The sequence below is a fragment of the Penaeus japonicus genome, unplaced genomic scaffold (assembly GCF_977035675.1).
Source record: "Penaeus japonicus unplaced genomic scaffold, GWHDUDI00000001_assembly GWHDUDI00000036, whole genome shotgun sequence".
NCBI classification, from domain to species: domain Eukaryota; kingdom Metazoa; phylum Arthropoda; class Malacostraca; order Decapoda; family Penaeidae; genus Penaeus; species Penaeus japonicus.
In genome coordinates this window covers 16,711,150-16,775,915 of record NW_028234438.1, presented here as the reverse complement: position 1 = coordinate 16,775,915, position 64,766 = coordinate 16,711,150, and the positions used below count along the sequence as shown (strand labels likewise).

At 38.1% G+C, this 64,766-nt stretch overlaps 3 protein-coding genes across 14 annotated transcripts; 2 read left to right on the top strand and 1 right to left on the bottom strand.

The window, feature by feature from the left end:
• The first annotated feature begins 6,367 nt into the window (after positions 1-6,367).
• On the top strand, positions 6,368-10,327 carry LOC122243315 (uncharacterized). Of its 2 annotated transcripts, none has more exons than XM_043000830.2 (2): positions 6,368-6,527; positions 7,659-10,327. In XM_043000830.2, exon 2 carries the CDS (start codon positions 7,672-7,674, stop codon positions 9,031-9,033), a length of 1,362 nt encoding a protein of 453 aa, XP_042856764.2. In that variant the 5' UTR covers positions 6,368-6,527; positions 7,659-7,671; the 3' UTR covers positions 9,034-10,327. The 2 variants fall into 2 exon arrangements, with proteins under 2 accessions (XP_042856764.2, XP_042856765.2); XM_043000831.2 differs by having other exon boundaries at positions 6,375-6,554.
• On the bottom strand, positions 9,238-20,821 carry NO66 (Bifunctional lysine-specific demethylase and histidyl-hydroxylase NO66). Of its 6 annotated transcripts, XM_043000825.2 has the most exons (14): positions 20,707-20,821; positions 19,505-19,585; positions 18,544-19,120; positions 18,205-18,310; positions 15,795-15,891; positions 15,138-15,358; positions 13,994-14,101; positions 13,462-13,675; positions 12,663-12,800; positions 12,273-12,381; positions 11,682-11,805; positions 11,198-11,384; positions 10,242-10,325; positions 9,238-10,207 (listed from the first exon to the last, which is right to left on the bottom strand). In XM_043000825.2, exons 2-13 carry the CDS (start codon positions 19,556-19,558, stop codon positions 10,248-10,250), a joined length of 2,013 nt encoding a protein of 670 aa, XP_042856759.2. In that variant the 5' UTR covers positions 19,559-19,585; positions 20,707-20,821; the 3' UTR covers positions 9,238-10,207; positions 10,242-10,247. The 6 variants fall into 6 exon arrangements, with proteins under 6 accessions (XP_042856759.2, XP_042856758.2, XP_042856760.2 ...); XM_043000824.2 differs by having other exon boundaries at positions 9,238-10,325; XM_043000826.2 differs by having other exon boundaries at positions 9,238-10,325; positions 20,646-20,770.
• Positions 20,822-23,076: 2,255 nt separating this feature from the next.
• On the top strand, positions 23,077-43,531 carry mus101 (mutagen-sensitive 101). 6 transcript variants are annotated; one of them, XM_043000833.2, is made up of 20 exons: positions 23,077-23,139; positions 25,518-25,643; positions 26,939-27,084; positions 27,672-27,912; positions 28,041-28,251; positions 28,651-28,875; positions 29,835-29,873; positions 31,745-31,876; positions 32,340-32,534; positions 32,862-33,230; positions 33,633-33,841; positions 34,188-34,333; positions 34,494-34,747; positions 35,455-35,628; positions 36,572-37,558; positions 38,702-38,832; positions 40,741-41,079; positions 41,316-41,560; positions 41,885-42,091; positions 42,875-43,531. In XM_043000833.2, the coding sequence occupies exons 2-20, from the start codon at positions 25,536-25,538 to the stop codon at positions 42,915-42,917; spliced, it is 4,401 nt and encodes a 1,466-aa protein (XP_042856767.2). In that variant the 5' UTR covers positions 23,077-23,139; positions 25,518-25,535; the 3' UTR covers positions 42,918-43,531. The 6 variants fall into 6 exon arrangements, with proteins under 6 accessions (XP_042856767.2, XP_042856769.2, XP_042856766.2 ...); XM_043000835.2 differs by having other exon boundaries at positions 27,669-27,912; positions 42,878-43,531; XM_043000832.2 differs by having other exon boundaries at positions 27,669-27,912.
• The last annotated feature ends 21,235 nt before the right edge of the window (positions 43,532-64,766 follow it).

The window sequence follows — 64,766 nt, the reverse complement described above, 5'->3', positions numbered from 1 at the left end:
CTTAAGATATGATTGATCATATTTTGTAAATTACTAAGAGAATATATACATTAAAAAAAAACAGATCTTATATGTACATTTTATTGCAATGCATGTCTATAGTTTTACACAGTGTACAGAAATAAGGATTTTACACACAAATAATTCGCATGTGGCTGTGTGCATATATATACTTTAGAGAGAGAGAGAGAGAGAGAGAGAGAGAGAGAGAGAGAGAGAGAGAGAGAGAGAGAGAGAGAGAGAGAGAGAGAGAGAGAGAGAGAGAGAGAGAGAGAGACTGAAAGTGAGTGAGTGAGTGAGAGGGAGAAAGAAAGAGAGAGAGAGAGAGAGAGAGAGAGAGAGAGAGAGAGAGAGAGAGAGAGAGAGAGACTGAGACTGAAGGTGAGAGAGAGAGAGAGAGAGAGAGAGAGAGAGAGAGAGACAGAGACAGAGACAGAGACAGAGACAGAGACAGAGACAGTGAGAGTGAGAGACAAAGTGAAAGCGAGAGTGAGAGTAAGAGACAGAAAGAGTGAGTGTGCGTGTGTGCTTGTGCGCATGCACGTGTACGTCCGTGTCCCCCTGTGTGTATGCGTGTACGTGAGTGCATGTGTACATAACCAAAGTGCGTGTTTTGCGTGCGCACATGTGCATATTCACGCCTTTAGAAAGTGAGGTTCACACGTGTTGTTACTACACAAATAAACACACTATGTTACAGAAGACCACATTACACAAATACAGTTTCATAAATCAACACAATTAGTAAGGTAGACAAAAGTATATCAATACATTCTCATTATCAACTAATACAAGAACGCCGGTGTGTATTCATTCAGTATCGTAAATACAACAAACACAACTAAAAAAAAGGTAAACAAAAGGATAATACATTATCATTATTAACCAATATGCTGTACGTATTTAATCATCTTCGTTAATATAGAAGCATAACAACATCGGTATGTAATTAATTAGTATCATGAATACGACACGTGATTAACAAGGTAAAATAAATAGGATTATCAATATATTCTCATTATTAAGCAGTATAACAGCTCATTTATACTTACACTTCAATATCCGACATTGGTGAATCCTTAGCCATGATCTGTTAATTGAGCAGTTAAAATAGCTCTTGTTAACTTGGCCTTTCAAGTTAACACAGCCCTGCTTGTTCCTGGGTCGTAGATGTTGTTGTTAATTTGATAAGCACTCAAATTAACATAACAACGGCCGTATTATACCATGAGGGCGGGGTTGCTGAAGTTACATTGTAAATAACGTAACTGGATTTGTGGGCTATATTTTATTGAAGCATTGTTTAGTATATATATATTTTTTTTATCTTTATTTGTATTATTTTTTTCAGACACAAGAACACTCGACGAATTGACACTTTCGAATATATATTTATAATGTTATCTAACACTTTCCACTTTCCGAGCAAGGCTGGTTTCACGGAGACATCTTGCTAAAGAATTGGATATATATATATTTTACACTTGAACTATGCACGCACACACCCACACTACACGCGAATCAATATGTTGCATGGTATTCCTGCACATGTGTTGCACTGACCGCGCTAAACTGAACAGGTTTGAGACGCTAACCCTGAGGTACTCCTGGTCAGCAAGATATCATGTGCCGAAATTTTCTCTTTTATCTGCCTTCCATCATTTGTTGTATATTTTTCGCAAACTTTGGGGCGACTTTTTATATTAACACATTAAGGATATATGCTGATATAGCGTCTTTTAGACATTCATATAAGTTCGCCTATTAAAATATAAGTAGTAAATGACTCTGAGCATAATCACGCGTTGGTAATGAGAGTTCCTCTAAGTTTCGCGTCGGGAGAAGAAAACCCGGTTGAAAACAAATGATTCTCAGCAACAAGGAACGAAGCATTTTGACACGACACGATGCTCTGGGGCGAGACATGACGTCATTCTCCAGGAATCTCCAGAGTAAAGTCGCCTCACCTGTGCGGCCAATGGACAAGCTATGTTGCCTTAGAAAAAAAAAACATTTTCCTCCGCAACAAACGCGCGTAAATGAGGGGAAATAAACAAAGGCAGAAGTATTTGTATTAAAAGTACCTATTTCCCTTTTACATCAAATCAAATTAATTACCGTAGAAACGTATTAGTAGAGATACGAGGCAGTGACATGTAATCATCTCTATTTTACGAATTTATCACCGAATATCACCTGTTCTCGTGACAGAAGCGAGAGCCGTGAACTAAGCGGGGCAGGTGAGTCGCGTTTCCGACGTCCTGATTGGCTGATGTTGCACGATCATGTGACGTCACAGATGTCGAGCACCGACCCGATGACTCAGATCATGACGTCACATAAAACTGATTCTACTATTGGTTGCTACACTCCCAGGTCATTACGTTGCGTGACGTCATTAAAACCAAGCCACGCCATTGGCTAAAAATCGTGGATTGAAGTATCAACCATATAAAACCAATAGCGGGAAATCCAGGAAAATTTTGCAACGTGGACGCAATGCAATGTCTACGAACTTCATACAACAATAAAATACACATAGAATTACCCAATGCCTCACGCTAGGCGGAACCAGAAGAGAATAGTGGCCTTTCTCTCTCTCCATGTAGACCACAAGAGGAAAACAGAAACTAGTCTGGTTTCCGGCGCAGATGCCAAACTATCAGGCATTTCCTGAGTTCATTTTGTTACGAGGATTTGCCTGAGGGAGAGTAGAGCGACGAACCTGTTTTCACATACGTTTCGACCATCCCCGAGAGGATGTGAACGAACCCAAACACCTATTTGCTGTGTTGTTAGGGAGATGCGACAAATAAAGGAAAATGGATGATATTAATGGTTTGTGCGTTTTTTTATTTCTCTTTCTTTCTCTTTCTCAGTATCTCTCTCTTTCTTTCTCTCTCTTTCTTTCTCTCACTTGCTCTCTCTCTCTCTCTCGAATTTCTCTTTCTCTCTCTCTCTCGAATTTCTCTCTCTCTCTCGAATTTCTCTCTCTCTCCTCTCTCTCTCTCTCACTCTCACTCTCTTTGTCTCTCTCTCACTCACTCTCTCTCTCTCTCGGATTTCTTTTTTTCTCTCTCTCTCTCGAATTTCTCTCTCTCTCTCTCTCGAATTTCTCTCTCTCTCCTCTCTCTCTCTTTCTCTCTCTCTCTCTCTCTCTCTCTCTCTCTCTCTCTCTCTCTCTCTCGAATTTCTCTCTCTCTCCTCTCTCTCTCTCTCTCTCTCTCTCTCTCTCTCTCTCTCTCTCTCTCTCTCTCTCTCTCTCTCTCTCTCTCTCTCTCTCTCTCTCTCTCGAATATCAATGCCTGTTATTTTGCATAAATTTACGTTTCTTTTTACTTTAATTAGAAGAAGCTTTCCTTTCAACGGACGATCAAAACTGCCAATTATGTGATGTTGCCAAAATTATCATGCACCGAGTTCAAGGTCTCGCCCAGGAGCTAATATTGAAGACGTTTTGCTCTGCTCTCGTCGTTTTACTTCGCCTCGACCCTTCTTTTTTCTTTGATTCTCTCTCTGTCTTTCTCTTTCTCTCTCGTGCGCTCGCTCTTGTTCTCTCTCGTTCTCGATCTCGCTCTGTCTCTCTCGCTCTCCCTCTGTCTCTCTCTCTCTCTCGGTCTGCCTGTCTGTCTCTCTTTCTCTCTCTCTCTCTCTCTCTCTCTCTCTCTCTCTCTCTCTCTCTCTCTCTCTCTCTCTCTCTCTCTCTCTCTCTCTTCTCTAGATATGACCCTCTATTTCCTTCTAATTTTCTATATCTTTTTCTCTCTTTTCCTCTCTGATCTACTTATTTCCCCTGTCTCTCTCTGTCTCTCTTTCTCTCTTTCTCTCTCTCTCTTCTCTTCTCTTCTCTAGATATGACCCTCTATTTCCTTCTAATTTTCTATATCTTTTTCTCTCTTTTCCTCTCTGCTCTACTTATTTCCCCAAATCCCTTTCTTCCTTCCTCCCTCACACACTCATTCGTACTCCCTCCCTTTTCGTCGCACTCTCTCCTTCCTTCACTCTCGCTCTCTATGTCAGTCGTCTATCTAATACGTGTATTAATATTCAGTATTACACTCTAAGGACGTATATCTCGAGATTAGGCGATCAGGTGTTTTGATTTAGAAATGTTCATCACACTTTTTATCGTATATTCTGTGCATGTATGTGTGTGTGTGTGTGTATATATATGCATATATATATATGTATATATGTATACATATGTATATATATATATATATATATATATATATATATATATATATATATATATATGTATGTATGTATGTATATGTATACTTATACATATGTTTGTATATTATATATATATATATATATATATATATATATATATATATATATATATATATATATATATGTATAATATATATATATATATATGTATATATATATATATATATATATATATATATATATTATATATATATATATATACGTATATGTATAATATATATATGTGTATATACATATATATATATATATATATATATATATATATATCTATATATATATATATATATATATATGTGTGTGGTGTGTGTGTGTGTGTGTGTGTATAACATATATATATATATATATATATATATATTATATATATATATATATATATATATATTATATATATATATGTGTGTGTGTGTGTGTGTGTGTGTGTGTGTATATGTATAATATATATATATGTGTATATGTATAATATATATATGTATATACATACATATATATATATATATATATATATATATATATATATATATATATATATATATATATATGTGTGTGTGTGTGGGTGTGTGTGTGTGTGTGTGTGTGTATGTGTGTGTGTGTGTGTGTACGTATATCATCATATATATACGTTTTAGAGGCCCATATATAATATGCATGAACGCGTGTGTATATTTGTGCAACTGATCATTTTTTTACGTCTCAATCTTCCTCAACAGACCAAAAGTTGATGTCCACATCTTCAAGAACTTACACCCACTCTTGCGTCACCCTAGATCAGCATACTTAAAGACAACCATAATTTCCTTCGCTTTTTGGTGATAGTTGAAAATGCGCATCACGACCATTGAATTTGCATACGCGTTTTGCAATGTAAATAAGATTGGTGGTAATGATAGCAACTATGGTGAAAATAAGGGTGATAATAATTGTGTTTTGATAATATTACTGATAATACTAGTCAACGTAATAATAATGATGTCGGTAATTATTATGATAGCAGCAATAATGATAAGGATAATAATAATGATAATGATTATAACAAATTAATGATATTGATAATGATAACAATAACAATGATGGTATTGATAATGAAAATAATAGGGATGATGATGATAATAATGGTGGTGATGATGACAATTTAGATAATAATAGATTATTACAATGGCAATAAAAACTATTATTATCATTACTTTTTTTGGTATTAGTGATGTCATTACTATTGATATAGTAATACAAGGGAAACTAATACTCATACCATCAATGATAGTGATAAAAATAGTAATCATTAAAAATATGATATGCCTTGACAATACATATAATTAAAAACTAACAAAGAGACAACAGTATGTATTAAGGAAAAAAATATTCCGCAAGAAAATGAACAAAATAAATGTATACATCATATCATAAGATACAGCACAGCAAACTATAACAAACAAACACACTCTATTCTAAAAGACCTCTCAGACAAATAAACAAACAAAAATGGCACACCGGCATTAGGAAATCCGGAAAATATACGATTTCTATTTCTTTTCTTTTTTGTGTGTGGAAGGCATCATCTCCCAAGATTTGTCTAATTACGCTATTTTGATTCTTTATGATCTAGAGTGAGTCTTTTAGTGTGGTGATTTACTGCGAGGAAATCTTTGGTGTGTGTGTGTGTGAGAGAGAGAGAGAGAGAGAGAGAGAGAGAGAGAGAGAGAGAGAGAGAGAGAGAGAGAGAGAGAGAGAGAGAGAGAGAGAGAGAGAGAGAGAGAGACTGTGTGTGCTCGTGTGTATGTTTGAGAGATAGAAAGAGAGAGAAAGTGACGCGTGTGTGTGTGTGTGTGTGTGCGTGCGCGCGCGCGTGCGTACAATGTACGTGCGAGTTCATAAAAGTGTGTGCGTGTACATGGGCGTAGCCAGGATTTGAAAAAAAGGAGGAAGGGGTCCTTACGATCCGCATGACTGAGTTGTTAACTTTTGTGTTTTACCAATATATCCCATTGGTGAACTGCTTCAATAATAAATATGAAGTTAACAATTTACAAATCTTAAAATAAGCCACGCGACCCCTGCATCCGTCTAACTATGGCACTTCGTGTGAATTTTATCCGTGTTCAGTTGTTTCGAAACCTCTCTCAATTCAGTGGTTCATATCATCGACGCATCGAAACAGTTTTCAGCTTCAATCTCGTGAACAACCATACCTTTCTGCAACTGGCTTCGTTTAGCCTTTTTCTTTTTAATTCCAAAGAAGTTTACACTCCATTTTCTCAAATACTGCATCGCCAACTGGGATTCGTACATAAAACTGTGTATGTATTATTACGTGAAGAATAGAAGTGAGTTCATGTAATGGACATTGTGGAATATTTCCATTGCATTACCGATTGATTTTTTTATTTATTATTATTAATATACATATATATAATTATGTGAAATGATATATAGCTGATAAACATATTATGCAGCTCTGAGATTCCAATAGCTTTCTATTATTCTGTTCTTAGAGCCTAGAAGAGTATGTTATGTCACGTATTTTGATATTCAAGCTAATGAATAATTTAATTAATAAATGAAGTTGAATGAACGGGTAGCAAAATAGAGGAAATCTCTTGACATATAATAAAATATAAATCAATTATGTATGTATATAGTGAAAATATTTATTTTCTTGAAACAGTTGTCAATGTGGTTATATTTATGGTCTACTTTTGATTACCTTAAATCAATATCAATTAAGTTAAAGGAAGCAAAAGGTAATTAATTCATACACATATTTCTCTCTTGTATAGCATGAAAGACCCAATACTGAGTTTTTTTAGGCATTTTATCAATTATAAACATCTTTTGTTTGTTTTGTCTGTTGGTATTTTTTTTAGAATGTTTAGACGGGACTATTTTGTTACTGCAAATGACTGTGGATTTATTTACAAAAAAAAGAAAAGAAAAGAAAGAAAGAAAAAAAAAAACTTATGCTATTCTAGACTAGAGGATGACAAACTCTTTGGCATTTATTCATATTTTCAACATAGGTTTCCATAGATATATAGACACAATTGAAAAAAATAACTTGATAGCATAAGAAAATATGAGGAAGACAACAATAATTCTTGACTTGTCATAAATGAAAAATATATTGTAATAAGGGGAGAAAATCTTATGCTTATAGTTAATTGTAGTATTTTGATTGATGTGTACTATGATAAATAGCATGAGCTGTACTATCATTGTGTATTCGCAGAATTAATATTATGTCACTGATAAACCTTAATTCTTAATTAAATTTAATAGGTATTAAGTATTTCTTTCACATGAAAGGAGATATGTAATATAATAATTGTTATTATCTTTACTGTTATTGTGCATTCTATTGATAGTATGTAAATGTCAAATCAATATGATTTCATTCAGTAATTCCAACAAATGTTCCTTTCCATTTTCAGATTTCAACCCAGAATGATTACCTTTGCCACAGTGTCTGTCGTCAGCTCCCTTCTGTTGTGGACAGTCTATCACAATTTCATGATAGATTTCAACAGTCAGCAAATGCCCCAACATTCCCCAGACTGGGACGACATCTCACCTTCGGCCAGAAGCTCCAAATTGAGGGACATCTCGGAAAAAGGGGAAATGTCTCGCGGAAGCCCGAAGTCAGCCGAGGCCAAATCCAATCTAAATGCTCTGAAGAAAGATTATCAGGGAGAACCTGTCACTGACTCATCGTCATCCAAAGGTGTATCCGAGGTTCAGAAGGCTTCCGGGGGAAGATATGAAACATTGTCCTATCCATCTGAAAATAAGGTTTCATTAGAAAGTGATAAAGATAGCAATGATGACGTGAATGACCTACCTGAAAGTTCTGTGGAATCGAGTGGTTTTGCTCAGAAAGATAATGCTGATGACATTTATGAAAGTGAAGATAGTAATGTACATGATATTACCATTTCTGATAATGATGAGATTGATAGATATGATAATGCTGGTAATGATGAAATTCAAGATAATATTCAGATTACTGATGATGAAGATAAGACTGAAAAAGAAGACACTAATGGAATCCAAGACATGACAGAGAAGAGCATCACACAAGACCTAGATGAAGAAGTGGACCGTTTCTCCATTCAAGATAGTACAGAAAAAACAAATGCCACAATCCTGGACGAAATCCACAAATTTACAGACGACCTCCTCAACATAAGTGACAATGTGTTCAAACTCATAGTGGAGAGTGGTTCTCAAGAGATCACAACAGGTCACAAAAACTCAAACAAAAACAAACAAAGATACAATCTGCAAAGACGGTCGACATACGGAAATTCTGCTGGCATTCTGTACTCTCTCGCCAGCTACATTTTCCACATGAAAGATGACAAACCGCTGGAGATTTCAGCAGAGCAACGGATAAATACTGAAAATCTTGACATCTTGGAACCTAGTGTAGATAAAATCAAAGATCCTGCGAATACTCCTCCACACCTAACAGTCCCAGCCGAACCTCAAGAAGAAAAGCAAAAGATAAACCCAAAGATGAACCCAAACGAAGTACAGTTTCCGAGCTCGACGCCAAAGCCGAAAGTCTTCAAGGAAATCATCAAAGTTGGCAATATCAGAAGAGTGAAGACTGAAGGACAAGATGATTTCCTGATATATTTCAGAGGTCTGACTTGGGAAGTGTTTGTAACTCTTGCAGCCGTCGTGGTGGGGTTGCTGCTTCTGTTAATGGTCACAGTTGTGTGGGTGACACAGCACCTTCGCAAGAGAGAGACTCGCAAAAGGCTCTTAAGGATCCAATCAGGGGCGAATCAACAAGCGATATAGTTAATAAAGTGAATAAAATCATTAAAACGGATTAGATTGATCTTGTGCACTGATGCTCAAAATGCTTTATTTTTTTTTTACTATATTCTCTTGTATTTATCTCTAAGATGTGGATATCTAATGTGTGGCAAAAAATTGTTTTTATTGTGTGAGTGCTTGTGGATTTTAATTTTGAAAATGGATTTTAAGGATATTTAGAAACAATTCACAAGTCTGATTTTTATTCAGTTTTTGAAATCCAAGTAAATAAAATGGATAAGAAAAATACAAATTTCAATGCTGTTATCCTTGATATTTAAAACAGTCAATAGATAAAGCAGATCCGGTTCAACTGACTGCATCTGCATTGCTACTATATTCATTACATAGAGTAAAATTTCCCTAAATGTTATATTAAACAAATGCTTCTTGTCTCACCGACATATCACAGTACTTTATTTATCTTCTGCCTTGTCTACAACTCCAAATGAAAATTCCAGAGCAACAATACTGTTACCTTTCATCTCGGTTACAACTTTCCTTGAAAAGAAAATTATTCATAATGATCATGCAATTTTCTGCATATCTAGAAAAGAATACGTTCTTCTGTTGGTTATAGCAGTACTAAAAAAACATACTTTTTTTCTCTAATGGACATATCATAAAAGTCATAACACAAAGATTTGGATATACAAAATGGTTTGTAAATCATAACAAAAAACAAGCTTTTACAATAGACTGTAGAACCAGGCAGATTTTTTAAATTCTGTATTTTGCCTGTATTTGATGTGCACAATAGTCTTTTTTCACAAATTCATATTACCAGAATCTTTCTTGAAATACATGTACCAACATTGTCCTACTTTTCCATTTAAACAATATAAAATGTGCTAATTCTTTAAAGGAAATTGTTATTGTCTTAAATTCACTGTAAAAATAGATTATAAATATTTCAACTTGAAACATAACAAAGAGAAATCAACAAAAGTAAAGATTCACTTTTAACTCATTTAGTCTCAGAAAAGCATATTGGGAAAGTAGTCTCAAACAAAAGGCAAGACATTTCATAAGTAGTCTCATCAAAACAAAGGGCAGGAAAATAAAAATAAAAAGATTCTTCAGTTCCAATAATTCATTATCATCCTCAAGTTTCACATACAGCATTCTAATCCAGTCCAGAATAAATCTATCTACGTATAGATTAGTCGTCGTAACAAAATCTATCTACGCGTAGATTAGTCGTCGTAACAGGCATCTAGCGGCTGTGCTGTTACAAGAAGGCCTCTCTCCCATAATCCACTCACGACAGCCATCTGAACAGGGAGGAAAACCAATGTGAGATTATTTTCAGGCCAACTTGGTTGATTAAAATAGTAAAGTAAACAAAGCGGAGAATTTTCGTACCTACTTGGGTGATGGGGTGGGGGGTGGGGGGAAAAGTAAGTAAAAAGTAATATAATTATCTGGTAAACTTTGTTGATGACCTTTAAAATGTGTGCTGTGGTGATGTTGCAAAAGCAAATCAACCAATATTATATTTTTCAACAAGAGCATTACTTGGGTACTTGTGACCTCCATCATAAGTTCTAAATCCATACAAGGTTCAATGTATACTGGGCTGCAATACTCCCTTTTGTTATAAATATATTAGTACTCTGTATGCATAGGGGTCAATCATTTTATGGGTCTATGTGTGTATATGAAAAAAAAAATAGTGCTTGATGCTCACAGAACCACAAGGAATTGTGTATTTTTTTCCATTTTTTGCATTAAATATGAACATAAAAAAATATACTACATATCAAAAGCTATAACTGAACTATATTGCTAAAACTCTTAACAGATTCATTTACAAAACAGGGTGTGTGATTTTTAAATTGTAAACATTTTTGCCTTTTATTTCTGTTTCTTCTCTTCACAAAGTGTACTCTTAAACCTTTGAACTGACCTCACCTTCAGCATTATATGGGAAATAAATACAATAATTAAAAAGAAAAAAAGTTGAAGAAAATGAAGCCAAGCATCTTTAAACCTGCTCTTGCTTTGCTCTGCACGTAAAAATATTACTAAACCTCATTTTCTGCTCCTTCAACACAACCAAAATGAAATATTAATAAAACAATCGATCAATCATAGATAAATATTTGGTATTGTCACTCCCAAATACAAGGAAAACTCCACTCACCTTTTCACTCTCTTCCTCAAGAGGTAAGTTTTCGATGGTAATATACTTAGGGTAGGCATGAAGCAGTGCCTCCACTACCGGCGCACTCTCTGGCACAAGCTCGAGGTACTGTGGGTCTTCCGCATGGTATTCTCGGCTATTTTCCAGTGTGTGGTATAAGCGCACGTTGTCTGCTTCGACAACAACACTGTGGGTAAAGTGGGTGTGGTTGTGAGCACATCATTCTTTCAATATGTAACAATAATGTCTAAAAATGAACCATGTACAAATTGGATATTGCATTGGAATTTCATTCAATAATTTTTTTTTTTTTTACAGAAAACAAGAAATGTCATACATGTCAACCTAAAATGCCTGAATTCATTATATATATATTATAAAAAAAAATATTCACCTCAAAAATGGAAGTCAAAATAAATAAAACCAGAAATAGACACAACTAAAAAACAAATAAATAAATAAATAAAAACAGGCGATACTTTACCGTAGACAATTTCCCCGAATCAGTCTCACTGGAGTGTCCGGGCCCAGTTCCACACGATTCACAACCCTCCTCTTTGTCTTGCACCACTTCTCCCCACCTCCATATACACTGCAAGACTTGTCAACTGTTGGTTTGGGAATGGAGAGAGTTAGTTTTGCTGTGGGTCTTCTAGGAAATTTGTCCATCATTATTATTGATGATGATGATGATGATGATGATGATGATGATGATGATGATGGTGATGATGGTGGTGATGATGATGATGATGATGATGATGATGATGATGATGATGATGATGGTGGTGATGGTGGTGGTGATGGTGGTGATGATGAACCTTGGTGAATACTCAAACATAAATTTTCACACTTGATCTGAATTATCCACCATCAACCATAACAAATATAACACTATCTGAACAAACCCATTATCAGGTCTTCCAAAATAAATAAATCAAGAAACTCAACAATTCAAATAATAATAATGACAATAATCAATATCATCATCATCACAATATACACTTTTTGAAACATACATTTCTTTCACAAATCTAGACTGAACACCTAAACTGGAAAAACGAAACCACAAACTCACCAGCCTTGAGGAAAGGAGGTAAACAATCGTGCATAAACCCAGCTCCCATCTGGTCGACGGCAGCGTCTATGGGTGCCGTTTCTAACATCCTTCCCACCATCTCACCGACCTGTGGATTATTATTATTTTATTTTTTTCAATTATGTGAGGAAGAATGTAAACGAGAATGATGAGGTATTTTTCTGAAGTATATCTGTTTTGTGGGAGGAGGAGGGAGGAGGAGAGAGGAGGAAAGTTAGAGGGAGGGGGCAAGGGGGAGGAAGAAGGGGGAGTAAGGAGTGAGGAGTGAGGGAGGAAGAAGAAGGAGGAGGAGGAGGAAGAGGAAGAGGAGGAGGTTACTTGTAATAGTAACAAAATATAAAAAAAAAAGTTACAGGCACTTTAACAAACCTTTTTAATAAATGCTTCACGACCTGCAATGTTGTGGTCCATGTTGGCAATTCCCATGCAGTCGAGATAATTTCGAGGCAAACCCTTACGGAACTCTACGTCTTCTGCCATTGCTGCGCTCACTGCTTGTGGGAGCATCTGCAATGTTACAAATGTCATTAAAAATACTGGGTGAATTAAATCTTAAAAGTACTCTTGTTACTTGAGAATTTGGGATTTAAATAGACTGTGTGGACTTGAAATACTTTTAACCCATTCACGCCGGGGCTGTTCCGGCTCTGAATTCCCAGGCGCACTAGCCGTGAGCCTGGGCTGTCCGCTCACTCACCCCAAGCGCCGGCCTTGACCAAATATCTTGTCACTAGCGTCTGACCCAAAAACCACGAAATGTGTCAGCACGTCATCCGGCGCGAATGGGTTAAAAAGCAGTTTCAAAGACATATACACATATACATCCTCCATTTTCTCTTTTCCGCCCTCCTAATGGCTGCACCTGCAAGCCATAGTTCAATGTTCTTTTTATATGAGATGTCCTTATAGTACTCATATGCACTGCACACATACACATATGCCTGTGTCCCACACCATCTACACACACATTCTCCTCCCTTCTCTTCCTCATCCAAATATCCTTACTTTCTGCAGGAAAAGGCCCCAAACTTTCTTCCCTGATATGAGATGACCATACTGTGCACAGGCACACAAAAATATAAAAATACTGACTCATTCACTCAGGCACTCACACTCACTTAATCACTATGTTCCTTTCTCCCTTCTCAACCCAACCCAACACCCTAACCTTCTGCAGGAAATGGCCCCACGTGTTCTTCTGATATGTGGAAACCGTGATATGCAAGGAGTGGTGTCCCTCGACTGTGTGTCCCTGGTGGATGAAGCCTCGGGGGAAATACAGAAGGTCGCCCTCTTCTAGGGTTACATCTAGGATGGGTTCGCCAACCTCATTCGCATCCAAGTTGCCACTGGAGTCTACTGGGAGCACCTCGTCTTCAGTTCTGGAAAGAGGGAGTCAGGTGTTCTTTAATGGAATCTGGGAACTCTTCTATGGTCTCTTAATAATCCCCTGCTTCTCCCTCTCCTTTTTTTATCTATTTTGTTTTTGAAAATTCAAAATCTCCATTAGCAATTCCTTAACTCTTTTTCCACTTCATAATAATGTTGGAAATCCCTATCATATCCCATCAAAACCAATGCTTTTAGCAAGTAATTAGTATCAAGTAGTCACAGAAGTAGAACTTTATACCACAGCTTTACCTTCACATAACCACCCATAAATCTGAGATAAAATTATAAAAACAATCTTCTTAAATCACCTAGGACTGTAAACACGCCATCTCTTCTTTCCTTCCAGTTGCAATATAAAGGCTTCAATATCATCCCAGTGAGGTGCAAAGCCTTGGGTATCAGGTGGAGTTAAATATCTGCAAAAAGAAGAGGTATAAACAAAAAAAAATTGATAAAAAAATAGGGTCTCTCTACTGTAGAAAATGAACTACATAAAGCAAAAGATATTGTTTTCACAACAATTATTTTCAGTCTTTCTTTGTAAATAGTTTTTTTTATTCTCTCTACAAAGGACACCTTTGTTAATTCAATGCATTGAAATTTTAGTTGTACTCACACACACACACTCACACATCCACATGTGCATAGACACAGAGACACATAAAGACACAAAGACACACAGAGACAGACAGACACACAAAGAAAAGGAAAAAGAAAAAGAAAAAGAAAAAAAGAAAAAAAGAAAAGAAATGAAATGAAAGGAAAAGGAAAAGGAAAAGGAAGGAAGGAAGGGAAGGGAAGGAGGGAAAAGGAAGGAAGGAAAGGAAGGGAAAGGAAGAGAAGAGAACGGAAGGGAAAGGAAGGGAAGGAAGGAAAGGAAAGGAAAGGAAAGGAAAGGAAAGGAAAGGAAAGGAAAGGAAAGGAAAGGAAAGGAAAGGAAAGGAAAAGAAAAAGAAAAAGAAAGGAAACAAAAACAAAAACAAAAAGAAAAAAAAAGGAAAGGAAAGGAAAGGAAAGGAAAGGAAAGGAAACAAAAAGAAAAAGAAAAAGAAAAAGAAAAGAAAGAAAGAAAAGAAAGAAACGAAAAGAAAAAAGAAAGAAAAGAAAAGAAAAGAAAAAAAGAAAAGAAAGAAAAGAGAAGAGAAGAGAAGAGAAGAGAAGAGAAGAGAAGAGAAGAGAAGAGAAGAGAAGAGAAGAGAAGAGAAGAGAAGAGAAAAGAAAAGAAAAGAAAAGAAAAGAAAAGAAAAGAAAAGAAAAGAAAAGAAAAGAAAAGAAAAGAAAAAGAAAAGAAAAGAAAAGAAAAGAAAAGAAAAGAAAAGAAAAGAAAAGAGAAAAGAAAAGAAAAGAAAAGAATCCATTTATTCTAAACACTCACCTCACACAATTTATCATCAAACTCAGCACCCTACAACCACCAAGGCTCCTAAACACAAGACATACCCCTCAACTTACACATTGGCACCGCAGAATGAATTGAAGTACTCCTGGAGGGTCGCAAGCAGCTTCCAAACCCGAGCGTGGAAGGTCTGTGGGTTGAGCATACGTACACTGCACCCGTTGTTGTAGTAGTCCCAGACCACGGGTGCGTGAGCTTGGCCTATGGGGTTGTGCGTCTCCCGCTTGCCATTGCTGTATGAGGTGATGTCAAGGTTCTTGGAGTACTGCACGACGTTCTGTTTATACGGTATGAAGGAATTGAAAAATTACCAAAATATGATAAAAAGCTCAATATAGAAAAAAAGTGATTTCAATTACTTTTAATACATTCTTTACACAGTTTGGTGGGACAGACTTCTAACATTTTCTATTACAATAGCAATATATGGAAGAAAGACAAAATCTCCACGTTATAAGGTATGGAGGAGCTTAATCTATCTATCTATCTATTGACTAATATTTATCTATGTCTATCTTCTTCATAAACTATAGGTTTGTCAAATGAAAGCAAATAACCATAATAATCCTACAATTAAAAGCTTACAGACTCATCAATCAATATAATAAATTGCTCAAAAGAGAGTTTAAACAACTGGCCAAACCATAAAAAATGTAAAATCTACATTTGAAAAAAAAACAATAAATAGAATAAGTAATATTATTCCAACTTACATTATGGAGGATCTTATCCAAATCTGCCGTAGTAAAGAGACTCTCATAGTACCCGCTCTCCCGTTTGATGTGCAAGGGTCCCTGCTCCCAATACTTGCTGTAAGGGAAAAATCACAAAATCGGATTACTATACTGAAAATCATGCAATATATAAGGTGTACAATACTCTAATTCATACTTTGTGATAACTACAATGACAATATAATAATTTCAACTGTTAATGCAACTGTCTAATGATAACCCCTTCGACACGATGACGCGTATACTGCGTCATCGCAGCGCTCGCGTCAAATCCGAGGACGCGCATACTGCGTCATGGCTCAGTTCTGGTGGAATTGCGTTTTCTTTCTTCCGGATACTGTACGAGATCTTTCAGAATAGAGGTCGGATATGATACGATATATTACTTGACTTTTATTATTAATGATTTATTACATAAGAGTGGGATTTGCTTATACCAGGGGAGGCATTGATGGGCCCTGCTAGCAATCATTTTATTATTTATTTATGGAACATTATGTAAAAATATAAAACATATTATGATTAGTTTACCATACTATTTCAATCGTTTTCTTTGGTTATCTGAGTGAGGCCTCCCACCAAGGTCACTCTTTCCATCTTCCTCCCAACCCATGTAAATAACTTGTCACATGCATATGGGGGAAGAGGTTAACTATGCATATTTTGATATATAACACATGATGATTATGTTGAGGTTTTGGCTATAAACTTATAGAGGTTTTGGCTTAAAACTTGTCATATTCAGTAGCGACGTTTAAAATTTGGCGCGCGCCGGCAGCTCGGATACGGCGCGAGGAGCGTTTTCTACTGCCCGGAGTGAAGGGGTTAAGAAGAACAAGAACAACAATAACAATAATAAAATGAACAAGAACAAGAAGAAGAAAAACAAGAAGAAATTCTGGTGCCTCTAATTTTGAAGGTTTCAATCCAATGATAAAAATAACAATGACAGATGTGAAACCTGAAAATTAAACAACTGCATTTACCAAAGGCGACTCCAAAATTATGAGACATGTTTGAAAGCAAGGTGGTGTTTCTCTTTTGTGGTTACAAGTCTTCTATGAGATGCTACCATATTCTAATCTCTAAAATTGTATTTCTAAAAAGATTTATAAAGAAAAAATAATAATTAACATTTCATTGCTATACCTTGAATATATTACTGTTAATAATGTACAGACCCATTGCTAGCATCATCAATATTGACAAAAAATAAAAAGGAAAAGAAATATCATTAACCCATTGCGGACGGGTGTCATGACATACATGACACAGGAGCTTTGGCCTGACGACAGGCATCATGATGTTCTTGATTTGAATACGCTTGGCTAAAAAGACGACGGAAATGTTTTCACGCAGAAACTCGGAATTATCGTCTGACTAGAAAAACGACAATTCGCTCAAAAATTGACAATTTTTCAGAAAACTGACAGAAAAGTGCTAGTGTGACAGGCTCTATCAGTGCTGCATTGAACTAAAATTGTAGTATATGATCCATATCGGCTCATTATTTTCTTTATACTCAGTGTGATAGAAGTATTGCAGTCTTATAGGAGGGCAAAAAGCAACTTCATTTTTTCGTATTCTTGTGCTGTCATGAACATATACAAAACATATAACCACCTACAATGAAGATAACATGAAGAGGTAGGGAAGAGGAATGAAACCTGTGCTTGTGACTGTGAGTGCCACAGTGATAGGCCTCCATATTGGTACAGGAGTACATTTTAGACACTGGGTATGGATTGAGTCACCTTCCTCTCCTCATTCTACCTGCACAACCTTCATCGGAGGTAGAGACCATGAATGGGTGCCATTCAAGGCTTTCTCTCCTGCTGGTGCTAGGAAAATATGGTGCCATCTAGGTTTTTGACGTTAAGTTAGTTTAATTTTAATATTACAGTAATTACAGTAATTATGACAGCAGTTGCCATCATCACTTACTCCTTTTTCATAGCACAATCAAATAGCACAGTGATCCAAAATCCTGTACATCATGACGCCCGTCATCAGGCCAAAGCTCTTACATCATGTATGTCATGACACCCATCCGCAATGGGTTAATATCACAATTAATATAAAAATTCCACACCATCACCCTGGACATCTTTACTTTTACAAAAACACAATTTGATAAAATAACATATGTACCAAAAAAACATATTACAAAAAAAAGCAAGACATAGCAATTATAATCAAAATATATTGCAGTTAAAAAATACCACAATTCATTAATATGAAAATGAACAAGCTTATATCTTATTCTATAAAAGCAGCATCAATATTAAAACTACAGACTATGATAAAGAATCAATAAACAAAGAAACAAATTAGAGAAAAACACTAATACAAAAAAAGGGGAAATTTTTTAAAAATAATTTCATCTTACCTAAAGAAATCTTTCTCGCTGTAAGGATGAATTATCCAATGGAAGGATTCCCTTCCCTCCTCTCGGCTGTCCTCTGTGTTCTTGGCTCCGATGTCCTCTCCCGACACTGGGGAAAAACGTCATTATTGTAAGATAGTCTTTTTTTAATGTCTAAATAATCATATGAACATCTTACCAAAACAGAGTTACACTTTTTCATAATTTATCAAAACACACACACATCAAAAAAGTTATTCAAAAAATAATTAAAACTCATTACTTCCACTCATTCATTGAATAATAGTAAAGAGAGTGGAAGAAAACAAGGTCCAGGTCCCACCCAAACAAATATAAACTTACATGCTTCAACCTCCATTTCATTCTCATCATCTGCCTCTGGTAACAGCTCTTCCATGACTATTGCTCCATTAAGGCTCCCATTCTGCTGCGCAACTTCTACTTCCTTCTTCTTCTTCTTCTTCTTTCCCTCAACGTTCTTCCCTTTGTTCTCTTTCTTTGTGTTATTCTCCTTCTTGCCATTGACGCTGTTCTTACCCGTCTTCTCAGGGCTTGTTTTGTTCTTCTTCTTGGTCACCTTCTTGCCGTTAGTCACGGTCGTCTCTTCCTGCTTCGCGGCTTTCTCCTTCGCTTTCTCTTCGAGAGCCTGCTGTTCTTGAGCCTTCTTGAGCAACTTTGCCTTTTGGTTTTCTCTGCCGTAAGACACCTTCTTCGACAACATATCGGCTTCCCTGTACAGCATCTTCCATTTAGCGACCTTCTTACCTCCCTTTGCCTTGCCCTTTACTCCATTTGCCTTGCCCTTTACTCCATTTGCCTTGCCCTTTACTCCATTTGCCTTGCTGTTGTTGGTTGCTGCTTGACCCACAGGACTACCCTTCTTCTTGGCATTCTTCTTGACCTTCCCACCATCTCTGGTCTTTGGGTGACGGGGAAAATGACGTCAATTTCAAAATCAAAAGTAAATAAAGAGATTTCTCTATTGTTTTCTTTTTTGCACTAAGAACTCTTAAGAAGCTATTACACCAATGTCAAACTGATAATATAAATGAAGCAAGATGACCTTTCTTCATCAGTTGGCAATAAAGTCTTAATGAATAGGTTAATATTCCTTATCCTTTGAGAAATGTACATGAAAGATCACAGCAACAATAATAAATAATTCAAAAGATTACAATAACTAACACACATCAATGATCAAAGAGTCACCTTTAAATACCTATACTTAAAAAACTTTTTATTCATCTACATATATAAGCCAAGTTATACTTTGAGAAATTGAAAACTGATTTTATAGTCTTACCATTGTTCCTCGGTAAACTGCTACAGCCGACACAGTATCTTTAGGAGCTTTCATGCTGGCAGCTGGTCTCAAGTCTTGTTCCTGTGAAAGCAGTACATTATTACAATATTTGTACTTTCAATAGTTTTGTACAAAGACACTGGACAATTGATTATTCAAGGGGAACCAAGTCACAGTTTTACCTCAAGATGCTTTAAATTTTATCCTTTTTGCATTTCATACAGTGGAGCACACAAACACATAAAGTGGGTCTTTTTTTTCTCATAATCATGCTGGCTGTGTTCTGTGATAGGCCTACAATCTCAAATCAAGCATGATCCTAATACATTGTTGAACGTTCTTCACATTTTACTCTATGACCAACAAATCTTCAATGCATACTGCTTACCTAAATAAATTTGACGACGTATCTAAAGTGTGGACTATAACTTGTCTGAGCTTTCACAAGCATCTGATATATAAGCATCTACTAAACATGAAAAAGATATGATAAAGACAATAAAACATGTCAATGTCACAAAACAAGACCCATTTGCTATTTAGAGAGGATTCTGCTTCCTACAACCTCTAGTAAGGGTTGGCTGACATCCTCTATGCTCTATCTAGTCTATAAAATCTTCAATTATATATGTTCTCATACGACAGAGTCTGGGTAGGTCACCAAAATATAAAGGAATACTTGATTGAATGTGGGTCAAGCATCCTTTTTGACTAATATATTTCATGCCCTTCTCATCTACCAATATGACATACCCGGATATTGGTACGCAAACCGAAATGACAAAACTCATGAGCCTTTGAAATATCCATTGGTTATAAGATATAATGGATCAGCTTGACAGTTCAAACCATATTGGACAAAAGCTCAAATTCATGATGTACGACTAAGAGTAATGACTAGTATATTGCGACTAGCTTATATGTTCTATTTACTCTAGATTTAGTCCTATACAAATACCAACATCTCAAAACTTATATCATACTTAACTTACTCGAACACAACCACCAGCATTAATTTGTAAGACATTCCTCCTCTAACAAATAATCACCAATAACACGCCTTCACATACCTAATTCCTTCAAACAGATAACCACACGTACAATACTCATCAAACTACATCTGAACCGCCAAACCTCACACCTTCTACCCTCCTACAACGTGCAAAAAAGACAAAAATAATAGGAAATTTGATCAGTCGTACCACCTCCTCTGAGACCACGTGGAGAACATGTAAACAAAACGAGTGTCGCCGATGGTCGAGCCGGGCCGAAACGCGGTCGATTTAAATCCGCGTTTGTCGTATGAATTTAATTGTCTTTATTTTAGGGGATAGAAGACATTTATATCATATATAGATCTAGGATGGGGTGATTGGGGATTGTTGCTATGTGTGTGTTTTGATTCTTATTTTGTGTGGTTTGTATATATTGTTTTCTTGTTGGTGTTGTGTGGCAGCGAGATGTAAAGGGAGGATAACTATATGTGTATAAGGAGGGTTAATGTAATTTAATCGATAGACTCGTAAATACAAAAAATAAATAAGATAATGCATAAGTGTTGTTATACAAATATGTATGCATTTATATATATACAAATATATATATACATGTAGAAGAAATATACATATATTTCTTTACCGTACATACATGAACATAAGTGTATCTGTGTATGAAATTTTCGCGATTTACACACATACAAACACATACACACTCACACACACACACACACACACACACACACACACACACACACACACATACATAGATAGATAGATAGATAGATAGATAGGTATATCCATATCTATACCCATATATCTATATCTATGTCTATATATATAAATATATATATATATATATATATATATATATATATATATATATATATATGAGGAAGAGGAGGAGGAAGAGGAGGAGGAGGAAGAGGAGGAGGAGAAGAAGAAGAAGAGGAGAGGAAAGAGGAGAGGAGAGAAGAGAGGGAAGGAGGAGAGAAGAAGAGGAAAAGGAAGAGGAGAGGAAAGGAGGAGGAGAGGAGAGAGAGGAGAGAGGAGGAGAGGAGGAGGAGAGTAGAAGAGGGAGGAGGAAGGAGGGAGAGGAGGAGGAGGGGAGGAGGAGGAGGAGGAGGAGAGGAGAAGGGAGGAGAAGAGGGGAAGAAAGGAGGAGAAGAGGAGAGGAGAGAGGAGAGGAGAGGAGGAGGAGGAGAAGGAGGAGGAGAAGGAGAAGGAGAAAGAGGAGGAGAAGGAGAAGGAGGAGGAGGAGGAGGAGAAGAAGAAGAAGAGGAGGAGGAGGAGGAAGGGGAGGGGTAGGAGAATGATGATGATGATGATGATAAGGAGGAGGAGGAGGAGAATGAGGAGGAAGAGGGGGAGGAGGAGAAGGAAAAGGAGGAAGAAGAGGAGGATGAGGATGAGGAGCTGGAGGAGGAGGAGGAAGATGAGGAATTGGAAGAGGAGGGGGAGGAGGAGGAGGAGAAATAGGAGGAAGAGGGGGAGGGGGAGGAGGAGGAGGAGGAGGAGGAGGAGGAGGAGGAGGAGGAAGAGGAGAAATAGGAGGAAGAGGAGGAGGAGGAGGAGGACGTCTCGGGAACTGGGACGAGAAGATGGCTCCCAGAAGGAGGATTGAATAGGGAAGAAGAGGAGGAAAGGAATAGTGGTGGAGCAGGAGGAAAAGGAAAAGACGAAGGCAGAGGAGGAGAAGGAAAATGAGGAGGAGAAGGAAAATGAGGAGGAGGAGGAACTGAATGTTATGGATATAACCACACCAAACACACACCATACATAAATAGATAATTAAGTCATAAGACAAACTCAAAATGCAATGCAAAAAACGCAACATGATGATAATATTGATAAAACTGATAATTATACCATTTGTAAAAATAATGATAATAGTTGTAGTAGTAATATTGATAGTAGTAATGATAGTAAAAATGATAATGATAATACTAAAAACGGTGCTATGATTACTTTCATATATTATTATCTTTACTGTCAGTGCGGTTACTATCATCATTATTATCATCATCATTATTATGAAAATGATATAAATTGGTAAAACATTAGTAATAATCATATCATTATATATCGTATGAGAACGGTAATGATACTCAAGTCTGCCGATGCTAATGATAAGATTAATCAATACATTGAGAGCCAATAAAATTATTATAGTAATTATGCAATTAACAAAGACTTTAATACCGTATGGATAACACGTGATAAAATATAAATCGAGACCATCATAAAGCTAAAATGATTATAAAACACCACCAAAAGCATCAATATGGATATCAAGTAATACCAAATATGATAATTATACCATAACATCCATTATTGATATTAAAAAGAAATATCATCAATTTTGAATGTTGTCAAATCCAACTCCTCGATAAATAGAACTCTTAAATAGGCGGTAGATCCTGAATATCAACCTATGAACAGACCCTAAAAATACTTACGCAACAAATAAGCAACGCTGATTCTTATAAAAACTTCCTTCTAACAAAAGAAAAGACAAATTTAGAGAGAGAAGAGGCATATTAATCCCTAAAAGAAATCTACAAATCTAGCAGAACCTTCCCGCCAGGACGACGGTTACGATCAGCTGGTCACAACAACATTCACAAACTCCTCCTTTTGGTGAATAAAGCTCATTTCTTCGTATTTTTGGAGGGTTTTGACTCATTTCAGCTCATGATTTTGATTCTTGGGTGTAGTGTGTCGTGTGATAGAGGGATTTTATCCTTTATTTCTTTTTATTTATTGAGGTTTTATGAGATTTTTGTTCGTGTTCTCAAACAGGATTATTTTTATAGGGTTTTTAATTCCTGTTAAAGGTCTATGTAATAGTTATAAACATTCGGTAAGGCTAAAATTTATTTGATTTGGTCAATAGTTTAGATAATTAAGACATTACCAGTGATCATGAGGGTGGAATTATTGAGAAAAAGATAGGACTATCTCTTCAATTCTTCACTAATACAATCTTGTCAATAATTTACGAAATCGTTCAATGTTTTTAACAAAAAAATATTTTTAGTTTCATTAGAAGCCATGCTATTATTAAACTTTTTTTTGTATATTGTATCTTCTAGATGTACTTGAAAGAGATATAGGGATATTCATGTATTTATCATGATATTTATTGATGAATAATGTCAGAACTTCACGATCAACAGAAGGGCAGTTCCATTTGGATTGATATTATGTTTGCATAAGATTCAACATTTAGAAAACATCCATAGTCGTGCCTTCAAAATGTCAGCACTCTAGCAAAGGCCAACAAATCTTTCCAGTGTATATTCTGGCAAGATATGACTTCTTGACCTTCCTGGCGATGTATCACCACATAATGAGCCAGTTCATGCACAATCCGGCCAGAATATGCATGACAGAAGTTTAGTTGGCTATTTACTGGGGCATTGAAGGCACTCCCATGACACTGCGCCACTAACTTGCTTAACCCTTTTATATACAAAAAAAAAAAACAAAGGTCACAAGAACTATGTACAGAAAGAGTCAGGTTTTTGGTTCTCATTCCATTGTCATTTGTCTTTAGGTGGATTTTTTATACCTGTTTCTACAAAGGATTCTGTCAGAAAATCAAGTTTTCCCTGGAATTAGATGCTTATAGAATGAAATTTATAAATCCTGCAGCTCAGGCTTATAACTGTAAGCTTTCCATACATTTACACAAAGACAAGTGATAAGTTATAAGAATAAGTCAGACTTCAAAAGTGAATGATCGACCCAAACACAACTGACCCACTCTTGATTTGGACTAATATTGAAAAAAATATTTTAACTCTGTAATGCTTACATAAACTGGTTTAATTTATTTTCAAAACTTTTTTTTTTTTTTTTTTTTTTTTTTTCAAAAGTACAGCATTTTCATTTGCAACCAGAGCTATATGGCTGGTGCAATAGATATAAGTAATTCCTGTGATGATTTTTTGAATATGGAAAGTAGCTTGAATACAGGAATATAATTATGTTAACCACTTACATTATATAAATTTTACATCTGATAACCATAAGATTTGATTATAGGATTTTGACACTAGAATTACTGAGTGCTTAACCCTATGGCGACAGTGCGTCACACTCGTGTGACACAGCTAAATTCCCGATGCCAGGGCGTCACGCCAGTGTGATGTTTCCAATGCAATATTGCAATGGCCTGGCATAGGGGTTTTCACGTAGTGCGTGCCCCGTCGGGAAAGGGTTAAGGGGAGCATATTAGTGTTGTTGTTTTTTTCTGAAGAACTATAGCCTTTAAATTTTGATATGTTATTTGTATGTGTTTACTTATGAGATCACTTGAATTTTGTGAAGTGTGGTTCATAACTTTTTTTTATGTGTGATTTATTTTTAAAATGTTAAAAAAAAAATTGAATTTATAATTTCCAATCAATTGCTTTGAAAAAAAAAAAATCATAGACATCTCTCTCATATGTCTTTAAATCAGACGGACATTTAAATTTCACTGAAAAAAGTTTCTCTATATGATAGCTTACAGTATTTTTTATGTGATAGTAAAGAAATCATTTTTGTCATTTATTAAATGTGTTTGTCATAAATCACATCTATATGCTACCCTTAACCTCTAAAAGACGTACATATTGAATAAAATTGTGCTCAGGTGAATATATGCCTATTGTGTATCAGCATTTCACAGGAAGCCAGAAAATGATTGTAATGTTTCCAAATATCAGGTGTATATCCTTCTCTATGATCTACTTTTCTCTTTTGTAATTACTTCTTTACCTTTCTATCATTATGTCATTAGCTTAATTACACTAATTGGGATTGGGAGTGTGAGAGCCTCTCAGAGAGAATTTAAAGTTCTCAGTATTGGACAATGGACACTCGGGTCATGCTTTTCTCCGATATCTGTGCTCCCTAATCTCAGAACCCAGAGAGATGGAACAGAATCCCTTATCCTGGACATTTTTATCTGAACAAAACACAGCATACATACTTCTTTCCTTCATTTTGACGCATTCTCATACTTACAGAATGGCTTAATATCGACAATGGAAGTCACCGTTTGCTCACAGGATGGAGAAGTGAGTCTCAACTTCGTCCTTCCAGAGGGACTGACAGAAGAAACATGTTCGACTAGCCTTTTATGTGCCTACCAGGTAAGATATAGAAGCAGCTTTGTATGTACGGAAATAGATATTATGTTTAAAGGTGTCAGTAAAGGGAATGTTCATTATGTTAAAGATTGCATTTTCAACATAATAGACTTTTGTGGTTATATCCTGGAAATATGATATACTTTATGGATTACTTAGAAATCAGTTTGTTGTCAACTTCGGGTTAGCACAAACTGGTTATTTTTATGATAAGAGAGGTGTGATGTTTCCTAGCCAACAACAAACAATCAGTATTGATCTAATACTTATTCATTTCATTATCTATGTTGACCATGATGCATGCAATATATAAAGAATTAGATTATACAAATCTAGGTTAAGATGAAAAAATCATGAGCTGAATTCCATTATAGTATTGAGGCATATGTTATAGTACAAAGATTAACATGCAGGGCTGTGTGCATGAGAGAAAGGTTTAGGCATAGACAACCCATTTGGAGAAAAAAAAAGAAAGAAAGAGAAAAGTTAATTCCCATTCAGATCTTCCCCAGTTTACTGTATTTTGTAATGTATAATACTGTAAAAAAAAATAATTCCTACAAAAGAAAAAGAAAAAAATATATTGTGACCTCTCCAACTCTTATCCTTTGCTTAGGCTTGCTAAAAATCATGTGTAGCCATATATAAAATTCAATAAAAAGGGAACCATAAGATATAGAAAATATATATATAGAAGAATACTTTTCTTGTAGAAGGAATAGGATTTGTGTTATGTCTGGTGAGGACTGGGAGGATGATGGGAACTTTAATTGTATTTTTAGATGTTTTGGATTTTGTGTGGGTCCCAGGTCTCCTTTTCTATTTTCCTTATGATTTTCAGCCTTTGATTTGACATAGCTTATTCACTTTCTTAATCCCTTAACAATTGGGCAGTTTTGGCTCCGCCTGGATATTTTGCCTGGGGTTATTTCAAAATATGCAGGCTATTCATCCTCTGAGGCGGCAGCCAGCCACTAAGCGACCTTTATCATTTTCCCATCCTTCCCCTTCCACATCCCCATCTCCATCCCCATCCACTTCCTCTTACTCTTTTCCCTTATCCTTTTCCCATCCTCCTTCCCTTCCTCTTTTCCTTTACTCTTTTCCCATCTTCCTTCCTCCCTTCCCCATCCTTTTCCTCTTCCCTTCCTATTTTCTTTTCCCATTCCCCTTTCTGACTCTCTCTCCCCTTTTTTTCTCATCTCTTTCCAAAATCTACTTCACTATTTCTTCTTGATTATTTCATTGCCTTTCCCTCCATAATTGCAACAAACTAATATTGCATTTGTGAATTCCAGGCTTGCCAAGAGAACGGACTAAACCCAGTGTGGCTTCCATCGGCCGAGTGCATCAAACTGTCCCCCACCAAGCAAGATGTTTTTGTCTGTGATCCCTTTGAAGGAGAGGCTTTTAAGCACTTAACAGAGAGTGGTTTTAAGTGCGTGTAAGTAGCTTGGTTAAGTGTACGAGGCTATTATGCTTATATGCTGGGATTTGTTTGTGTGTGTGGGGGGGGGGGGTATCCCTTAAATATTAAACTTCGGTTCCTGTTATTGTAAGTAAGTCACCACTATAAATCACTTTCCTGGTGGAACAACGCAATATTGAGTTAGTTTTGTTATGTCCTGGTTAAGAAGCAGCATCTTGTTAAGTGAAAGTGGTTAAAAGTATTCTCTCTCATTTTCACCAAACTTATGTTTACAAGGACTTCTAAACTGTTACAGTAATTCAGATCTTGTAACCAAGGTATCATAAAGTACTTTCAGGGACACAGAGGATCAAGGGTTTGTAGCATTCAAGTGTTATGTAAAGTTGTAAAGGAACCAATCACCAATTATTATTGCAAATAGTGTTCAGAGGAAGAACCCACCTAAGGAGATGATACTCTAGATTTAAATAATATGGGAAAATCAGTCATGATTTCATTTCATGAGCAAATAATATATCCCCCTGCAAGAAGGAACACACCTCCACCCCTAGTCTTAAGGCAAGCACGAATCTAACCTCCATTAATCCTCCGTCAACCAGCAGAGTTCTCGGCCCACGGTGCCTCCTGACCTGCCTCCACCGCAAGGAGCCCATCCCCGAGCTGCCGTCCCCAATCCACAACACGGCCATGAAGGGAATGGTCGTCACCACCACAGGATTCGAGAAGGAAGTCAAGGCCGAGCTCCAGACGCTGGTTGAGAGAATGGCGGGGATTTACTCCAACAACTTCCACGAGGGGGTGACGCACCTGGTGGCGAATGCGGTGGGGAGCAAGAAGTACATTGTGAGTGTTGGGGAGGTTTGGGTTGAGTGGGATTTCAGTCTTTATGGGTTATTGTGCACTTTGCATCATTTGCTAAAACCTTCAACATGTCACTCAATGGTCACTCAAGATCACTCCTAAAATTGTAGGTGGCCGTAGAGAAGGAGATCCCAGTGATGACAGGCGAGTGGGTGCAGGCAGTGTGGAAGGCTGTCAACCGTGATTTTCGAGAAGACATCCTTGCCACAGACCAGCAATTTTTGTCATATACTTGCCCCGTCTTCAAAGGCCTTGTCATCTGCGTGTCCCAAATGCACCGCAAGGAGAAGGATGCTCTTATGAAAATGATTCAAGACAATGGTGAGGAAGGAATTGATATAAAGGAAGAGTTGTTTGGATAATACAATGTGATTGGTGATTGTTGAGGTTTATTTGTATTGAGGATTTTTGTGATATTCTGATCTCTTCCACTTCATAAGGTTCTGATATCTTCCATCGCCTTCATCCCTTACTTCATTTTTTCTCAGAATTCAAGGAACATTCAAGAACAAATCTCTGAAATTACATAAATTCTCCTAACTTCCACCATCTTTTCACTCTACCTTAAATTCTGCCTGCTTCTCACTCCTACCTCATCATCTTCCTCCTCTTCCACCAAAGTCATAAATCAACCATCACAAATTCACTTTGTCACAATCACTTTGCAGCTACCAATAAAGCCCTCAACTTGAACCTATTACATGCCCATTATACTTGCAGGTGGGACCTACTCTGGCAGCCTTGAGATGGCCGTAACATCCGTCCTGATCATCCCTACCCCCGAGGGTGAGAAATACACCCACGCATGCAACTGGCGCATCCAGTGCCTTACCCCAGACTGGATCTATGACTCTGTGGAGCAGGGACACGCTCTTGACATGGAGGGCTATAAGGTGAAGAAGACTCGCGGAGCCTCCACACCCACCAATGACATGTCGGTGAACGGTAAGTTTTCCTTGCAGTTCTTCATTTTGGTTTGTATATTTTCAAAAACTTGTTTGTTTATTCAGTACTCTGATTTTTATTTATCATATTTGGTTTTATCACTATCATTGCTCTTATTATTATTGTTAATATTATTATCACTAGTAGTAGTAGTAGTAATTTTATTATTATTATGGTGAAGATTGGTTTACTATATTAATTTTTAAAAATTATTTTCCTTTAGTTTATAATTGTAAAAAGCATGATTTATAAAGAAGCATGGTAGAAGTAGGACTGTATTTTATGGAAGTGTGCTATAGAATGGGACCTTTGATCTTGGAGAGAAGTTTTGGTTCAGATTTTCCTTCCTTGTATGAGGAAAGATTTGAGAAAAAAAGGCAGTCAATGTAAATATTGTATTTGTTTAATGATGTAATAGACATACCCACAAGTATAAAGGAGAAGAAAGTTAAGTTTTAAGAAAAGAAGAGATAACAGTAACAATATTTATTCCCTCAAAATGTACATAATGAACAGCAATTATTGCAAAAAAGACATGTGATAATGTACAACTTTGGATTCTGAATGTCAAAAATATTGAAAGCCCTAAATTAGTGCTAGATTTTTTTGGAGAATCATAAAACACTCTACTGTGTTAACCCTCTCTGGACGGGTGGTACAGCATGTGTACCACGCATTCAAAAGCCCAGTGGCCGGGCGGCACAGTATTGTGCCAGCCATTCAATTGATTTAGGCCTAATAATTCGAACGCCCCGGCATTTGGACATTCAAGGCAGTGTTGGAAAAGAATACAGAAATTGCTTTTATTGATTACAAATTATGGGTTGCTGTTTAATCAGCCCAAATAAATTGATAATACTGTATTAAGAGATAAATCTTTGATAGGAGAAGAAAATTGTTGAAAGGAATGGTAATCAATATGAGTTGCCAATAGGACCTGATTAGCCTTTTTGTTTCAGACGGCAAAAACTCTTCAAGGAGAGCTCCTTTCATGTCGGGTAATAATACAGTGCTATTGTTGTAAGGAACGAGAACATCAGCTGTTCCTGGTCTGAAAGCAGGACCTCTTCCCTAAATTTCACTGTCTGCTCAAAATTTGTTTGATCTCCATCTATCTGGTCCTAATTTTCTGCTATCTCCCCCCCACCCCACCCCACCCTCTTTCTCTTTGTCTTTCTTTGTCTCTCTCTCTCTCTCTCTCTCTCTCTCTCTCTCTCTCTCTCTCTCTCTCTCTCTCTCTCTCTCTCTCTCTCTCTCTCTCTCTCTCTCTCTCTCTCTCTCTCTCTCTCATATCCCTTCTCATCCTTCTCCCCTTCCCCCTCCCTATTCGTACCTCCTTTTTCTCCTCCCTCCCTCTCCTCCCTCTCCTCCCTCCATCTCTCACTCTCTCTATCTTTCTCTCTATCATTTTGTCTTTCTTTCTTTCTTTCCTTCTTTCTTTCATTTTGTCTTTCTTTCTTCCCATTGCTCTCAATCACTATGACCTCTTTCACTCTCAAGACATTTTAACCATACTAAATTTCATACTTGTCTGCAATGTCATGGTGCTAATGTCATAAATTTTATAATTTTGGTATACTTATAGGGCTGTGTGTTTGCTTGCAGGTTTATGCTCTAACATATAAATGTAGGTTTTTATAGGCATCAATATAAGTGTAAATATGATTAGAAATATGTTTATGAATATGAATATGAATATAAATACAGATTTGAATAGGAATAGAAATGTGTATGGGAATATATATATATATATATATATATGTGTGTGTGTGTATTTGTGTTTATATACATATTTATATATATACAATCAGAATTAATTAGAATTATTTAATAAATAGTGCATGATACTGTAAAATTAAACCATTGTTGTATTTAAAGATAGACTTTGGTCATATCATAATGAATTTTCCCATATATTTTTTAAGCAAATGGTGCCACTGCCTGCCTTCCATTCTTTCTCATTTCAATTTAAAAACTACAATAAAAGAGAAAGGGAAAAAACAATCTCTAGAAAATAAAAGATAACTAATTGCGTAAACTCAACCTATTGCACTTAACAGCTTGTATGTACAAGAAAGAAACTAGAACCATGCACCTTCTCTTACTCCAGATTTACAAATATCAAACAGATTTTCTCTGAGTGTACAAGAATAGAACAATTTTCTCATACAGTCACACCACACTCATGTATAAATAACAGAACAAAGAATAAATGTCTTGTTAAACTATCTCCTTTTTGTGGTGTCTATTTGTCTCTTTGATGATGGTGACTATAACATTAATTCATACTAGGTCCATTATGAATCCTTGTCTTACTCATGGGTGTGCTTTTCCATTTCCTGAGAGGCATGGGATTTCCGTAAGAATAAGAGCTAGGTCTTAGATACAGTGCCTCTTTCTTTGTAAGGTTTGTGGAAAGGAAATAGTTGTGAGTATTACTTGTTACAGTAGTACAGTAGTTTTTTGCCATAGAGATTAGCAGGCAGGTAACAACTGCCCATCTGTTCTGCAACAATGACCCCAGTTGCAGCATCTTTGGGAAGTAGTAATTCATTTTATTATTTATTTTTTTTATTGGTCAAACTTTGTCATATCTGCTTTTTCAGTTTCTCTTTGTCTCACTGAGGTAAGATCGTATGCCTTAACAAAGACTTTTTTTTATATCTCCAACCTTTGATACCTCTTCTTCTTCTTCTTCTTCTTCTTCTTTTCTTTTCTTTTGGGTGGGGGTCAACCATGCATGCCACTAATGACAAGAAATATACTAATAGGGGATACTGGATACCAAAAGCACAATACAAATACAATTACTCCTTTGGCCAGACAGACAAAGAAAGACCTTCAAACAATACCTTCTCTTTCCTTGCAGTTCCTCCAGATGTGTCCATGTGCAGCACAATCATGAATGAAACAGATGCCATGAAAGTTACGCATATAAACGAGACCTTACAGATGGACACCTCTATGGCAGTCAAGAAGACCAGTGCCTTTGATGAGAAAGGTGATTATAGTTAGTCTTTCTGTCTGCCAGTGTGTCTGTTTATCTGTCTTTCTTCATTTCTTCAATTCTATCTTTTTCTTTCTTTCTCTCTTACTTATTCTCTTCTTTTCTCTTCATGTTCTCTCTCCTCTCCACTCCCCTCCCCTCCTCTTTCCTCCTCCCCCCTCCCCTCATCTTCCTCTCCTCTCCTCTCCTCTCCTCTCCTCTCTCTTCTCTCCCATCCTCTCTTCACCTCTCCTCTCTCCTCCTCTCCTGTCCTCTCCTCTCCTCTCCTCTCCTTTCCTTGTCTCTCATATATAATGGAAATACTTGACCATTTATGGTATGATGAGAATTTTACCTGAAAGGAATACTTCATAGCCTTTTTACCTTTATTTTGTCTCTGTGATATAAGACTTCAAAATTTATTTCATCATTGTTATACTCTTGTCATTTATCAATCTTCTCATCCATTTTTTTTCAGTGAACCGTGGCATAGAAGCTGTAGAAAACCTGGACCTGCAGCAGGCCATGAAGGCAGGCCTCTTCCTGGACGGCTGCAAGATCTTCCTCTCTGGTTTCAGTGGGACGCACATCGAGAAGCTGAGACGGATCCTCAATGCTGGCGGGGCAACACGCTTCAATCAGCTGACAGACTCGGTGTCACACGTGGTCATAGGTATGGTTGTAGAGGTGTGTGTGTGTGTGTGTGTGTGTGTGTGTGTGTGTGTGTGTGTGTGTGTGTGTGTATGTGTGTTTGTGTGTTTATTTGTGTGTGTGTGTTTTAAGGGGTGATGTGTTACTGTGTGGGGCATTGTGGTTTTGTTAGAAGTGTATTATGATTACTTTTTTTTAGTACCTTTTATTTTGTGATGGATGATTTCTTTATTGTAAACCATGTTTTTTCATATGGAATAAGTGAACAACCTGAAAATATTTAATGTGTAATAGAAAGGATGAGAATTAAATCAAAAGAATGATCAAGCCCAATACTATCCACCCTCAGGAAAGATCGTAGATGAGCACCTCTCAACCATCCAGTCCTGGCCTGCAAAGCCCCACATAGTATACGCCGATTGGATCACAGAGAGCATCAAGCAGAAACGGCCAGCAGATGAGACACAGTTTGCCCACCTCCCCGACGGCAGTGACCACAGCAGCACCTCCCCCAAACCGCCACGAAGACCTCCCAGGGTCCCCGTGCCTTCCCAGCAGCAGGAGAACAACGAGACGTATGTGGACGAGGCAATCATCAATCAATACCTGAAGCCGGGGGCCAAATTAGACGACACAAGGAATGTTAGCTTGAATGAGACGGCTAACATGTCTGCACTCCCGGACTCGCAGACGACATTTGTGCAGGGGATTTTCAGTGGTAAGACTCAAGTTTATTGTGAAGTGATTGTGATTTAAGAATTTTTTTTTTCTCTCTCTTTCTATTTTTCTTAGAACTTTTCCCAAAGTATCTACTTTTTTTTTTTAATTTCTTATCCTTTGCCTTTTTCTTTTTCATCTTCTATATCCACCCTTTCATTTTCCTCCTCCTTCATCTCTTCTCTCTCTCCCTCTCTCTACCACTCCCACTCCAACTTTTCCTCCCCCAGTTCTACTCCTCTTCCCCTTTCTCCCTTCACCCATAGTCCCCCCTCTTCCTTATTTTCCTCTCCATATTCCCTCCTCCTCTGCCTCCTCCCACTTCCACTATTTCCCAACCAATTCCCACTTCCACTATTTCCCATGCAATAGCAACCCATCTATCCCTCTTTCTCTTCCACAGGCAAGATCTTCACCGTGTCAGGCTACAACGAGGAAACTCTGGAGGACCTGATCACCACCATCCAGGACCACGGCGGGGAGGTCGTCTCCCACGACTACAAGGGCCGTGTCCACTACACCCTCACCAACCTTGATGGAACGGGGGAAATACACCAAAACGCCAATGAGATCATCTCGCACTTCTTCATTGAGGAGTGTCTAGAGAATGAGGTTGGGTGAAAGAGAACTTGTTGGTAAAAGAAGAGAATAGCTGAGAGGAGGAAGGAGAGAGAAGGATAATTTGTGAGCATGAAAGACCATGTTGCAATGCTTCATTAAGGAAAGCTCAGAGATTGAAGTTAGGGTGTATGTGTGATGTGTTTGTGTGAGGTAGGAAGGGAAGGGGATGGGTGGAGGATCAGATGGCATATTTTTGTCATATTTTCTTCCTGTCTCTCTTTATCTTTGTTTCTTCCATCCCCTTTCCTATTTTCTCCTGCTCTACTTCTCTTTGTTTTCCATTTATTATGCTCCATGTGAGAGTGATACTGTATGAAATAATGTCATCCACTTTCAGGGTCTTATTGATGTGGAATACTACCACATGCCTCTCCTAGTCAGTAAACAGATGAGCTGCCTGGAAGACTGCACTGTTGCAATATCAACATACAAAGGCAAAGAACGCCTTTTCCTGGTCACTGTTGCTAATGCTCTTGGGGCAAGGTGAGAGACCACTTATTTTCACAGTATTTTTATGTTGATAGGACTGTTATAAGAATGTACTGTATATTGATATAGTGCAAGACTGAAGGTAAAATTTTTAGTGTATGTGTATTGTATGTTTGTGTATCATACATGAAAGCAAAGTAAAACCTTCATCCAGATTCCAAGAAGTGTTTGCCAAGAAGGACAACCGTGCCAAAGACATCAGGACCTCAACACACCTCATCTGCCCAAGTGCCGAGGGGGACAAGTACCGAGCAGCCGTCAAGTGGGGTGTCCCAGCCATCACGCGGGACTGGCTGATCGAGTGCATCCGGACAGGGGAGAGGGAGCCCGAGGACTGGTTCAAGGTGGACAACAAGAACCGACGGGAAGTCAACTACAAGGAGGTTATCCGGGATTTGATCTTGAAAGGTGCAGTGGGAGTGGTTTATTTTCCTTATTGTTTATTTTTAGTGTGCATTGGGTTGTTGCATATGTGGTGGACAACAAGAACCAATGGGAGGTCAGCTACGAGGAGATCATCAGGTGTATTTAGTTGTCTTGAAAGATGGGGGTTTTATTTTTTTACTTTTTTGGGTGTGGAGGTTGTGTGGGGTTGAAGTTGGACAGGAGCGGAGGGCTGATGGTAAGGTACTAAGTTGTAATTAGGGAGTTGCTCTAGAAGGGTGGGGTATTTGGGGTTTGTACGGTTGTGGGGTTTAAGGCAGACATAAGGAAGTCATTAGGGAGGTGCTCTGTAAAAGTGAGGGTTTAGTGTTTGTAAAGTTACCTGGTTAACTATAAAGAAGTCTGGAGGGATTTGCTTTCAAAAGGTGTGAATCTGTGGAGATGGGTTGCTTTTAGTGTATTCTGTGTTGATGGGTTGTTGGCACTAGGCTTTGTCAAGTTACTTTTTGTGTTCTGTTGAGTATGAATATTTTCAATATGGAGGATTATCTCACAGTATGTCCAAAGAAACTGGAATAGGAAAAGAGTTTCAAGTTGTCATTATATTTTGTCTATCTAATAAGTAGGGAATTGCAATGACAATCACAATGACACCAACATTAGGCTATTATTATTATGACATCCTTGCAGACAGATAAACCAGCCAGTCCCTAAACCTTCTTCTCTTTCAGGTCAGTCAGATGACCACAGTAGCACAGTGTACCGAGTGGAAGACACTGTTGCTGGGGACATCACTGAGGTGGGAGCGACACCCATGAACAACAAGGTTCGGGCGTTGAGGGAACAGGGCAATGTCACAACGCCCTCGGACATCAAGACGCCAGATCTTGAGACTATGAGGAGGCGTAAGTTAGGTCTTGTTTTAGTTGCTGTTTTGTGAAGGGGCTTATCAGGCATGCATGTAAACAGCAGATGTTTCCATTAAATTGTTAAGGCATGATGGGATAGTAAAGCAAGATGATGCAGGGAATAAGATGGCTTCTGTGGAAGTCTTGGTTAAGTCATGACATGGCCATCAAAAGTTATAAAGGTTTTCTCATTTTGCCATCTTGCCAAGTACTGGTTGAAGGGAATAAGAGTGGACTGCCAGGGTAAATAGCATTAATCACTGCCTCATATTCACTTTGGCACAAGTGGGGTCTAGGGTTTAGATTCAGGTCACAGCATGATCAGGCATATTGTGCATGTGGACTGAAGTATGCAGGTGCTATGTTAAAAACAGCTAATCAAAACTTTTACCCATGAGTGGTTGTGACTTACTTGTTTGTTAGCATAGTGCCAGCATGATTTTTGAATGGAGAATATGCTTGATTATGTTGTTATGTTGGGCATCCATACCACTTATGACCCCATGTTACACCCCCTGCCCTGCCTATCACCAGCCCACATATAAGGTAGGGACTTTGGTGCTAACTCTCTCAGTCTGCTTCCACTTTCTCTTATCAGTAAAAATTTTACGGTTGACTAGGGTTTTTAACCCATTAATGCTGGGGCCGTTCCGGCTTTGCACTGTTGCAATACTGGGGTTTTCAAACACATAAGCCTAACACCTCGAGATTCTCGGACACACAAGCTAGGAGCCTGGGCTTGCCCTCACATCATGTCATCACGTCAACTGGCTCCAATGGGTTAAATGCCCCATTTTGCTCTACCAAACATATTGTAAACATTTATTGTTTACAAGGGACTTTGTATTCAATTTTTATAAATTGTTTTATTTTCTAAAAGATTGTAGATTATTATTTTTATTTGTAAATGGCAGGTATTCAAGCCTCTTGCCTCTTTCAGTTTACCCAACCCCGGGAGTGGGGAAGGGCAACGAGACCCTGAATGACATGCCAACGCCTGACACGCCGTACGGAAGCACGTGGTTCCCCAACCCTTCGTCCCGTGTGAGGAAAGGCTTCAAGAGGCTGCTGGACTCCATCCCAGATAAGCCTGTGGTGAAGAAGCGCGCCACAGAGAATGGTACCCCAATGAACGTTCTCTACAAAAAGTTCTTCGACAATGTTCAGGAGACTTTAGATAGCCACGAGGCAAAAGTCCCTGAGTGGGCAGCAGCTAATGAGCAAAGGAAGGAGGAACATAAGAATGGCAAGAAAGAGAGGAAAGATAGCAATGAGGAAGAAGGAGAGGAGGTCATGGCAGCTGACAACCACGGCCCTCTGACAGGGGTGGTGGTGTGCACGGCTCGCAAGCTGCAGGACCAGCAACGCGAGCTGTACCGAACTGTAGCAGAGCTGGGCGGGGACTACCGCTGGGCCTATGACCACTCAGTAACGCATTTCATATACCAAGGGCGCCATAATGACACAAACAAAGAGTTCCGACTGGCACGTGAGCAGGGAAAGCTGATCGTGGCACCAGAGTGGGTCCAGATGTGCCGTGATGAGGAGGCCAAGATTGACGAGAGCCTGTTCCCACATACGCACAACCCCAAGATGTCCCTGTCCATCCTGAGTGCCAAGACCACACCAGTGTCCAAGCGAGGCAGGCCCAAGAAGAAACCTACAGATGACACATCGCCAGACCTGAGGGAGAGACAAGAGGACGAGGAGCATGAAACAAGTCACAGCAACGAGAGTGAAAACGAGAGCGGCGATACGACCAATGATGAAGAGCAGAAGAAGGCAGCAATCTCCAAGCAACTCGAGGAGATTGAGGCCCTGGCCACAGCGACTGGCAGAAGGAGTGCGGGTAGTGCCAGGAACAGGTCCCTAGGTGAGAAGATGAAGCACACACCCACACGCCCCATCCAAGTGGAGACGCAGCCTGGTAAGTGCAAAGGGATTTCATTCACAGTCAGTGTATTTTTTCTCAAAATTGAGCATAGGCATTTTTGCTTAATTTAATTATGATTTGATTGATATCTAAAAAGTGTCTTTCATGTTAATAAGTTCATGGTGCTTATTTTAGCAAATAAATTCACCCCTGCACTGAGGAAAGTTGAGATACATTACTCTGTCTCATCAATTGTGAAACCTTATATATCAAATTTATATCAGATTTTGCATGCTGGATGCTGTATTCTGATTTTTTTTTTTTTTGTAATGATTAGTTTTAGCCCATTTTTTCAGACATTCTGAATTTCAGGGTCTTATCAAGGTTCAAAAGAAAACATTTGACATATGGCAAATGTTCTTTTTCTGTCTCGAGGGTTATCCTCACTTCCCACATTTGTATAGATAATTTGATCAGTTATAATGATCTGAAGTCGACTCACTGGTGCGTTGTGTACGAGGGATGTAAGGGTATTGGGGGTTTAGCTTACTGAGTAGTTGATGGTTTGAGGTTGTTCAACCTGTTTGAGTTTGGTGTGCCGTTGTTTCTTTAGACAAAAATGACTCGACTCATTTGATGAATACTGATAGTAGATTCAGCTTAGTCACTACAGCATCTTGACACCAGACTGAAGAAGACAGAAAATAAACATAGTTAAAATAATTGGGCATGTCTCTCCTATCTATAACACTTTTTTATTTACAGTGATATTTATGTACAGGAAAATTACCATATCTAACATTTAATAAAACAAAACAAAATAGATGTTCCTTTTGTTAATTTCAATGTATTTTGGTAGTGGTGAATTGGAATCAAATGTTGGAAAATGATTGCGATTACTGAAAAATATGAAAATATTAGTATATACAGATTTCAAATTGTGGTACACAGGGCTTCCCTAGTTTTAGCTTCTTTTTCTACAGCAAAGCCACAAAGTTAATGTTATGACAAGCACACTAGGCTCTGTTACTATCTGTCTTATTTATCTAGGCAGACATCCCAGGTCAGACCTACAATCCAAACTGGAGGTATTTTACTATATTCTGTTACTTCATATATTACTTTTATGATGAGTACTATTATCATCTTTTCTTTTTTCCCTCCCCACTACTTTTACCCCATCTTTCCCACACCCAGCAACCATGGAAGTGGCTGAATCACAGAACACAGCCATCACATGGGATGACCCGCAAGAACGAGAAGCCAGACTGCACCTCCAGAACCAGCTCACCAAAGACACACAAGAGATCATCAGTGCGAGGGAACAGGTGAGTTATTGTTATTGTTTGGTGGTGGTAGTGGTTTTGGTGAGGGTGGTGGTAGTGTCTGTTGTAATTGTTCTTGGTTTTTATTATTATTATTATTATCCCCTTCCCCCCTTTCTTTCTCTCTCTCTCTCTCTCTCTCTCTCTCTCTCTCTCTCTCTCTCTCTCTCTCTCTCTCTCTCTCTCTCTCTCTCTCTCTCTCTCTCTCTCTCTCTCTCTCTCTCTCTCTCTCTCTCTCTCTCTCTCTCCTCTCTCCCTCTCCTCCTCTCCCTCTCCCCTCTCTCCTCCCTCTCCCCTCGCTCCTCCCTCTCTCCTCCCTCCTCCCTCTCTCCTCTCTCCTCCCTCTCTCCTCTCTCCTCTTCTCCTTCTCCCTCCCTCCCCCCTCCCTCCTCTCTCTCCTCTCTCTCTCTCCTCTCTCTCTCTCTCTCTCTCTCTCTCTCTCTCTCTCTCTCTCTCTCTCTCTCTCTCTCTCTCTCTCCCCTCCTCCTCTCTCTCTCTCTCTCTCTCCTCCCCTCCCTCTCTCTCTCTCTCTCTCTCTCTCCCCCTCCCTCTCTCTCTCTCTCTCTCTCTCTCTCTCTCTCTCTCTCTCTCTCTCTCTCTCCCCCTCTCTCTCTCTCTCTCTCTCTCTCCCTCTCTCTCTCCCTCTCTCTCCCTCCCTCCCTCCCTCCCTTTCTCTCTCTCCCTCTCTCTCCCTCCCTCCCTTTCTCTCTCTCCCTCTCTCTCCCTCCCTCCCTTCCCCCTTTCTCTCTCTCCCTCTCTCTCCCTCTCTCTCTCTCCCTCTCCCTCTCTCCTCTCTCTCTCCTCTCTCTCTCTCTCTCCTCTCTCTCTCTCTCTCTCTCCTCCTCTCCCTCTCCTCCCTCCCTCTCTCCCCCCCCTTCCTCTCTCTCTCTCTCCCTCTCTCTTCTCTCCCCCCCTCCTCTCTCTCTCCTCTCTCTCTCTCTCTCTCCTCTCTCTCTCTCTCTCCCCTTTCTCTCTCTCTCTCCTCTCTCTCCCTCCTCCTCTCCTCCGCTCTCTTTCTCTCTCTCTCTCCTCTCTCTCTCCCCTCTCCCCTCTCTCTCCTCTCCTCTCCTCCTCCTCTCTCTCTCTCCCTCTCCTCTCTCTCCCTCTCCCCTCTCCTCTCTCTCTTCATATCTCTCTCTCCCTCTCCCCCCTCACTCTCCTCTCTCCTCATCTCTCTCTCTCCCTCTCTCTTCTTTCTCTTCATATCTCTCTCTCCCTCTCCCCTCTCTCTCTCTCTCCCTCTCTCTCCTCTCTCTCTCTCTCTCTCCTCTCTCTCTCCTCTCTCTCCTCTCCTCTCTCTCCTCTCTCTCCTCTCTCCTCTCTCTCTCTCCTCCTCCCTCTCTCCTCCTCTCTCTCTCTCTCTCCCTCTCTCCTCTCCCTCCTCCCTCTCCCTCTCTCCTCCCTCCCTCCTCCCTCTCCCTCCTCCCTACCTCTCCCTCCCCCCCCCCTCTCCTCCCTCCTCCCCCTCCTCTCCCTCTCTCCTCTCTCTCCCTCCCTCCCTCCCTCCCTCCCTCCTCTCTCTCTCCCTCCCTCTCTCTCTCTCTCTCTCTCCCTCCCTCCCTCCCTCCTTCTTTCTCTCTTTCCCTCCTTCTCTCTCCCTCTCTCTTTCCCTCCTTCTCTTTCCCTCCTTCTCTCTCCCTCCCTCCCTCCCTCCTTCTCTCTCTCTCCCTCCCTCTCTCCTTCTCTCTCTCTCCCTCCCTCCCTCCTTCTCTCTCTCTCTCCCTCCTTCTCTTTTCCCCTTCTCCTTTCCTATTGGTCTCCTTCTTTTCCATCCTCTTCCTTTCCCTCCTATCCCTCTTCTACTTTTGCTATTCATCATCTTCCTCTCCTTACTTTTCCTTTGCTTATACCTCTTGTCCTTTTTCCCTGTTAAGCCTTCCCTCTTTATCAACACATTGGTCCTTCCACCAGCATGATGAAACGGTTTACTTTGAGGACGACAAGGAGAACACGCCCAGCCAAGATGAGTCGGCCGATGAATCCACTACCGCCATCCACAAGAACAAGAAGAGGACTTTTCTCATTGTCCTCTCGGGCATGCCGGAGGACGAGAAGAACCGCTACTCTGACATCGTGGAGAGCCTAGGCGGTTCGGTGAGCCAGGAGCAGAACCATGACCCGAGTGGCACCCACGTGGTCACGGCCAAGCCCTCCCGCTCGGAGAAGCATCTGGCAGCAATCGCGTCTGGGAAGTGGATGCTCTTCGTCTCATTCTTGGAGGAGTCACTCAAGCTAGGATACTTTGTCGAGGTGAGTGTGTTCATTGGTTTATGATAAGTAAAGGGAATGGTTGTTTATTATTTATTTATTTTTTTTATTATTTTTTGTTTCCTTCTATTATTTCATCATATTTTTTTTCTATGAGTTGAGAACTGATGAATTATTATATTTAACAGATTTACCTCTTAATCCACTATTTCTGTTTTTGTCTTTCTCTCTTAATGTTCACACCTCTTTTTTACCCCTTTTTCTCAATTCTCATACAGGAGGAACCGCATGAATGGGGAAACCCAGAAGCCACCTACCTGCCCAAGCTCCAACCTGGAAGCCTGGAGGTTAAGCTGGCCACCGCAGCCCACAGATGGCGTCTCGCGATCCAGGCCATGTCAACTGAGAGCGGCCGTACCGGGGCTTTTTGCCAGATGAGAGCCCTCATCCACTCGAGCAAGGAGAGGACGGCGGCTTTTACCAGACTCATCCAGGCGGGGGGAGGGGAGGTCGTTGTTGCCAAGTAGGTTGAAGAGCTTTTTTTTCTTCTTTTTCTTCTGTTGTGAAGTTAGATGTTATATTGTCTGGTTGTTTAGGTTTAGTTAACCCAACTTTATTTGATCCAATATACCAAACTTCATTTGATCTGCCATAGCAAACCACAGTTGATTCCCTTTGGCAAGCCCCAGTTGACCCACTATAGTCAACCTCATGTGATCCGCTACAGCAGACCTCGGTTAATCCACTTCAGCAATCTCAGTTAATCCCTTATAGCACCTTGTAATTCCCCACCCTCTTAAGATCCCTTTAGCAATGAAAAAGTAAATAATCCTCTCCTTTGCCCCAGGCCCCCTTACAAAGACGTGGCCAATGTCACCCATTTCTTCGTGGAAGCCAACAAGAACCCGGCCAAGTACGATCTTGCCAAGTTCGCGGCTGACCAGGTGCCCTGCCTGGCCCCCGTCTTCCTCAACGAGTATCTGGTCAAGGACCCGGTTCCCGAAGAAATGGAGCACTGCATTCCCGAATACAAGGAGATTGTGGCAAGTATGAGGTGAGAGAGAGAGAGACGCACAGAGGAAGATACATATATAGACACAAAATGACTATAAGTGAGAGAGATAGGTGCATAGGGCGAGAGTGTGTGGCTTGTCTTGTCATTGGATGTTGTTTGTAGTGTCCTTGGAGATAAGAAAATTAATTTTGTTTAGGATGGATTGCTTGACTGTGATGCAATACTGATCTGTGGTATGTATTAGTTTGTAGTTTTTTTTATTTTTATACTTTATAAGTAGTCACAGATTGTTGTTCTAGGTATGATTACATTAAGAGATAAATTAAGCGCCCCTGTTAATTTAGTGGTAATATCTTATTATTTACTAACTGTCTTTATTATTAATTTACTTTGTCTATAGTTACACACACACACCAATTGAGTTTCAATACTTTTCTATGATATTTTCAGTGATCTTGTTCTTTTTTATTATGGCCACGGTTTGATTATTAGCTTTATTGTAGTTAATGTTATCCTTTCTTCTGTTACTATACCACCCTTTAATATTTGTTCTAACTTGTACTTTCTACTCTCTACTCTTTGCCTTCTAACTTCCACCATTCTTCCTTCTCTTCTACTTCTTCTTCTTTTATTTCATCCCCATTTGGAGAGTAATTTAGCAGTTTTATTGTTTTGGCTTTTAACCATATTGTTTGTTTTGGTGTGTAATATTGCAAAGGTATTTGTAGTTTTAACTCCTATCACTTCTAACTTTAAGAGAGACACTAAAACTGACCCTTCTGGATACACAATTTACATGTATTTTTCTTAATTGTATTTCAGTAGAGCAGATCAGAGTCTCATTAGAAGGACAAGAAAACGGTAATGGGGTTTGGTGCTTTAGGTAAGGCTCCTCGGTTAAGGTCACAGGGTCTCTGGTGCCGCAGACTTTACCGCTCGTCTTGTAAACCTGTCGTAAAAACTCTCGTAGCTCAAGTGAAACTGTTCCCCTCTTCTGGAGAAGTGGTTCGTTTCTTACGGGTGTGTGCGAGAGGGTCGCTTTCTGTTCTTCTCTTCCCTCTCCTCTGACGTGTAAGAGAGTGGGAGATCTAATCTTTCTTGAATTCATGCATCGAATTATAGTGAAAAGTATAATTTCACTCGCATACAAGAATGGTGTTTTTAGAAGCCAATCAAAGGACCAGTGATTCATGTACAATATATCTCAATCATCATCATGAGTTTTGTGTATGATTTTTTTTTTTTTTTATGAGATCCATTATCATTCTTCCTTCTCTCATCCTTCCTTTATTCTATTCTTCATCAGAGTCATGATATTTATGATATGCCTTTATTGAACACTGTGTATTTTCATAGAGTGGAGTTGGAATATCCAGTGAATGCTGATAGAATACCAAGAGCAATTGTATTTTGAGACTTTTTTTATATATAAATGTTCCTCCGTGATGCAGGATAAGGAGAAATATATATTTATAAATGCATATTCTTTCATTTTACCCCATGGTTTTAGTTTATTTTTTGATTTGCAAGAAGAAAATGGATAATAGTAAAATTACGACAAATAGGACTAGAAAAGTTTTAAAAAGATATCTCTTTAATTATTGAGCATTTTCCAGATGATGTATGACTTAAGAATATAAAGATGATTCCTAAAAAAACAAAAACAGTACACGCTTAATATGAAACATTAAAACTCATAGTTTCAAACCTAAAAACTCAACTAGTGCTATTGTGTATTAGCTTGTATTATCATTTAAACTCAAATGTGTAATCAAAGGATCAAAATGAGATTTATGACTTTCAACAAACGTCCACACCTTTCATTATGTCAATAACTATAAAGAACTTTTTGACAAGAAAATATTAAGCAAAGATAAATAAATTCACAAAACAAGAAAATATTTGCAAGTGACCCCTATCCCCCAAAAGGTCTTTTTTACCCCCAGCATGTAAGTGACAGATGCCATTATTAAGATAACAAATGACAGTTTTGGGATATGTGTATGCGTTTGCTTATATTCTCCATCTCTAACTTTACATTTCTTTCTTCCACATTGTGTGTTTCACCGACCTTCTAGTGCAGGATACATTTGAGCCCAATTCATGCAATCATATATTTGTCTTTCATACGTCATAGATGATTCTGTCTTTGTCAAAATCGGTCATCGTGCTTTAACTTATCAGCTTAGTCAAGTCCTCCTTGTAAGAGAGTCTTACAATGAGAGATATTCCAAGGTCAACATCCACACTTTATTTATTATATTCTGACCTTGCGAGGGGGGTCTGCATGACCATACTTAGAGACTCCCAGCGTGATGTTATCCACACGAAGTGCATGACATGGCCCCGGCCTTCCTTTTTGCGCGATACACGTTTATTCTGGTATTATTTGCAGCTTTTACACCAGCTTTATCGAGTGTGTCCAGCAGAGTCGGACGAGCACTGCGAGTCGCATGAAATGACTCACAAGCCTCGAGTTAATTAATAGGGATTCAGGGATTCGTGCCAACTTCAGATTGCGTAGTGCTAGCCTAGTCATGAACCCTCTTGCAAACCCGGTGTTGCAAAACTATTATTTTATACGCAGCCCAGGCACACCCTGTTTTGCTCCCAGACTAAGGATACACTCATGGTGCATTCATCTACATTGTCCAGGGTTTCAAGATGTTCATTGATGACTGCAAGGACGTACCGGCCAAGTATATCAATGGGGATGGTGGCTTTTTGCTTTAGGCAGTTACTTAAAATACACACAATCTCGATATTCTCATTGGAGGAATAGATCGATTATGTGGAGCCTGACTTGTGGCTATATTCATTTGAATTATGTGTTCGTATGCTACTTGCAGCCATGAGTTTGAGTTTGAATCGACGTTGTCATTCAAGTTTGGCTTCGATTTCTCGTTTTTTAGATAAATGAGTTTATATTTACTTTAAATATAGATAAGGGATTTGTTGCTACTGAAATGTGGAGTGGAGAGTACCTAGAGTCCAAATTGATATTGTGAATGAAAACTAAACTCCCAGATTGCCAAATGCACATATTTCGTAAATTTAGGAAGCTGAGATAATCGAGTAATATCATGTTAACCTATATATCGTGTACTTCACATTATACAAAAAATGGTACCTTATATAAATTATTAAATATATATTTCTTGACGAAGCACGGAATGTTTCGTCACGTAGATATAATTTATTACGTCACGAATGCTATTGTTATTATTATGTATCGTATTTTAGATCAAATTTACTACCCGTTAACGAAAGTCTTGGGTAACAACGATACAGAATGTGAACGAGAACTTTGAAATTGTATTGCATTTAAAAAAAGAACACTTGAAAATCTGTGAACACTAAATATTTCTTTAAATACTAAATGAAAGTAAACAAATATGAGCTTAAACCGTAAGAAATTAACATTCCTGCATAAATATACGTTGATGGTCGCAGGGAAGAAAATCCGTTTATAAATAATTACTCCAAAAGACCATAAATCAGTGATAACATCCCGAGCGAAGCGCAACAGATGATGTCTAGCCCCGCGGAGACTCGAAAATCACAGGGTTTCGATGCATGTGAGGAAACGAGAACATAATTAACTCAAACACGCACATATTTTTGCTTATATGCATCTACAGGAAGTGAGTTCAGATACCTAGAGTCATTCCTAAGGTTCAAAGACATGACTTCTTTCAATAGAAGCTCTGGCAAAGTTCAGAACAATCTGGAAAGATAAGAAGTATCGCACAATACTCAAAGATCAGACTAATGAGGTCCGAGATTACCTCAGTTAATTAATCTTGAAAACAGAACGAGAGCCTTGTGGTACTCTAGATAGGTTCTAAACATCAAAAAATAAATATCAGAGTGCATAAGGGTATCACACAAGGAACTGTGTCCCACTGAAAACTCACAACAGCGAGGCCATGTAAACTTAAATCCATGGAGACATCCAGTGGTCGAACAGTATGGCAAAAACAGTCTTATGAGTAACAGTAAGTGCATGGAGGTAAAGGGACATGCCGGCAAGGTAAGCGACGTGCATGAATGGCCAAGCATGACATCAGCAAGCAACGGAGAAGAGAGCAGTGGAGGTGGGTAGGTGGCTGTCTGTGCCTAAGTGAGATTTTTAATCATAGGCCATGCGCTAGTGATGGTTATCTGTCAGCTGTACGGAATATTTAGCTGCACGCCATCGCTTTGAGCAATTACAGTTGTTACTTCATTTATATCATATTAGCATCAGATCTTACACACACACACACACACATATATATATATATATATTACTTTATATATATAAAAATATATGTGTATATATGTATATATAGATATAGATATAGATAGTCAGACATATATATATAGATATAGATATGTATATATATATATATACTTTATATATACACATATATATGTATATATATATATAATATATATAGATAGATAGAGATAGATATAAATATAAATATAAATATATATATATATATATATATATATATATATATATACTTTATATATACACATATATACATATATATGTATATATATATATACATATATATACATATTTACATATATATATATATGTGTATATATAAAGTAATATATATATATATATATATATCTTTATATATACACATATATATATATATATATATATATATATATATATATATATATATATATATGTATATAAATTATAAATATGTATATATGTATACAAAATATATGTATAAATATATGTATATATATACATATATATGTATATGTAAAATATATATAACATATATATGTATATATGTGTATATATGTATATATATATATAATATATACATATATATAATATGTATATATGTATATATATATAATATATATATATTAATATTATACATATATATATACATATATATGTATATATGTGTATATATGTATATATATATACATATATATGTATATGTGTATATATATATATATATATATATATTAATATATATGTGTATATATGGATATATATATAACATATATATGTATATATGTGTATATATGTATATATATAATACATATATATGTATATATACATATATATGTGTACATATATATGTATATATATTGTTACGTAGCTTTTGTTCTTTAGCAATGACATCGGTTGTTCCAGAACAGGGTGCATAACGGAACCCAATCTAAGTAAAATAAATTGATGTCAAGTATGATCGAAAGAGTAATTATCCTTTTGTTCCTTTTAAATTACGATTATATTTCCTTCAATATTCATTTGTATATAGATGTCCTTATTTTCAACTTTGTTGCAATCACTGACGTTATAACTCACTGCTTGTTACCATATTCTTACGATCTATTCATATTCTTATTCATTATTATTTCTTATTTTAGTTTATTTAAGACAATATAAATTGTTTATCAGTAGTATAGCATGTAATATAAATTAGTAATTAAGGTAGGAGTTTTAAAGTCACTTTTCAATTGATTTATATAAATTATATTTACACCATCACCGGTTGAACAAAAATTCACATAATTCTTGAGCACATTCATTCAGACACTTCAATGATAATAATAACAACATAGAATAATATATATACATACATATAAGACAATAATCAGGGCAACTTACAATAATAGGTATAAAATATCGTAACCACAACCCGGCTCCGCCGACCACCGACCAGCCATCGTCACCTCCTTCCACTACCTTGTCCAAGGTCGTTCTCCCTCCTTCAACCGAAGCTACCCCCTACAACCCCTTAAAGAGTCGAATAGACCGAAACCCAAATCTTTAGTGTCGTCGAACAAGTTCCGAGTCCTGTCAGTCCGTCGCTGTCTCGAGGATAACATTATGAAGTCATCTATGGAGATCATGCAGGGGCTGTCATGCACAGGTCGATGGTCGAGTGGGCGTTCAGGGTCAGCCATGTAATACCTCCCTCCTTAAAAAAAAAAAGGTTTACTTTTTTCACAGTTAACATCTCATATAGTGCATGATATAGGGGATATCAGTCATGACCTTTCCTATTATTATTCCATAGAATTAATCATTATACACAACAGTACATTACCATTGCTTGAATTACAGAAACCTTCTCAGGGAGATAGAGAGAAGATTAGTTTATACAAAACAAATATAGATAATTGGAAACCGAATATAAAGCATGTTAAATAAAACTTTGTTACAACCATTATTCTTAGCTTATCCTCGGGACAAAGCATCAGCCAATACATTTTCTTTTCCCCTTATATGGTTAACATTAAGGTTATATTTTTGAAGCTCTAAACTCCACCTTAGAATTCTCTGGTTCTTGCAACTCATTTTAGATATGAATGTTAAAGGATTATGATCCGTATAAATCTTTACAGCTTCCTTAGTAGGATATAAATATACTTCAAAGTGCCTCAAAGCTAAAATTGGAGCAAGTGTCTCTTTCTCTATGGTAGAGTAATTTCTTTGATGCTTATTGAATTTCTTAGAAAAATAACCAACTGGATGACCAATGCCAGCTGTATCAGCCTGACATAACACTGAGGATAGGTGAGGATATCAACATGGCTTTAATCGTCTTGAATGCATTTTCACACGAATTTGACCAAGTAAACTTAACCGCTTTCTTTAATAAGTCAGTTAATGGAGCAACAATATCAGAAAAATTCATCACAAACCTTCTATAATAGCCAGCCATGCCGAGAAACCTCATCACCTCTCTCTTCGATTTGGGTACTGGATATTTGTCAATGGCATCAATCTTGCTATTCAAAGGCTTGACTTGTCTTTGGCCAACAGTATATCCTAGGTAAGTGACGCGTGCATGAGCGAAATCACTCTTGGCAAGGTTTACCGTTAGGTTAGCTGCAGCGAGCCTTTCAAACAGTGCCTGCAGCCTCTCCAGATGCTCCATCCAGGTTTCACTAAAAATTACTATATCATCCAGATAAGCTTTACATCCATCTAATCCTGAAATTAGACCATTAATTAAACGCTGGAAGGTTGCGGGAGCTGTTTTTAAACCAAACGGCATTACACAGTATTGAAAAAGTCCCTCTGGTGTCACAAATGAGATATTTCTTTCGCTCTTTCAGTCAAGGGTATCTGCCAGGACCCCGTTAACATGACCACCATGGTTACATACATAGCCTTGCCAACCTGGTCAATACAGTCATCAATACGAGGTATAGGATATGAATCATCCCTAGTTAGGGTATTCACCTTCCTGAAGTCTGTACAGAATCGAATTCCTCCATCAGCCTTAGGTACTAAAATACATGGAGAACTCCAGGCACTCACACTTGGCTCAATGATTCCATTTTCCAACATGTATCGGATCTCATCTCTCAACTGGCTACATTTTGTGGGATTAACTCTGTATGGATGTTGTTTTACCGGGTCTTTACCGCTAACATCTATATCATGATACATTAGACTAGTGCGACCCGGAACATCAGAAAATAGAGATGAAAATTCCAAAAGTAATTCAGTTAATTGCTGCTGTTTATATAAATCAAGATGTCCAAGCTTACTTTCTAAATTATTAAGAATATCTGAATTAACCAATTTAGAGTGAGGTACATTGAAAAGAGGATCATGGTCATTCTCGTGATCATTACTGATTACGTTCTTCACTTCATTAAGCATGATTACATTACCATCTTTACATTTTCTTATAGGTGGCTCATTTCGTTCCACATACTTCTTTATCTGATTAACATGGCAAAGTCGTGACTGTTTACGTTTACCAGGAGTCTGAATAACATAATTAAGGTCACTTAGCTTTTTCTCCACCATACAAGGTCCAAAATAGCGAGCCTTCAGTGATTGCCCAGGGACGGGTAGAAAGACGAGTACCTTTTCTCCTGGTGAAAATGATCGTGACTGAGCATCTCTGTCGTACCACATCTTCATCCGTCTCTGTGCCTCACCGAGATTCGCTCTTGCCAGCTCACAAACTCTGTTAAGTTTAAATCGAAAATCCATTACATGCTTCAGTACATCAGATTTATCTTCATTATTCAGCCATCTTTCTTTTAACATCTTGAGTGGACCTCTTACCTCATGCCCAAACACAAGCTCAAATGGGCTAAACCCCAGTGTATCCTGTACACACTCCCTAATGGCAAACAACAAGAGTGGAACCATTTCATCCCACTGTTCCTCCGTCTCATGGCAGTAAATCCGTACCATATTTTTTAATGTCTGGTGGAACCTCTCCAGTGCGCCCTGCGACTCTGGGTGATAAGCGCTTGTGACACACGATGCTGTATGCCCATCCGTCGCATGGCTGACTGGAACACTTTAGAAAGGAAGTTACTGCCCTGATCGGACTGAATCACCCTAGGTAACCCATATGTACAAAAGAATTTCATTAGTTCCTTGACAATTCTATTGCCACTAATATTACGTAAAGGAATCGCCTCAGGATACCGAGTGTTGGAACACATGATAGTGAGGAGGTAATTATTCCCAGACTTTGTTTTGGGAAGTGGACCAACGCAGTCTATAATTACGTGACTGAAAGGTTCAGAGATCGCAGGAATCGGATACAAGGGTGCAACAGGAATTTTCTGATTAGGCTTTCCCACGACCTGACACTTATGACACGATTTACAATACTTTACTACATCTTTGCGTAGTCCCGGCCAATAAAAATGGCTCATTATTTTTCTACACGTTTTATTAATACCCATGTGACCTGACAACGGTGAATCATGTGCAAGGCTGAGGATCTGTGATCTATAGGGGACTGGAACAACGACCTGGTGTATTACCTGCCACTCGTCTCCTGCACCCACGTGGCGAGGCCTCCATTTTCTCATCAAGATGCCATCCTTCTTATAGTAACCCGTAGGTACTCCTGACACCTCAGCTTCTGACCAAGCTAATTCAGCAATTTTACACAGTTCTGCGTCACATTTTTGCTGATCTACAAGCCTCCCTTTGTCAACAGAGAAACCACTTAGCTTGTTCTCTATAACACCAGTCTTGTGGCTAAACAATGAGGCTATCTCATCACCACTCACATCAATTCCATCACCACATACCTTCTCATTATTAGACGCACACTCACTCACGCGTACTTTCTTGTGAGTATCATGGGCAGGTTTATGTTCAACACGCCCATGAATCTTCATGGCCCTCGTGACCGCACAGGCAGGGAACACGTCCATCACATCCTCTGCCACCTTTTTACCGCTGTTTAGGTCTGGAGTTCTAAGAATTGCAACATTAGTTTTATCTCCTGCCAAGTCATTTGCCAATATAAATGATACACCCTCTATGGGTAATTTAGGCACCACTCCCACAGTTACGTCTTTATCCAAGAAATCCGTTTTGAGATGAACCTTATACAGCGGAGCAGTCAGATGCCCGCACTCAATACCAGCTATGACGACATTAGCGTCAGGAGTCTTCCCCGCTAGTGGCAATACACCTTCTAAGAGCAGTGACTGTATCGCTGCTGTATCTCTCAATATTACAATAGGCTTCTCACCACTTTCATCATCCGTCAGGGATACACTTCCTTCTGAACAAAATGGCTTAAATTCATCCCTTACATTTCTCATTCTATCTGTATCATGAAGCAAATTGACTTCTAATGGACGTTTTACATCCTTAATTCTAGTACTGGCAAGAGCTATTGGAACGTCCTTTGACTTTTTATCTTTTAAGAACCAGCAGTTTTTAATACTATGACCAGCAATTTGCAATTAAAACATCTAACTGATTTATTTCTATCGTAGTGGGTTATGACTATGTCTAGGGATGTCTTTCTTATCACCTTTAAATTCTTTCTTACCTGTCGGTGGACTGGGTTGTGGTTTTACAAAAGTCCTAGAATTCTCAACACTTTTGTGGATCAAAGCATAATCCTCTGCCATTCTGGCAGCATCATCTAGCACTTTTACCCTGTTTTCATTTAAATATACCTTAATTCGGTCAGGTAAACACCTCTTAAATTCTTCTATCAGAAATAATTGATACAATTCATCATAATTCATTATTCACCTTATCACTCTCACACCAACGATTCAGCAAAAGCCTCTTTCTCTCTCGCAAAATCTAGAAAACTTTGATTCTCTCTTCCGCAGATTACGGAACTTTAACCGATAGGCTTCCGGTACCATTTCATATCTTTCACACAGCCATCTTCACTTTGTCATAGTCACGGCAATCTGACACAGACATTGACATGTAAATTTCTTGAGCTTTACCAACTAGAACAGATTGAAGCAGCACCGTCCATTGTTCTTTAGGCCAATCAGAACTAATTGCTATTTTCTCAAAATATCGAAAATCCCCTTTCTCTCTCCCCCTCTCTCCCCCTCCTCTCTCTCCCCTCCTCTCTCTCTCTTTCTCTCTTTCCTCTCTCTTTCCCTCTCTCTCTCCCTTCCCTCCTCTCTCTTCTCTCCTCTCCCCTCTCTCCACTCTCCCCTCACTCTCCCTCTCTCTCTCTCCTCCCTCCCCCCTTCCCTCCCTCCCTCCCCCCTTTCCCCCCCCTTTCTTTTCCGTCCTCCCCCCCCTTTCTCTCCTCCCTCTCTCTCCCCCTCCCCCCCTTTCTCCCCTCTCCTCTCTCTCCCTTTCCCCTCTCCCCCTCTCTCTCCCCTCCCTCCCTTTCCTCTCTTTCTCTCGTTCTCTCTCCCCCCCTTCTTCTCTCTATTCTCTCTCTCTCTCCTCCCGACCTTATCCCACCCCATTTCTAGCTCTCCCTCCCTCTCTCACCCCCTCCTCTCTCTCTCTTATCTCGCGCTCGCTCTATCTCTTCTCGCTCTCTCTTCTCTCATATTCTCCCTCTCTCCCCTCCTCCTGTCTCTCTCACTCTCTCTCTCCCTCCCTCCCTCTCTCTATCTCTCTTCTTCTCCCCTATCGCTCTTCTCCCTCTCTCAACCTTCTCCCTCTCTCTCTCTCCCTCTTATATCTCTCCCATCTCTCTCTATCTCGCCTCTCTCTCTCTCCCTCTCTCTCTCTCTCGACCTCTCTCTCTCTCTCTCTCTCTCTCTCTCCCTCTCTCCCTCTATCTCTCTCTCTCTCTATCTCTTCTCTCTCTCTCTATCTCTCTATCTCTCTCTCTCTCTCTCTCCCTCTCTCTATCCCTCCTTCCCTCTCTCTCTATCTCTCTCTCTCTCTACCTCTGCTCCCTCCTCTCATCTATCCCTCTCTACCTCTATCCCTCCCGACCCTACCTCACATCTATCCTCCATCCACCTCCCTCCCCCTCTCTCCCTCTCTTCCACCTCCTCCCTCTCTCTCTCTCCCTCTCTCCCCTCCTCCTCTCTCTCCCCCTCCCTCCCTCCCCCATTCACTCACATCCCTCTCTCTCTCCCTCCCTCCCTCTTTCTCTCTCTCTCTCTCTCTCCCTCCCTCCCTCCTTCTCTCTCTCTTTCCCTCCTTCTCTCTCCCTCTCTCTTTCCCTCCTTCTCTCTCCCTCTCTCTTTCCCTCCTTCTCTCTCCCTCCCTCCCTCCCTCCTTCTCTCTCTCTCCCTCCCATCTCATTCCTCTCTCTCTCCTCCCTCCCTCATTCTCTCTCTCTCTCCCTCCTTTCTCTTTGCCCCTTCTCCTTTTCCTAATGGTCTCCTTCTTTTCCATCCTTTCCTTTCCCTAATATCCCTCTTCTAATTTTGATATTCATCATCTTCCTATCCTTACTTTTCCTTTGCTTATAACTTCTTGTACTTTTTCCCTGTTAAGCCTGCCCTCTTGTAACACATTGCGTCCTTCCCCAGCATGTGAAACGGTTTACTTGAGGCGTCAAGGAGAAACACGCCCAGCCAAGATGAGTCGGCCGATGAATCCAAAAACTACGCCATCACAAGACAAGAAAGTGGACGTTTCTCATTGTTCTCTCGGGCATGCAGGAGGACGAGATGAACCGCTATTCTGACATCGTGGTGGAGAGCTAGGCGGTTCGTGAGCCAGGAGGCAGAACCATGACCCGAGTGGGCACCCACGTGGGTCACGGCCAACCCCTCCCGCTCGGAGAGAAGCATCTGGCAGCAATCGCGTCTGGGAAGTGGATGCTCACTTCGTATTACATTCTTGGAGGAGTATCTAGCTAGGATACTTTGTCGAGCGTGACGTGTGTTCATTGGTTTATGGAAGTAGAGGGAATGGTTGTTTATTATTTATTTTTTTATTATTTTTGTGTTTCCATTCTATTTTTATCATATTTTTTTGCTATGAGTTGGAGAATGATGAATTATTAATATTTATACAGATTATTTACCTCTTATCCATATTTCTGTTTTTTGTCTTTCTCTCTTAATGTTCACACCTCTTTTGTACCCCTTTTTCTCAATTCTCATACAGGAGGAACCGCAAATGAATGGGGAAACCCAGGAAGCCACCTACCTGCCCAAGCTCCAACCTGGAAGCCTGGAGGTCTAAGTGGCCACCGCAGCCCACAGATGGCTCTCGCGACTCCAGGCCAATGTAACTGAGAGCGGCCGTACGGGCTTTTTGCCAGATCGAGAGCCCTCATCCACTCGAGCAAGGAGAGGAAGGCGGCTTTTACCCAGTCGTGGGTCTCATTCCAGGCGGGGGGGGGAGGGGAGGTCGTTGTTGCAAGTAGGTTGTTGAAGAGCTTTTTTTTCTTCTTTTTCTTCTGCTGTGAAGTTAGATGTTATATTGTCAGGTTGTTTAGGTTTAGTTATACCAACTTTATTTGGTTTTTTCCTATACTACAAAACTTTCATTTGATCTGCCATAGCAAACCACAGTTGATTTCCCTTTGGCATGCCCCAGTTGACTCGCTCTATAGTCATCCTCATGTGCATCCGCTACCGCAGACCTCGGTTAAATCCACTTAGCAATCTCTGTTAAATCCCTTATAGCCACCGTGTAATTCACCACCCTCTTAAGATTCCCTTTAGCAATGAAAAAAAAGTATATAATCCTCTCCTTTGCCCGGCCCCTTACAAAAGACGGTGGCCAATGTCACCCCATTTCTTCGTAGGAAGCCAACAAGAACCCGGCATGTACGGATTTGCAAGTTCGCGGCTGACAAGGTGCCATGCCTGGCCCCCGTTCTTCCTCAACGAGTTATCTGGTCTAGGACCCGGTTCCCGATGAAATGGAGCAATGATTACAGAATACAGGAGATTGTGGCAGTACTGGGTGAGAGAGAGAGAGACGAACAGAGGAAGATACATATTTAGAAACAAAAATGAATTAAGGTGGAATAGGTGCTTAGGGCGAGTGTGTGTGGCTTGTCTTGTCAATGGAGGATGTTGTTTGTTGTGTCCTTGGAGAATAAAGAAAATTAATTTTGTTTAGGATGGATTGCTTGACTGTGATGCAATACTGAGCTGTGGTTTGTATTAGTGTGCTAAAATTTTTTTCTTTTTTATACTTTTTAAGTTGTCACAGTTGTTTCTAGGTATGATTACATTAAGGGATAATTAAGCGCCCTGTTAATTTAGTGGTAATATCTCTATTATTTACTAAACTGTCTTTTTTATTATTTTACTTTGTCTATAGTTACACACACACTCAAATGAGTTTCAATACTTTTCTATTGATATTTTCCAGTGATCTTATTCTTTTTTATATGGCCACGGTTTGTTTATTAGCTTTATTGTAGTTAATGTTATCTTTCTTCTGTTCTATACCACCCTATAATTTTTGTTATAACTGTACTTTCTACTCTATTCTCTTTGCCTTATAAATTCCACCATTTTCCTTCTCTTATACTTTTCTTTATTTTCTTCCCCATTTTGGAGAGTTAATTTAGCAGTTTTTTTGTTTTGGCTTTTAAACATTTTGTTTGTGTTTTTTCGGTGTGTAATATTGCAAAGGTTATTTGTAGTTGTAACTCTATCACTTTAACTTTAAGTGAGACACTAAAAACTGACCTTCTGGATACCCATTTACATGTATTTTTCTTAATTGTATTTCAGTAGAGCAGTCAGAGTTTCATTAGAAGGACAAGGAAACGGTTAATGGGGTTGGGTGCTTTAGGGTAATGGGCTCCTCGAGTTAAGGGAAACCCCCAGGGTCTCTGGTTTGCCGCAGGACTTTACCGCTCGTCTTGTAAAACCTGTCGGTAAAAAACTTCTCGTTAGCTCAAGTGAAAAACTGTTCCATCTCTTCTGGAGAAGTGGTTCGTTTCTTACGGGTCGTGTGCGAGCAGGGTTCGCTTTCTATTCTATCTCTTACCTCTCCTCTGACGTGTAAGAGAGTGGGAGATCTAATCTTTTCTTGAATTCATGCATCGAATTATAGGTGAAAAGTATAATTTCACTCGCATTACAAGAGTGGTGTTTTTAGAAGCCAATCAAAAAAGGGGCCAGTGATTCATGTACAATATATCTCAATTCATCATCATGAGTTTTTTGTGTATGATTTTTTTTTTTTTTGATGAGATCCATTATCATATTCCTTCTCTCATCCTTCCTTTATTCTATTCTTCATCAGAGTCATGATATTTATGATTATGCCTTTATTGAAACACTGTTGCTTTTTTTTCATAGAGTGGAGTTGGGAATATCCAGTGAATGCTGATAGGATACCAAGGCAATTGTATTTTGAGACTTTTTTATATATAAAATGTTCCTCCGTGATGCAGGATAAGGATGAAAATATATATTGATAAATGCATATTTCTTTCATTTTTTCCCCCCCATGGTTTTAGTTTATTTTTTGGATTTTGCAAGGAGAGAAAATGGAAATAGTAAAATTACCGACAAATAGGACTAGAAAAGTTTTAAAAAGATATCTCTTTAATTATTGAGCATTTTCCAGATGATGTATGACTTAAGAATATATAGATGATTCCTAAAAAAACAAAAAACATTACTCACTTAATTACTGAAAACACTTTAAAACTCATAGTTTCAAATCCTAAAAAACTCAACTAGTGCTATTGTGTATTTAGGTTTGTATTATCATTTTCAAACTCAGAATGTGAAACTAAAGGGGATCAAAATGAGATATATGACTTTCATCAAACTTCCACATTTTTTAATTTTATGGTCAATTAACTAAATATAAAGGAAAGATAAATAAGATTCACAAACAAGAAAATATTTGCAATGTGTTCCCCTATCCCCCAAAAGGTCTTTTTTACCCCCAGCATGTAAGTGACAGATGCCATTATTAAGATAACAAATGGACAGTTTTGGGGATAATGTGTATGTGTTTTGCTTATATCCTCCATCTCTAACTTTACATTTCTTTCTTCCCATATTGTGTGTTTTCACCGACGTTCTAGTGCAGGATACATTTGAGCCCAATTCATGCAATCGTATATTTGTCTTTTCATTACGTCATAGATGATTCTGTCTTTGTCAAAATCGGCCCATCGTGCTTTAACTTACAGCTTTGAGGTTTTTTTGTTGGTGGTTTGTTTTGTGATGAGTTTTTAGCTTAGTCAAGTCCTACTTGTAAAGAGGAGTCTTACAAATGAGAGATATTCCATGGTCAACATCCACACTTTACTTATTAGATTCTGACCTTGCTGAGGGGGATCTGCATGCAACCATACTTAGAGACTCCCAGCGTGATGTTATCCACACGAAGTGCATGACATGGCCCCGTCACATTCCTTTTTGCGCGGATACACGTTTTATTCTGGTATTATTTGCAGCTTTTTACCACCCAGCTTTTATCGATGTTGTTCAGCAGAGTCGGACGAGCACTGCGAAGTCGCCATGAAATGACTCGTAAACCCTCGAGTTGATTAATAGGGATTCGTGCCAACTTAAGATTGCGTAGTGCTAGCCTAGGTCATGAACCCTCTTGCAAAACCCGGTGTTGCAAAACTATTATTTTATACGCAGCCCAGGCACACTCTGTTTTTGCTCTCAGACTAAGGATTACACTCATGGTGCATTCATCTACATTGTTCATGGGTTTTCAAGATGATTCATTGATGACTGCAAGACGGGTACCGGGCCAAGTATATCCAAATGGGGATGGGTGGCTTTTTTGCTTTAGGCAGTTTCTTAAAAATATACACAATCTCGTTATTCTCATTGGGGGATATTAAATCGATCTTCGTGGAGACCTGACTTGTGGCTATATTCAATTTGAATTATGTGTTTCGTATGCTTTTTGGCAGCCATAGTTTGGAGTTTGGAAATCGGACGTTGTCATTCAAGTTTAGCTTCGCGTTTATCGTTTTTAGATAAAATGGAGTTTGTTTACTTTAAATATAGATAAGGGATTTGTTGCTACTGAAATGTGGTTGTCGAGCAGCAGTAGTACCCTAGGAGTCCAAATTGATATTGTGAATGAAATGCTAAACTCCCCAGATTTCTAAATGCACATATTTCGTATATTTAGTAAGCTGAGATATTGAGTAATATAGTTTTTAACCTATATATCGTTGTACTTCAAAGTATACACCACAAAATGTACCTTATGTAAATTATATATATATATATTATATATATATCTTATATATATATATATAGTATATATATTTATTAAATATCATATATATATATAAATTATATCTACGTGATGAAAAACATTCTTATTGGCTTCGTCCATATATTATATATTTATATTATATATATTTATATATATATATTATATATATATATATATATATATATATTATTATATATATATATATATATGGACGAAGCAATAAGAATGTTTCATCACCGTGATATAATTTATTACGTCACGAGATGCTATTTGTTATTATTATGTATCGTATCTTAGATCCAAATTTTACTACCCGTTAACGAAAGACCTTGGGTAACAACGATACAGAACGTGAACGAGAAACTTTGAAATTGTATTGCATTTAAAAAAGGGGAAAAACTTGAAAATCTAATGTGAACACTAAATATTTTCCTTTAAATACTAAATTGAAAAGTAAACAAATATGAGGCTTAAACCCTAAGAAATTAAACATTCCTGCATAAATATACGTTGATGGTCGCAGGGAAGAAAATCCGTTTATAAATAATTTACTCCAAAAGACCATAAATCAGTGATAAACATCCCGAAGGCGAAGCGCAAACAGATGATGTCTAGGCCCGTGGAGACTCGAAAAAATCACAGGTGGTTTCGATGCATGTGAGGAAACGAGGAACACAATTAACTCAAAAACACGCACATATTTTTAGCTTATATGCATATTACAGGAAGTGGAGTTCAGATACCTAGAGTCATTCCTGAGGTTCAAAGACATAACTTCTTTCAATAGAAGCTCTGGCAAAGTTCAGAACAATCTGGAAAGATAAGAAGTATCGCACAATACTCAAGACCAGACTAATGAGTTCCGAGATTACCTCAGTTAATTAATCTTGGGAAAAACAGAACGAGAGCCTTGTGGTGCCCTAGCATAGGTTTCTAAACATCAAAAAATAAATATCAGAGGTGCATAAGGGTATCACACAAGGAACTGTGTCCCACTGAAAACAACTCACAACAGCGAGGCACATGTTAACTTAAAATCCCTATGGAGTAAACAGTAAGTGCATGGAGGGTTAAAGGGACATGCCGGCAAGGTATAGCGAACGTGCATGAATGCAAGCATGGACATCAGGCAAGCCAACGGAGAAGAGAGCAGTGGAGGTGGGTAGGTGGCTGTCTGTGCTAAGAGGATTTTGTAATCATAGGGCCATGCGCTAGTGATGGTTGGTTCGGTCAGCTGTACGGAATGTTAGCTGCCTCCCTCGCTTTGAGCAATTACAGTTGTTAATTCGTTTATATTCATATTAGCATCAGATCTTACCACCACAACACAACATAATAATATATATATATTACTATTAATAGATATAAATATATTTGTATATATGTATATATAGATATAGATATAAGATATGTATATATATAGATATAGATATGAATATATATATATACTTTCTATATATACAAATATATATGTATTATATATATAATATATATTATATAGATAGTTAGTATATAAAATATATATATATATATATATATTTATATCTATCTATTTATATATAAATTTATATATACACATATATACAATATATATGTATAAATATATCTACATATATATAAATATATACATAATAAATATATATGTGTTTATATAAGTAATAATATATATTTATATTATATTCTCTTTATATATAACATATATATTATATATATATCTATATCTTATGTAAATATGGTATATTATGTATATAAATATACATGCTATATATTGTATATATGTGTATATATGTATATCTATATACATATATATATGTATATATTATACTTATATGTATATATGTGTTATCATATGTAAATTTATATATACTTATATATATGTATATATGTGTATAGATGTAATATATATATATACATATTTAATAATACATATATATATATACATATATATGTATATATGTGTATATATGTATATATATATACATATATATATGTAATATATGTGTATCTATGTTATATATTATACATATATATTATGTTTATTATGTGTATATATGTATAAATATATATATACATCTATATATGTTATATGTGTATATATGTATATATATATATACATATATATATGTATATATATACATAATATATGTATATATATATATATTATATATGTTACGTAGCTTTTGTTCTTTAGCAATGACATCGGTTGTTCCAGAAACAGGGTGCATAACGGAACCCAATCTAAGTAAAAATAAATTGATGTCAAAGTATGATTCGAAAGAGTAAATTGTCCTTTTGTTCTTTTAAATTACGATTATATTTCTTCAATATTCATTTGTATATAGATGTCCTTATTTTCAACTTTGTGCAATCACTGACCGTTATAAACTCATGTTTAGGTTACCAATATCGCTTACGATCTATTTCTTTTTTTTCCTTTTTATTTCTTATTTTGTTATTTAAGAACAATATAAATTGTTTATCAGTAGTATAGCAAGTACTATAAATTAGTAATTAAGGTAGGAGGTTTAAGTACTCTTTTCAATTGATTTATATTAAATTATATTTACACCATCACCAGGTTGAAACCAAAATTCACATAATTCTTGTGACACATTCATTCAGACACTTCAATGATAATATAACAACATAGAATAATATATATAATACATATAAGACAATATTCAGCGGCAACTTAACAATAATAGGTATAAAATATCGTTAACACAACCCGGTCCGCGACCACCGACCAGCCATCCGTCACTCCTTCCACTACCTTGTCCAAGGGCGTTCTCCCCTCCTTCACCGAAGCTACCCCCTACAAACTATAATGAGTCGAATAGTCAGAAACCCAAATCTTTTAGTGTGTTCGAACAAGTTCCGGTCCTGTCAGTCCGTCGCGGTCTCGAGGAATTAAATTTATGAAGTCATCTATGGAGATCTGCCGGGGCTGTTCATGCACAGGTCGATGGTCGAGTGGGCGTTCCGGGTCAGCCATGTAATACCTCCCTCCATTAAAAGAAAAAAAAAGTTACTTTTTTCACAGTTAACATCTCATATCATAGTGCATGATATAGGGGATATCAGTCATGACCTTTCCTTTTATTATTCATAGAATTAATCATTATACACAACAGTACATTACCATTGCTTGAATTCAGAAACCTTCTCAGGAGATATAGAGAAGAGTTAGTTTATACAAAACAAATATAGATAATTGGAAACCGAAAATAAAAACATGTTAAATAAAAAATTTGTTACAAAACCCTTTTTCTTAGCTTTTCCTCGGAACAAAGCATCAGCCAATACTTTTCGTTTCCCCTTATATGGTTTTAAAATTAAGGTTATATTTTTGAAGCTCTAAACCCACCTTAGAATTCCTGGTTTTGCAACTCATTTTAGATATGAATGTTAAAATTATGAACCGTATAAATCTTTACCCGCTTCCTTAGTAGGATATAAAATATACTTTAAAGTGCCTCAAAGCTAAAATTTAAGCAAGTTCTCTTTCCTTTGTAGAAGGGAAATTTCTTTGAGGGTTATTAAATTTCTTAGAAAAATAACCAACTGGATGATCAATGCAAGCTGTATCAGGCCTGACATAACAACTGCCCCAGCCCCATTGTTTTTTAAATAGCGTCTACATAGACGTGAAACTCTGTCAAAATCAGGTTAGATGAGGATGGTGAGGAAAAAAACATGGCTTTAATCGTCTTGAAAAGCATTTTCACAAAGAATTTGACCAAGTAAACTTAACGCTTTCTTTTAAAAAGTCAGTTAAAGGGAGCAACAATATCAGGAAAAATTCATCACAAAACCCTTTTATAAAAGCCACCATGCCGAGAAACCCTTTACCTCTCTCGTTCGATTTGGGTACTGGATTTTGTCAATGGCACAAAATTTGCTATTCAAAGGCTTGACTTGTCTTTTGGGGCCAAAAGTATATCCTAGTAAGTGAAAGCGTGCATGACGAATCACTCCTTTGGGAAGGTTACCGTTAGGTTAGCAGCAGCGAGCCTTTCAAACAGTGCCTGCAGCCTTTTCCAGATCTCCATCCAGGGTTTTACTAAATTCTATTCATCCAATAAGCTTTACATCCATCTAATCCCCGAATTAGAACCATTATTTTAAAAGGCTTGGGAAGTTTTCGGGGGGCTGTTTTAAAAACCCAAAAGGCATTACACCCGTAAATTTAAAAAGCCCTCTGGTTTCCCCCCCCCCCAAATGAAATATTTCTTTCGCTCTTTCATCAGGGGAAACTGCCATTACCCTTTTAAAATGTCTTTTCTTGGGTTTCATTTTTGCCTTTCCCACCTGTCAATACAGTCATCAAAACGAGGTATAGGATTAAAAATCATCCCTAGTTAGGGTAACCCTTCCTGAAGTCTGTACAGAATTTGAATTTCCCCCATCAGGGCCCTTTGGTAAATAAAATATAACATGGGAACTCCAGGCAAAATCACACTTGGGGTCAATGATTCCATTTCCAACATGTATCTGATCTCCATCTCCTTCAAAATGGCTACATTTTGTGGGATTAACTCTGTATGGATGTTGTTTTATTGGCCTTAAACCCCCAACATCTATATCAAGATACATTTGATAGTGCGACCCGGAACATCAAAAATAGAGATGAAAATTCCAAAAGTAATTCAGTTAATTGCCCGCTGTTTATATAAATCCCAAAAGATCCAAGCTTTTCATTCTAAATTATTAAGAACATCTGAAATTTAAAAAAATTTAGAGTGAGGTACATTGAAAAGGGGGATCATGGTCATTCTCGTGATTCATTACTGATTACGTTCTTCACTTCATTAAGCATGATTACATTACCTTCTTTACATTTTTTTTTATAGGTGGCTCATTTCGTTCCACATACTTCTTTATTTTGATTAACATGGCAAAAGTCGTGACTGGTTAACGTTTACCAGGAGTCTGAATAAACATAATAAGGTCACTTGCTTTTTCTCCACACATACAAGGTCCAAAATAGCGACCCTTTTCATTGTTTGGGGCCCAGGGAGGGGTTTTAAAAGACGAGTACCTTTTCCCCTGGTGAAAATGATCGTGATTTGGAGCACCCTCTGTTCGTACCACATTTTCATCCGTCTCTGTGCCTCACCGAATCGCTCTTGCCAGCCCACAAACTGTAATTTTTAAAAATCGAAAACCCAAATTACATGCTTCATACATCAGATTTATAAACTTATTCAGCCATCTTTCTTTTAAACTTGAGTGGACCTCTTCCCTCATGCCCAAACACAAGCTCAAAGGGGGCCCTAAACCCCAGTGTATCCTGAAACACACTCCCTAAGGGCAAACAACAAGAGTGGAACCATTTCACCCCACTGCTCCTCCGTCTCATGGCAAAAATCCGTACCATTTTTTTTAAGGTCTGGTGGAACCTCTCCAGTGCGCCCTGCGATTTGGGGTGATAGCGCTTGTGACACCTGATGCTGTAATGCCCATCCGTCGCATGGCTTACGGGAAACATTTAGAAAGGAATTTAAACTGCCCTGATGGGGACTGAATCACCAAGGTAACCCATATGAAAAAAAAAATTAAAATTGTTCCCTTTTGACAATTCTTTTGCCACTAATATTACGTAAAGGAATCGCCTCGGGGAATACCGATTTGGAACAAAATGATAGTGAGGAGGTAATTATTCCCAGACTTTGTTTTGGGAAGTGGACCAACGCAGTCTATAATTACTTGACGGGAAAGGTTCAGAGATCGCAGGAATCGGATACAAGGGTGCAACAGGAATTTTCTATTAGGCTTTCCCACTACCTGACACTTGACACGTTTACATACTTATACATCTTTGCGTAGTCCCCCCAATAAAAATGGCTCATTTTTTTCTACACGTTTTAAATTTTACCCATGTGACCTGACAACGGTGAATTCTGTGCAAGGCTTTAGGATCTTGTCTATAGGGGACTGGAACAACGACCTGGTGTATTACCTGCCACTCGTCTCCTGCACCACGTGCGAGGGCCCCCATTTTCTCATCAAGATGCCATCCTTCTTTTAGAACCCGTAGGTACTCTGACACCTTCAGCTTCTGACCAAAGTAAATTTAGCAATTTATTTAATTACACAGGGTTTTGCCTTTACATTTTTGCTGATCTACAACCTCCCTTTTTCACAAGAAACCACTTAGCTTGTTCTCTATTCACCAGCTTGTTGGGTAAACAATGAGGCTTATCTCATCACCACTCACAATTCCTCACCACATACCTTGCATTATTAGAAAGCACACTCACTCACGCGTACTTTCTTGTGAGTATCATGGGCAGGTTTATGTTCAACACTCCCATGAAAATTTTATGGCCCTCGTGA

What these genes read in the sequence shown, in the direction of transcription:
- LOC122243315 (XM_043000830.2), top strand. Translation starts at nt 7,672, where the DNA reads ATGATTACCTTTGCCACAGTGTCTGTCGTCAGCTCCCTTCTGTTGTGG.
- NO66 (XM_043000824.2), bottom strand. Translation starts at nt 19,558, where the DNA reads ATGAAAGCTCCTAAAGATACTGTGTCGGCTGTAGCAGTTTACCGAGGA. An exon ending in TGAAATGGAGGTTGAAGCAT is followed by an intron (nt 18,311 to 18,543) that starts GTAAGTTTATAT and finishes GTTTTTCCCCAG; the next exon opens with TGTCGGGAGAGGACATCGGA. An exon ending in TGGCGTGTTTACAGTCCTAG is followed by an intron (nt 13,676 to 13,993) that starts GTGATTTAAGAA and finishes CCCTCTTTCCAG; the next exon opens with AACTGAAGACGAGGTGCTCC.
- mus101 (XM_043000832.2), top strand. Translation starts at nt 25,536, where the DNA reads ATGGAAGTCACCGTTTGCTCACAGGATGGAGAAGTGAGTCTCAACTTC. An exon ending in GCCTTTTATGTGCCTACCAG is followed by an intron (nt 25,644 to 26,938) that starts GTAAGATATAGA and finishes TGTGAATTCCAG; the next exon opens with GCTTGCCAAGAGAACGGACT. An exon ending in CAGTGCCTTTGATGAGAAAG is followed by an intron (nt 31,877 to 32,339) that starts GTGATTATAGTT and finishes ATTTTTTTTCAG; the next exon opens with TGAACCGTGGCATAGAAGCT.